The sequence below is a fragment of the Falco punctatus genome (genome assembly GCF_963210335.1).
Source record: "Falco punctatus genome assembly, chromosome: 2".
In the NCBI taxonomy this organism is placed as follows: Eukaryota; Metazoa; Chordata; class Aves; order Falconiformes; family Falconidae; genus Falco; species Falco punctatus.
Window position 1 is genome coordinate 53,024,909 of NC_137581.1, and position 72,089 is coordinate 53,096,997.

The window sequence follows — 72,089 nt, forward strand, 5'->3', positions numbered from 1 at the left end:
TTGTTGTGTACAACACTGAATCTTTCTTTTACTTCAATAATAAAATGTAATTAAATATAAAGAAAATAAAGTCTACAATTACAGAAAATGAAGCCTACATATTATTAATTATGAACTTCTACTAGAAGTAGAGCTGGAAAAGATGACAACTGCAGGTTATGGTAGATTAGTCCTCCCGTTGTTAGTATTTTAAGTCATTATGCTGAAAACAATCCAGAACTTACTAACAAAATGTCACAATGATGCAAATCTTTAAAATATTGCTAAAACAAAAAAGGACTGAAACACTATCCAGGATGAACTATATAACACTGTATGAACGGTGTTCTAAAGCAAATGGGAAAAAATATAATTGTAAATATAGTGCATAATCATGAATTTAGGGACTAAAAAACAGAATGAGCTTTTGGATGTGCTTGTAAGGAAAAAAGAAGCATACTAGCTATGGAAAGGTGCCCAAATAGACGTCAAGGACTACAAGAACCTTGCTAGAGCGTGTAGAGATGCAGTTGGGAAGGTTATGACTCAGCTGAAAAGGAAATTGGCCAAGAGAGAGGTCAAGAAGAAGAAAGGGTTCTTCAGTTACATGAACAATAAGCAGAAGCACAGGAAAGATGTAGGCCCGCTGCTAAGCAGGGCAGGGAAGCTAGTTATTAATTCTGATGAGGCAGAGGTTCTCAACACCTTTGCCTCTGTCTTTGCCATCATAAGATCAAGTAACTGTGACAACACGTGTCAACCCACTAGTAGTGGAGGAAGGGTTGGTCTGCAGCCTTTTGCAAGGGCTCAGCCCACATAAATCTATGGGCCTGGATGGAATCCACCCCAGGGTATTAAGAGAAATAGCTGACATTGTTGCAAGGCTACTGTCTATAATCTTTGGAAAGTGGTGGAGATCAGGGGATATCCCTTATGACTGGAAGAGGGTAAATGCCACGTCTAACAGAAAGTCCAAAAGAGGACCCAGGAAAGTACCAGCCCATTAGTCTTACTCCAGTTCCTAGGAAAGTAATCATATAAGTCCTCCTAGAAACTATTACAAAACAAATTAAGGAGGTATTTGGGAAAAGCCAGCACGGATTTATCCAAGGGCAAATCATGCAGCATAATCTGATCACCATCTATAACAACATGGCATTTTCTGTTGAGATGGGGAGAGGGGTGGATGTTGTTTACCTGGACTTCAGCAAAGCATTCAATACCATTTCCCACAGCCTTCTCCTGGGCAAACTGGTGAGATACAGATTGGATGAGTGGTCTGTGATACAGGTAGGAAATTGGCTAACAGGCAGCACTCAGAAGGTGGTGATCAATCTTTTTTACTCAGGCTGGCAGTATGGCACAAATCTGGTCCCCCAGAAACTGATAGTGACCCCATACTGTTCAACATCCTCATAAGTGATCTGGATGATGGAACTGAAAACATCCTCACCAGCTTTGCTGACAACACTAAACTGGGAGATGAGGTGTACTTTTGAAAGGAGAGCCATCTCAGAGAGACTTGGACAGGCTGGAAGAGTGGGCTAGCAAGAACTGTATGAAGTTTAACTAAGGCAGGTGCCTGCACCTGGGATGGAATAACCAAACAGCTCAATGCAAACTAGGATTTGTGTAACTGGGGAGCAGCCTTCCTGCAAAGAACTTGGGGGTCCTGGTGGACAGCAAGCTCAACATAAATCAACAATGTGCTGCTGCAGCAACAAAGGCAAATCAGATACTAGCTTGCATTTGCAGGGCCATTACTAAGAAAGATACAGATGTAATCAGCGTTGCACCTGGAGTACTGTGTTCGGTTCTGGTCCCCACAATTCAAGAGAGATGCAGACAGACCGGAGAGGGTCCAAAGGAGGGCCATGAAGATGGTCAAAGAGCTGGAGAACCTGCTCTATGAGGAAAGACAGAATGTCTTTTCTTGGAGAAGAGAAGGCTCGGGGGCACCTAATCACCATTTTCCAGTATGTAAAAGGCCAGATACAAAGAGACTGGAGGCTTTCTCTTCACAAGGAGCACATGGAGAAGACAAGGGGCAACAGGTACAAGCTGCAGGAGGAAAGGTTTCATCTAGATATAAGAAAGAAATTGTTTGCAGTGAGAACAATCAATCACTGAACCACCTACTCAGGGATGTGGTGAAGCTGCTATCACTGGAGGTTTTCAAGATGCAATTGGACAGGATGCTAGATAATTTCATCTAGGCTCTCCTTCCCATGAAAAGCTAGAGCAGATGATATTTTGAGGTGTCTTCCAACCTGAGCTCTTCTATGATTATTTTTCTTGTCTTCTGTAAGGTAGGTCCAGGTCCATAGTAAGACTGACAAGAACTACCTTCTGAGAGAGTTAGTATTACTTTGGATTTAGGAAATAATTAATCTAAATTATATCCCTGAAAGATTCCAGGAAAGACTGCATGAAAGCAACTACTTTTCAAATTAAAATAAATCAGTGAAATAAATCTGCGGCATTGGACACGTTGTTTTGTTGTATTAATTTGTTGTGTGAAATTAATATATCACAAATATATACAGTATGGATACCTGCATCTGATTCAATTGGTCTAGGATGCCTTTGTAGTCAATGGAAAACAGGAAAAAAAAACCCAACATTACAAGGACAGAATTCATCTACATATTTTATATTTCTATTTTAAGATAAGATTCCAGAAGTGCCTGTTTCTATTCCATGACAATGAAGATCAATTTAAGTGGCAAGCTTAGACAAGAAACCTACGCTGTATAAAATTAGTTTTGGTCAGGTGAATCATCATTGAATCTTTGATTAGTTGTGCCAAAACAGAGAGGACTAAATGCAGTGCTAGGAATGGTGGCCTTTCAGATTTCATCTTAACATAGAGTAATTTTTCTGATTCTTTTTCCTGACCTCTGTCCTTTTAAAAAAGATTTTACCATTGTGTTGTTTGATTTGGTATGCTGTATATAAATATTTGAATTGCCATTTGCCATGCCTTGGGTTCTGTCAAGTGTGGTTTCTAAGTAAGTGTTTAGTTTCATGGCACAGCCCTCCCAAAGGGGTGTTGTCCTTACACTTCCTACTAGGCCATCCCTGGCAACTGCCAACACAAGCTGCCAACAGAAGGCTGTAGATCATCTGAAAGCTAGTACAGTATTTCTGTGGAATCTGCATATCCTAATTTTAGATATAGTAGTGCAGGCAGTCAGGAGAGAAAAAACGTTTTCCAGTGGCTGGCAGGAATCAGGAAAGATCTGTTGGAAGTGACAGAAAAGCGGGTAATAGTTGACTTTTACATGCTCTGAGAGATTTTCTTTAAAAAAAAAAAGATCTCTGCAGTCTGGGCAACCTGTTACATGCATGTAAAAAAACTTAAAATGAACTAAAAAGACTGGTGAGAATCAATCACAATAAAATAAAAGTAATAAATATTTAGTTATATTAATTGCCAAGCTCTACTGAGTACTACAAGGTGCAAATGTATTGCAAGGTAGGCATAATCTTGTTTACAATAAAGTCAGCGAGCAAACTGCCACGCAGACAAGTGGAGAGTTACACCACTGATGATTACTTCCTCAGTTTGAAAGGAAATCAAATAAGAATCTTTAAGCTATAAATTTAGTATAGACTGAAGTGAATTAAAATTCATTGTAAATAAAATTTGGCTATATATTCAGTGTAGTCTGCTATCAGTGAAAATCATTATTACAAAACATTAACAATGATGAAGATCTGGCCAACTAGCTTAAAATTAGAAAGTAATTTGTAATACAATATCTCATTCTCTGCAGAAGAACAACCATAACATTTTGATGCTTTTCAACAGGAGTTGTGCATAAAAATATGAGATTATATATGAAGCTATCAATATTTGATATTGATATATATTTTTTCTGCTTATTGAAGGATTATTTAAAATGAAATATTCTTGAATAGTAATAAATATGGTTAATAATTTCTCTTAATATTCTCCTTTGTCAGTTTCTAGACTTTTCATATCTGACACAGAAATAAATTCCTCCATATTTCAAGGCCATACCTTGATTTAAATTGAAGCAGTGGAAGAAAACAACAAAACAAAAGTGTGAACTCCCATATTCTTTACCAATATATACTTGTGTGTTTGCATGTGTACACATACACATATTTATATATACATATTTACATCAACTACATGCATACAAAATACACACACACATACATATAAACATTTACTTACACTTAGCCAAACAACTTCATTAGTATGCTGCTGATTTTAAAAGACTTTCCTGTTTTGTTATTTCAAGAAGTTGTCTATCAGAATCCTACAAATCCATGTAGATCAATGGTTATAATTAAATAATAGTTAATGGAGATTATTTAATCCAAAGAATGCTTAATTCTAAAGTTTTATTTCTTAAAAAGGAGGCTAATGGGCCACCATTAACATAGTTGGATTTGTGCTTGGAGCTGCTGTCAAGCTCTGCTCTTCACAGCAGGGCATTTATTGAAACAGGTAATGTGACATATTTGTCTAAAATGTGTCTCACAAGGAAAAAGAACTATATAATGAACTCTTACAATATTGCTCACTGTTTTCTCACAATTATATTGAAATTAATTGAGATGAATCACTGTTTAAGGCAATATTTTGATTAAACATTTTGTATTCAACTAGGTACATTTTCAGGGGTATGTGCAGTCATGCTTGAATCTGTGCAAAAAAATGAGCAAAATTAGACTATGGTTAACACTGCACCATTAATTTAAATAAGGACTGGATATGAGCAGAATATATATAGAAGTAAATTTGTTTAGTGCTATGGTCAGCATTATTTTCATTCCTGTGTTTAGTAAATCCACTGAAATTATAGAAAAGTCAACAACTAGAAGGCCTGTCATAAAAAACGTGTAATCTGAATGGTTTCAGTCAATCACAACTGGTCTATTACTATGCTACAAATATGTCTGTGAGGTAGACAGCACTGTAAGTTAGCCTAATTCACCTAGTTTTTTGCAATATATTAATGAGGAGCTATGAAATAGAATATGACTTAAGAAACCATTCATCTTCAGCACCTAAAAGATATAAACCCAAGGACTATGAAAGGATGTAAATGACTATAAAATGAAAAACAAACAAAACAAAAAGAAACCCACCCAAACCCCCCAAAACTATAACTTAATTTTAATTGCTAAAACATTCAATATGAAAACAAACCAAGAATACACAGTTTGGTGTTCTGAATTCACGAATTCACACTCACCAGACTGACATAACATTTTTAATTTTGTATTGCTATCATATCATAGCATAGCATTTTGTAACATAATTATAATGTAATTCTATAACATTATTATATTAAAAATCTCATCATCTTATTGCTTAAGACTAAATTAAAAGAAAAGCACTTATGCATTTAGAAGCTAGGCAAGCTCCACTCCATATAGGAAAAGTTAGGTCACTTCAGAATGGAATCATACCAAGCACTAAACAACGATCTGCCTAAACCAAACCAGCAGGAAAATGTTGGGGTTAGAGGAAAATATTTTGCTCAGGCTTACATACATGTGCAAAAACCAATCTCAAGCGTTGTATGATGCAGCAAGTTGTGTGGGACAGTTCCACTTCATCAATGTATGTTCAGCCTAGCTGATATAGTTACTCAAGGGATTGGATGAGGTTTAAAATCCTCATCAGGCTTAATTATCAGTTGAGAATTGAATTTCTCAATGCTTCCAAATGAAATCTTACTATACATACGTAGACATAAAAATATAAGTAATTTCAAAGTCACACAATTAACAGTCTTGGAATTTAGGTGATGATAATTTCTTTATATAAGAAATACATATTTCTATCTCAGGGAAAAATTAGTAACAAAATTAACTGCTTCATTCCTTTCTACTTTGATCAGAGAGAATGAGGCAGTCAATTGATGCTATGCAGTGAAAATATCATTAGACACATTTAATACATAAAAAAGGCACAGCAACACATTTTATAAATTTAGGTTTATGTAAAAATATCTTTCCAAGAATCCCAAACTTTGTGTAATTCCACTGAGAATATTTGGTAGAGTAAAAAAAATTTTAAATTACATTCTTGGTGTTTTGATGTTTGCATCCAACAACATTCTTCAAGTTATAGGAAAGAAGGTGATTCTTTCTTTTAAAAATTAAATTGGCTTCATGCAACTCTTATCATATCAAAAAATGCATTGACTTTTAATGATCAAATCAATAAAGTCCTTGTATTGTTCTTAAATCTCTTTTAAAAGATTAAACTTGCATAAATACTTTCTAATTACAGATGTCTGGTGAGTTGCTGAGGTTAGAGTCAGTCTAGATTCAGATTATATGGAACAAAATAGTACTTAGCTAGAGAAGGAACGCTCATTGCTAAGGACAGAAAATGTTCACTGATTTTACTCCAAAAGAATGCATTTAACGTATCTAACTTGTCTGTATACTCGTATATTTATGAACACTGACTGACAATAACTATTAGAAACAAACACCCAGAAGTTATGTAATTATCATTTAGGTTTTTGCAATATTTTAAGAGCACTGAAGGTGCTAAATGAAGATAAAGTTTGGTCATTCTCACTTAGAATATTCTGTACCTAATTCTGAATTATCTTTTATTCTTCCAGAGGTTTTCATTCATTATAATTGCAGAATGCCTAAAGATTAAATTCCAGCTCTCTTCCACTGACGTGCATTTGATAGCATTATGTTTGGAATTTAATGGTCTTGAGAAACTTATATTGTATTCTATTAACTAAAGATTTTCTCAATGTAATTGAATAACTGAAAACACTCAAAGCTTACTTGAATTAACAGAGATTAAAACCAAACAATAAATTGAAAAATAAATATTAGATTTTACAGCAAAAGCATGTAATTTGAAATAAAGCTTAAGTAAAACCAGTGCTGACAGTTCATATTTCCTTGTCCAATAGTACATTTGTTCCATCTTCAGCTCAGTTTTTTCTTCAGAGACTTTTGTAGGGGATATCAGGCTTAACCCAGAGAACTTTCATTCTTTGTGCTTTGGCTTTGTTTCCATTCTCCATGAACCAGCACTTTTTAATATGGAACACACTTCTGAATCATCATATGAATTCATGTGCTAATAGATTCTTAAAACAATGATTTTTTTCAACTATTTGGTTAACTGCTTTGGTAAAAATATAAAATCAGATTCTCTCAGGAATTTAAAAATCTATTTCTAAGATTCGCACTCCCACCCCACCCACCCCAAATAGATAAATAAATGCATGAATGAATGAATAAATAAATAAATAGATAAATAAAGTGTCGTGCTTTATCCCCAGTGGGCAACTGGGCACCACACAGCTGCTTCCTCACTCCCCCCACAGTGGGATGGGGGAGAGACTCAGAAGAGTAAAAGTGAGAAAACTCATGGGTTGAGATAAAGACGGTTTAATAAGTAAACCAAAAGCTGTACATGCAGGCAAAGCAAAATGAGGAATTCACTCACTACTTCCCATCTCCAGAAAAGCAGGGCTCCATCACACTTAATGGTTACTTGGGAAGACAAACATCATAACTCCAAACATCCCTCCCCTTCTTCCTCCCTCACCTTTCTATTGTTTTACACAATGTCATATGGTATTGAATGTCTCCTTTGGTCACCTGGAGCCAGCTGTCCCAGCTGTGTCCCGTCCCAACCTCTTGTGCACTCCCAGCCTACTTGATGGTGGGGTGGTGTGAGGAGCAGAAAAGGCTTTGGCTCTGTGTAAGCACTGCTCAGCAACAGCTAAACCATGGTGAATTATTAACGTTGTTTTCAGCACAAAACCAAAACATAGTCCCACAGAAGCTCCTATGGAAAAAAATTAACTATACCTCAGCACAAAACCAAAATGTTAGTAAAGCTGAGGATCAGAATGACTTGTAAAAAATGGTATTGGAATTTATATTGCAAAAGTCACCAGAAATTAGAGTAATTTTATACTATCAGAAACCATAGCTAAAGAGAAAATAGCAATGGACAAATTTAAGAAAATACTGGGAGAATATATATCTCTATGTAAGAAATACATATTTATATGTGATTGAAAATGTAATAACAAAAAATTAAAAATAAAACAATGCTACATTTTTGTAACATTTGTGTAACATTCATATATATATGTAAAGGGTTTTAAATGAGGAATTATAAAAATGCACACACAGAGTAAGTGTTATTTGTCATAGAAATATTTGTAACAATATGAAGAGTCATAATGGTTTCCACCTGTGTTCCAGGAAAAATATTCTAACCCTGGATTTAAGAAACTCATGTGAGAAACTGGATGAGGTACTTTTTTGACCTGTTCTCCTCCATAGGCAGTGGAAAGAGAGAATATCAGAAGACATGCCAGAAGCTTCTCTATAAATGCACTCACAGTGGTGACTCTCTCTTTTTTCAGTAGGAGGAGTTGATTTGTTTCCAAAGAATTCCTGTCTTCCTGTTTTTCTAAGGACAGATATAGTGGTTGAAATTGCATCGAGACAGTATGACCACCAGGAGACACAAATCAGGAGACACAAATCCAACATTGAAGTTCTGCTTTTGCTCAGAGCTGTGGAATTGTGTGTCTTAACTGCGGGGGGGGGGGGGGGGGGGGGGGAATGTGCCAGTGAAATTGCCGTAATTGAATATATTAATAAAGTATTGTTGAAAAAACTTGAATGTATACACAAGTATGTATGTAACAGACCATTATTTTTTGAGTGAACTATTCATAAACCTTAGGACAATATTGTATTTGTGACTATTCAGTTGGTGTAAATCAGCTATATACAGCTAGATACATGACTTTCAGCTGTACTATCAAGAGGTCACATCTTAAATGCTACTGAAGAAAAAGCCAAACCCAACAACTAAAAAAAAACCCCAAAAGTCAAGCATACACCCAAACTGAAAAAAAATGGAACTTTCTCTTGGAAAATCTTACAAGGACAACATCCTTCTTGCACCTTAGCTCCTGGCAAATTGATGACTGGCTGATAGGTATATACTATTGACACTGAAAAAAGATAGATGCTTCTGACTACTGTTTCTAAGTCTATTTGTACTTTGGGTTATTTCTAAAACTTTTATTCTATCTAAGCCAGATCAAAATTAAGTTTTTTATATGTGTCAGTTGAAAAAAAGCCTTTCTTGTGGGTCAAAGTCAAGTTGCATGAATTAAGAAACTCTGCCCACAGTAACATGTGACCAGATAAGAATTTAGTGTTGAAGAAACTCCCATTTCTTAAAGTCAAATGAGAAGGATTTACTGTAATTAAACTGACTCAGAAACAGAGTGAGTTGTGAAGAGATTAACTGACTGGAGAGAAAGAATTTCCAGAGACAGAGAGAGAACCTGAGGTTTCTTGCTGACAGCAACATTCACCTACCTTTTTCCAGTTACAGATAAAAGCAGAAACACGTGAGGAACTGACCACAATGCCCATTCCCCATCCCACTGTGCCACTCTGGGGGATGAGGTAGAGAATATTGGGAGTGAAGCTGAGCCTGGGAAGAAGGGTGCAGTGTGGGGAAGGTGCTTTAGGATTTAGTTTTAATTTTTCATTGTCTTACTCTGATTTTGATTGGTAATAAATTAAACTGATTTGCCCAAATCGGGTCTGTTTTGCCTGTAACGATAACTGGGTGATCTCCCTGTCCTTGACCCAAGGCACTTTCATTGTATTTCCTCTTCCTCGCCCAGCTGAGGAGGGGAGTAATAGAGTAGCTTTGGTGGGCATTTGGCATCCAGTCATGGTCAAGCCACCACACTTCTCCATGTGGCTCCTTGTGAAGAAAGAGCCTCTGTCATTGTTGTACTTTCCATTTAAATATCATATATAATTAAAGTATTTCAAGTTCAAAACTCCCTATTGATTGTAATTGCTTAAAAATAGAAAAATGGAGATTTAAGTCCCTAAGAAAGAGCAGGGCGTATAATCCAGGCTCTCCATTCTCAGTCTAAATGTTCAATAGGCAATTATGGACAAGATGGCCCTATTAACTGACTTCAGAAAAATTGTCTGTAGTCTTTTAATCTCTCTCCTCATGAAAGTATTCAGTGCTTTGAATGCTATGTTGGTGGGGTCCTGATTCAGAGGACCAAAATCAATTAAGAGAGAGAGGTGTGAAACATTCCTACTTAGAATTTCTGTTGCCTGGCTGTAACTAACTGCTTTCTTAAAAAGTTGTACTGGCATTTACATTCCTCATAGAGGTGTATGGATTATTTAAGCAGTCATTTTCCTAAAACAACAACAAAAAAATGAATATGCCAGCATGAGGTTAATTAGAACTATGTATTACTGTGCATGATTCTTCTGAGACACCTGTTCATTCTGATAAATATAAAGGTAGCCCATGAAGCTATGCTAGCCATATTAAAACAATTTTGGGGGGCTAGGTAGTTAATAGCTAAGCTAAGCTGCTTGGGAGAAATTAGTTTTATCTCAATTTAGACTAATTCAATGTAGCATAATTAATCTGAGCAAATGTAAATTTTAGAATAAGTTATGTAGCATTGATTATTGAATATGTGCCTAGACAGCCTGAGCAACTTTGTCTTAAACCTTTTCTGTTGCAATTACCTTGTTCTTCCCTATTAAAGTTTTGAGTCATAGTTTATCTGCAGTTATATCACTAGGTTTCATTGTGTATATTTCCTTGCTTTCTATTTACTTTCACAAACTCCCTCCTTAAAATGTCTTAATAGGTAATGTAAAGTTGAGGGGGATTAAATTCAGTTTTAGAGAGCTGAGGGGTGGGTGGGTGTGTTTGGCAATTTCTCATAATCTATACGTCTGCTTCCTTAATTCTTCATCTCCCACTTTTCAGAGGTTTATGCACAGTTGGACATTAATTTCAAAAAGAACAAAAAGCATGACTGAGCAAACTAAGATTAGCTAATATCAGACCTACAAAGATGTAAATCATTTGAGAACCATTTTGATATAGTCCTACACTGAAAAAAACACACCTCCAAGCACCCCAAAACCACAGCTACACTTAGATCAATTTCCTTTAAGCTGCAGACAAGAAGTGTAGGAGAAAAAAGTTGAATTTTAAAATGTATAAATTATATGGTGCTGATGTACAAAAGCAGTATACAAATGTATCCATTACTCATTGACCAAGCATTTTGTCTAGTTTTTTCACAGTAATGGGATAAGGCATTCTGTAATCTGTATAACACTTCTGTGGAATACATAAATTGTCTTATCTGTGTGAACGAACTAGAAAAATTCATGATGGCAGTGTATCTGATTGTGTAATTATTAATATGCATGCATTTTTTGTACTTCAGTAGTGTTGTGCTTTAACAACAGCCAGTGACTGAGCACCACGCAGCCGCTTGCTCACTCCCCTCACAGTGGGATTGGAGAGAGGATCAGAAGAGTAAAAGTGAGAAAGGTCATGGGTTGACATAAGAACAATTTAATAGCTAAAGCAAAAGCTGCACGTGCAAGCAAAGCAAAACAAGGAAATAATTCACCACTTCCCATCAGCAGGCAGGTGTTTGGCCATCCTCAGGAAAGCCGGGCTCCATCACATGTAATGGTTACTTGGGAAGACAAATGTCATAATGCCGAATGTCCACCCTTCCTTCTTCTTCCCCCAGCTTATATATCCAGCATGACATCCCATGTTATGGAATATCTCTTTGGCTAGTTCAGGTCACCTGTCCTGGCTGTGTCCCCTCCCAATTCCCCGTGCCTCTCCAGCCCTCTTGCTGGCAGGACTCAAGGAACTGAAAAGTCCTTGACTTAGTATAAACATCACCCAGCACCAACAAAAACCATCAGTGTGATTATCAACATTGTTCTCACATCAGAGCCAAAACACAGCACTGTACTAGCTACTAAGAAGAAAAGTAACTCTATCCCAGCTGAAACCAGGACAAATAGCCATATCTTGAACTGACTCACATATATGTAAGAGGAATAATATTTGAACCACATGGAAAACTTTTGATCTTAGAAATCCTTACTCAATTAACATACAAAGTTGTCCCTGGGAGGCATTTCAAGTCTTATGCAGATACTATGAATACATTGTGAGTTACAGAGTTCCAAAATATCTGCAAAATGGACACTAAGGCTAACTGTAAGGCATATTGGAAATAGTTCCTGATGCAAATAAATCTACTCAGTATTCGAGAAACAATGTTTTGGGTTTAACACTAACAGATTTCTTTGACAATAATTCAAGAAACTTGGAAAAGTTAATAAGAATATGTTGTGGTTTAACCCTGACTGGCAACCAAGCACCACACAACCACTTGCTCACTCCCCCCCACGCAGAGGGATAGGAAGGAGGATTGGAATGGAATGTAAAACTGAAGGGTTGAGATAAGAACAATTTAATAGGTAAAGCAAAAGCTGCACGTGCAAGCAAAGCAAAAGCAAAGAATTCATTCACCACTTCCCATCAGCAGGCAGGTGTTCAGCCATCCCCAGGAAAGCCGGGCTCCATCATGCTTAACAGTTATTCAGGAAGACAAATGCCATAATGCCAAATGTTCCCCTCTTCCTTCTTCTTCCCCCAGCCTATATACTCAGCATGATGTCCCATGGTATGGAATACCTCTTTGGCTAGCTTGGGTCACCTGTCCTGGCTGTGTCCCCTTCCAATTTCCCATGCCCCTCCAGCCCTCTCGCTGGCAGGGCCCAAGGAACTGGAAGGTCCTTGATTTAGTATAAACATCACCCAGCAACAACTAAAACCATCAGTGAGCTATCAACATTGTTCTCACATCAGAGCCAAAACACAGCACTGCACCAGCTACTAAGAAGAAAATTAACTCTATCCCAGCTAAAACCAGGACAGTATAATAACGTAACTGTAAGACATCTAGGAATTTATATCCAGCGACACAGTTTGATGAATTAACTTTCAATTGTTCATCACATTGCTACAATTCTAATTTGTGCACAGACGCAGATACACACATATATATAAATGTGTTCTTTGTGTATTAATGTGCTGTACTTAGTAATAACACAAACACTGCAATACATTCTGAAATAAGAGGATAGGTCAAAAGGTATAATTGGAAATAACTAGCTGAACGGAAAAGAAAGAAAATTTATTATGTTACAGAAGTGTAACTCTGCTTTTCTCTTTCTGGTTTTATAAATTGCCTCTGCAAGCTGTTTCAGAAGTGGAGACTGCTCACGAGTTGTTAGTCATATTACCTAACCTAAAAATTAAAGCACTTTATAATACCAGAAAATCCCCAACAGGAGCCCCCTTATAAATATTTTGTAAAGCCTGAGCAATTTTTATTAACATAAATGCCACAGTGGAGTCAGTAAGAAACCCTGGTGATGAACACAGGATAAAAGAAAAACTATCTGTTTTTATAGCTTGTTTGCAGGAATTGGAATACAAGTATATTGCAAGTTCCCTAGGGTTAAGAATAAATTTCTTCAGTAATTTTAGTGAAGATTGTTGGTATGTATATTCTTGCAACATGTTATTTAATGAAAAACAAAGCTTTGGCAAAAATAATAGTAAAAAATAATGATTCTGATTATCATCATGGGACAGAGTGTACCCTCATCAAGTCTGCTGACGATACAGAACTGGGAGGACTGGAGGAGTGGCTGATACACCAGAAGCCTGCACTGCCATTCAGCAAGATCTGGACAGGCTGGAAAGTTGGGCAGACAGGAACATCATGAAGTTCAAAGGCAAGTGTAAGGCCCTGCATGTAGGGAGGAACATCCCCATGCACCAGCACAGGTTCGAGGTTGACCTGCTGGAAGGAAGCTCTGCAGAGTACCTGGAAGTCCTTGTGGACAGCAAGTTGCCCATGAGCCAGCAGTGTGCCCTGGTGGCCAAGAAGGCCACTGGGATCCTGGGGTGCATCAGGAGGAGTGTGGCCAGCAGGTGGAGGGAGGTGATCCTCCCCCTCTCCTCTGCCCTGGTGAGGCCACATCTGGAGTGCTGTGTCCTGTACACTAGAGCATGGGCTGCAGTGTGGATATCTGCTCTCTTGCGGGTCCTTCAAAGGCTGCAGGGAAATCAATGTCCTCAGTGCCTGGACCACTTCCTGCCCCTCCATCATCTCTCACCTTAGTGTTCGCAGGACAGTTTCTCACCTTATTTGTCCCCTCACTCCTCACACTGCCAGGCAGAACTTTTGCCCTTTCTTAAATATGCTTTCCCAGAGGTGCCACCACCTTAGCTGAGGGGCTCAGCTGTGCCCTGTAGCGGGTCCATTGGAGCCAACTGGAACTGGCTGTGTCCAGCACAACATGGCATCTCCTCACAGAGGCTCTCTGCAGCCCCCCGCTGCCAGCACCTCACCACCTACACCCAGTAAAACTTGTCCTCCCCTATTTAATCTTTTTGATTTGCCTCAAGGGTGTGACTTAAATCTTAGTAAAAATATAAGAATTCTTTATTAGCTTCTTTTTTGTTGTTTTCTTCTTATCCTCTTTGTGAATTTACCATTATTTCCCTTCATTTTTTCCTTTACATGTGCTGGTATCTTACAGTTACAATGGTCTCAGTAACTCAAGAGCTGTGAGATTACTGGCAAGAAACACACACTTTGTGGGAGGAGGACACACAGTCCTGTCTTCAAAAACTGCAAACATCTAGTTAAGTGTACAATTTATTTATACTTTTATTTAATTTTATTTAATTTATATAAATTATATGATTTATATAATTGAATTAGGTGTGATATGATAATAATATGTGTATATACATTATGCATTTCTATAATATTTATATATTACTTAAGGGGTTAACTTAATTATGTCAATCAGTAAAATAATTTGGCAAATGGGGAGCAGAAAGGGATGTCAGCAACAGGAAAGGTAATGAATCCATTAGCCTTCGCAGAGGGAGGGAAAGGTAGATGAGTATCAGCTGTGAAAACTGAGTAGCTTCCTGGGGCAAGATATGGAGAAAATAGTCTGTAATAAAATTAGTACCTTTGCTGAGCTTATAAATGTTAGTATCTTCTTTATATTGTAGGACTTTATTCTAAATTAGTAGACACTGCTAAAAAGAAAGCTTTTCTAGCTCCCAAATTAAACAAAGTTGTATTGATGCTGATATTTAAAGTGTATTAAATAAAGTGACTTATGATACTAGATTTCTTTTAAAAATTGATATTTTTACTCCCCCCCCTCAGATCCTCTTTGATCTTATCTATAATCATCCAGATTTCATTATTTCATTATTTCAAGACACTTTAATATAAAAAGCAGACTTGTCAGCAGTTAATGCAGTTTCTGTGTATGACAACTGAAAGTCTGTATAGTGAGCTATAACACACAATATTGTACAAAAATCAATAAACTAAATATGTAGTGCTCCAAGGTTTCTGTCTGGCTATTAATTAATTGCCAGCAGAGTGACAGATTGATGCTTGTTAAAATATATTCAGTTCATGCTTTAAGATCTCAAAGAGTGCTGAGTAGGAAAAACACTAAGTAGAAATACCCAAGTCAGCATAAAAGCTTATCATAAAGTTTTTAAAAAGATAGAAATACTAGTCAGCAGAAGAAAAACTACATTTCTTTGTGACTGTGAACTTTTTAAACTGAAATTATTCCAATGTAGTTTAATAGAACACTATGTAAAATATCATCCCACAGCTAACATGGCTATAAAGTGTCTGACTTAAACACTACAGAACTTATAAAGACAGGGACTAGCCAGGTGGTGACAGGTCTTACAAAAGGGGCAGACAACAGTGGGGCAGTGCTTGTGGTCCCTGCAGCCAGTTCAAACTGCAAGTGGCCACATATAACTGGTCCCTGGGGAGACCCAGTGACCAGTGTGTGCATTGGCAATTTCTACATGCGGGGTAGTACACTTTACCCATGGTTGGACCACTGCCTGCTCTGCTCATCTGCAGGCTTAGGCTTCAGTCCCTGTGATCACTCTAATTAGCTGGTGGCTGTGCAGGCCTACCTGGAAGCTTGAGGTCTCCAGGGAATTTACATTAGAAGGATGACATCTTTCAAAACAATTACCATTTTCTAAAACTACACGATGACTGTGACCTGATGAAAGAAAATCTTGTCCACCTGCCTCTCCCGGTTTCAGCTGGGATAGAGTTAATTTTCTTCTTAATAGCTGGTGCAGTGCTGTGTTTCGACTATGATGTGAGAACAATGTTGATAGCACACTGATGGTTTTAGTTGGCGCTGGGTGATGTTTATACTAAATCAAGGACCTTCCAGTTCCTTGGGCCCTGCCAGCGAGAGGGCTGGAGGGGCACGGGACATTGGGAGGGGACACATTCAGGACAGGTGACCCGAGCTAGCCAAAGAGGTATGACATCATGCTGAGTATATAGGCTGGGGGAAGAAGAAGGAAGGGGGGAACATTTGGCATTATGGTGTTTGTCTTCCCGAGTAACCGTTACGTGTGATGGAGCCCGGCTTTCCTGGGGATGGCTGAACACCTGCCTGCCCATGGAAAGTAGTAAATGAATTCCTGGTTTTGCTTTGCTTGTGTGCACAGCTTTTGCTTTACCCTTTTTTCCCCCCCACATTTCCATTTTGTTATTATTGTTACTATAATTATTATTGTTGTTCTTACCTCTTTATTCTGTTATAAATTATTAAATTGTTCTTATCTCAACCCTTGACTTTTACATTCCTTTCTGATTCTCCTCCTCATCCCTCTGAGTGAGGGGGAGTGAGCAACTGGCTGTGTGGTGATTGGTTGCCAGCCAGGGTTAAACCACGACACTGCACTATCGCAGCTGCAAGGCTTAGGCTGAAACCCAAACAAAAGCACTACAGCCTAGCTATGCTGACCTGACATCTCCACCCAAACAGGCCTCCCAAGGACTGAAATAACTATCATACCTCAGGTTGCATGGAGCTCCAGCAGCTGGAAGTCCCTCTAGCACCTGAAGGTGTCAGTGGATGTCACAGCTGAAAATGTGCCCAGGTAGAAGAACTCTTCAAACAAGTAGCTGTGTTATAAAAGGAACTGAACAGGCAGCACAGTATCTGGGAATGCAAGTGGGAGATCAGTAGACAGTATTGCACACTGTCCCAAAGTAAGCGACAGCCTGGCCTTATGGCAATGCGAGGGGAAAGTAAGCATGAATTCAACCTTGAGCTGAATGACACAACTAACAAGATAAGTTACTGCTCAGGGCAGAAGAAAGAACCTTCCTCTAAAGTGTCCCTACATAACATATGATGCTCTGGGGTTGAAGAATGAAGAGCGTGTGAGTAACAGAGGAGGATCCAGGAGAAACTGACTATGCAAAGCTGATCCAACCACACACACATTAGAGCTAGTGCCACCAGAAAAGTATGTAATCAGAGAGAGGCATCAAAGCACCCATTGCCATCCAGACAATATCTCTAGAGAATTTTACTGTCTACCAGGAGCTCACATTCGCAACTGAAAGGCTGCTGAGCCTGGTGAACCCTACAGATTAACATCTACTTCTACTATTCCACATAGGGTCCAATGATACTACTCTGGGGCAACTTAGTGTCAGAATTATTAATATTTTCACTTAAAGTAGGGGTCCTCAAACTACTGCCCACAGGCCGGATACAGCCCCCCCCAGGGTCCTCAATCTGGCCCTCGTTATGTACAGACCACCACCCCCCGCCCCACCTCCACCCCCCACCCCCCAGGGGTTGGGGGGGGGGGAACCAAGCAGCCGCAGATGACTGCCTGCCACTTAATCTGTGCACCAGCCCCCTGTTTAAAAAGTTAGAGGACCCCTGACTTAGAGCTTATAAAGTCAAATTCAGGCATACTTTACATGATTTAACATTTCAAAAACACCCATGCTGATAATAATGTATATCACCGGGACATTACAGGCTTTTCAGATATATATGAAGTATGAAGATATATTCTTTACCTAGGAGACCTTCCCTATATTAATAAATCAACAATCATATTTGCTTTGGATCATTGTATTTTTAATCTATATTAATAAATGTAGAAATAAGTTATTACAAGTCTTGATATCATATTACTTGTGGGGGAACACTTGAACACATTTGAATAAATCAGTGATAGTTTTACATTAGTTTTAAAGAGATGTGATAACGTGCTATTTGAAGTTTTATAGTCAATGGTTAATCTCCCACTTCCATGTTTATTGTATATGCCTAATCATTCCTTCAGTTATTTAACATTATTTTATTGAACTTAATTTAAAAAAAAATCTACTGTTGATATTGTCTTCTATGAAATTGAATGAATAAATAAACAATGACAACAAAAATTTCATTACACCTGTTTGGAATGCATTTTTCTTTTATGATGGACCAGACTAATGCATCACCAGAGTGACAGCTCTTATCACAGTTATTCTGATGATGTATTTGTGCGATATATCATCATAGCACTGTCACTGTAATGATGTATTAGTGTGCTACATCATCAGATTGATGGTGAAAACAAACTGTGCCCAAGACAGAAATCATTAATAAGTTTTGTTGTAGAATTTTCATGGGCTCTATCTGTATGTACATTTGTGTACATCTACAGAGAGAAAGCTGTTATAATAGTTTAGTGCTCCCACACCCTACCTGCTTTCTTTTTCTACTTTTCTATTTTATTCTCTTTTCTTTCCACTCAATTTATCCTTCCAGGTTACCTTTCCTTCCTTATCTTTCAGCTCCTATTGCTTCCACCTACTATCCCTTTCCCTCTGTATTCTGATATTTGATAACAGATCTAGGGTACAGTCTTCCTTGCTATTCACTTTCCACATGTCGTCTCCTGTTCTGCTTTTCCACCATTACTTACACTATTTCTATATTTCTTACTCTGACTCTTATTCTTCTACCATTCTAGGCATTCCCTGCAGCACTTACTCTATTTTTATGAAAATGGTAACCTCTGGCTTGAAAATTTATATTTCACTTGGATTCTGTAATTGCCATAATATCTGGATTTCAGTGTTCTTTCCTGCATCATCTGCTACATATTTTCAAATGAGGTGAGGTGAGGCAGAGTATGATGACAAAGGGTGGGAAGGCAAGGCAAGGCAAGGCAAACCACCTAGAGGTGCTTGTAGCTGGTCACGGTCTGAAATAGGATATGACCTGGGCAGATTTCAGTCTATAGAAGGACACCTTGTCCCCCTGTACTTTTCCTCTGGTTTATGTCAATGAACACCAATTTAACTGCCATTCCTATTAAGGACTCATTTTTCTCTTTGAACAGAAAGCTACAGGTCCAGAATACAAACTGAAATATTGACCCATGCTTTGGACACATTGTAATATCCACAGATCAAGAAAAAGAGATGGTTTGGGTTTTTTTTCCAAAAGGTTTCATCTGGATTTCTTAACCACTAAGAATATCTTCAACTTTTACCTTATTTTTCAAATATCTCCATGATAATTCTTAATGTTACAACTGTCAAAAGTAGTTTCTTTCTTAGATTCTTAGCCATGTTTTTTTCATCCTGTGTGGTAGATTGACCTTGGCTGGACACCAGGTGCTCACCAAAGCCATTCTATCATTCCCCCTCCTCAGATGGATAAGGGAGAGAAAGTATAATAAAAGCATCTTGGGTCAAGATAAGGACAGGGAGAGATCATTCACCAATTATCATCACAGGTAAAACAGACTCAACTTGGGGAAATCACTTTAATTTATTACAAAGCAAATCAGAGTAGGAAAACAAGAAATAAAACCAAATCTTAAAGCCAGCTTCCTCCCACTCGTTCCTTCTTCCTGAGCTCAATTTTACTCCCAGTTTTCTCTACCTCCTTCACCACAGCGACATAGTGAGAAAGGGAATAGGGGTTGCGGTCAGTCCATCATACGCTGTTTCCACTGCTCCTTCCTCCTCAGGGAGAAGTCTCCCCACTCTCTTCCCCTGCTCTGGTGTGAGGTCCCTCCCAGAAGAGACAGTCCTCCACAAACTTCTCCAATGTGAGTCCTTCTAATGGACTGCAGTTCTTCACAAAATGCTCTAGCATGGGTCCCTTCCACAGGGTGCAGTCCTTCTGGAACAAACTGCTCCAGTACGGGTCCCTTACAGGGTCACAAGTCCTGCCAGAAGCCTTCTCCAGTATGGGCTTCCCAGGCGTCACAGCCTCCTTTGGGCATCCACCTGCTCTGGCGTGGGGTCCTCCATGGGCTGCAGGTGGATATCTGCTCCACCATGGTCCTCCATGAGTTGCAGGGGCACAACCTGCCTCACCATGGTCTTCACCATGGGCTGCAGCGGAATCTCTGCTCTGGTGCCTGGACCACCTCCTCCCCCTCCTTCCTGACTGACTTGGGTGTCTGCAGAGTTGTTTCTTTCACATCTTCTCACTCTTCTTTTCAGCTGTAAAATGTGCATGTTTTTTTTCTTCTTAAATATGTTATCACAGAGATGCTACCACTGCTGCTGATTGGCTCGCCCTTGGCCAATGACGGGTCCAGCTTGGAGCCATCTGGCATTGGCTCTATCAGACATAGTGGAAGCTTCCAGCAGCTTCTTACAGATGACACTCCCCCACCCCCACACCCCCAAACCTTACCATGCAAACTCAGTACACCCTAGAAGAAAAAAAATTACTTCCATATATACTTCAGAAGGTGAGTAGTTCAACACTCCTGTGTTGAAAAACTGATGTATTCAAACAGACATCTTAAACTGAATATCCAGGGGCAGGCAATGTAGTGGACATAAACAGGAATTCTGACTTCCAAACCTTATTGATCTTTTTTCATAAACTCTTCATTGGAAGATTTCAAGTGATGCAGTGGTGGCTGTATTTCCTCAGGTATTTTTCCTCCATTTTTTAAGTATGTACTTTTCAGAGTTTTTCTACATATTTGATTTTCATTTAATGACAATCCTCATGGGAAAATGAATTCCTCTGTTTTGTTAATGTGCTGGTTTGGGCACATAGATAGTTTTCTTCATAGTAGCTTAGTATGGGGCTATGTTTTGGATATGTGCTGGAAACATTATTGAAAATACAGGGATTTTTTTTTGTTATTGTTGAGCAGTACTCACACACAGTCAAGGCCTTTCCTGCTTCTCACACACACTCCACCAGCGAGCAGGCACAATAAGTTGTGAGGGGACACAGTTGGGACAGTGGACCCCGACTGACTAAAGGGCTATTCCATACCATATGACATCATGCTTAATAATATAAAGCTGGGGGAAGAATAATTTTCAAGGTGATCCCTTTTTTCAAACCAATCTGCTAGCTCATTGCTGCAGATGACTGCCTGGAGATGGTCTTGATCACCCTGGGAACTAATGACAAAGGCACTGCATGTGCACAGAGGCACAGTCCTGGTATGCAGGTACACCACAATTATTATGAAATGACAAATGACAATTTTTCATGCAAAACTGAAGTCCCATAGCTCTTTCCAATCTCATCTGGACTGTAGGAAACCTGGAATCCCTTCTTCCAAATCAGACTGGAGTAAGTGGTTTGTGCCTTATTCTCCTAATTATGCTAAATTAGTAGTAAGTGTAGCAGGAAAATACAGAATACCCAGACTAAGTGATAGAATGCCAAAATGACTTTGAAACAAATTTTGTGATTAAAAGGTAAGTAATAACTGTATCAAAACAATCAGACAAATCTAGAAAATTTATTTCTGTTCTTAAAATGTGCATTTTAAGAAATACGTCATAGCAACATGAGTGTTTTTCATAATGTTCTCACAAAACTTAGAAACTGAATTTTAAAGGGTAATGATAAAATGTTTCTGTCACTAAAATGAACATCAAAATTACTCTATAAAGCTGACCTCACAGGTTTTGATAGCAAGATCCATTGTTACTGAAAAAATCATCACTAAGGATGGCTAGCCATCTGGTTCCAAGTCTAAAAGTGCTCAGCTGTGTAGTGAACACTGAAGAATAAAGTAATCTGACAATATGCAGGACAGTAGATTACATTTTCGTGCCAGAATACTGCAGTAAGTATAGAGATAAAATTAGCAGAATCATGCAAATGTAAATATAATCAAATAATGATAAATACGTATTTTCTCTGTATTGTATATAAAATTATTCTTAAAACAAAAACAAACAAACAAACAAGAATCAATTTATAATGTATATAACTAAGCGTAGTATTATGTTTTCTGTCTGGTGAAGAGCACCCAGTACTCTTGGACTAGATGATACAGTACACTGTAGCGATGTTATTTTTTCCTTCACTTATATGTGATCATAATTACCATACATCTGAATTTATATGGTAAATAAATTCTATACAATTAATCTATGATATGCATCACTGTGTTATTTTTTTCTTACTAACTCTTCATTACTAGGTTAAAGGTGACAAATGTATCTAAGAAAAAAATATCAGACTGCAGTCTGAATTCATTAGGTTAGACGATTGATACTCATGACATACAAAAGCACAAAGAGAAAGGCTGAACAGCCAGACATTAGATAGAGTATAAAAGGTTACCATCACTGTTTTAAGTTGTGTAGAAATGTAAAGCCTGGACCTAATCTCACGACAATGCTTTGTTCCAAAAAGCAATTCTTTCACTTTTAGAAACAATGCTATTTCACAGAGCACACACAAAAAAATATTTTTTATAGATTCAGTGTCCATTCATAGCATCTCAAAGTGATCAGACATAAAGAATATGTAAATATCCTTTCTGTAAGATGTCTGCTTACTCCCCACTAAAGGGAAAATTTTATGCTGCTTTGATTTCTGTCTTCTCTCTCTCTCTCAGTCATACAGCAAGTGATTTCCACTGCAAAGTCAACGTGGAGAATAACTTTACACGGATGTTGAAATACAGCTCAAATCACAAAGATGAGATCCAAAGTTCAACTTCAGTTCTCTTTGAATCTAGCTTTGAGTCTTTTCCGGTTAAGTAGTATGATGAAAAGTAAGAAGGTACAAGTTAGTAATCAGGCATTCCGCTTTGTTAGGCAGAAATGTCTTTTGCTTATGCTACTATTTCTTAACTGTTTAATTACAGCCTGTACTAAAATTTCATGCAGCCAAAGAAAATATTTAGTGGGTTTTCCATTAGACAATAGGATGGCAAAGAAATATTTTTCTGGGTTTTCTGACTAGTTTTGGTGTTTTCTTGTATTTTTCAGTCTTTTTGTTTTTCAAATATTCTCAAATCTGGTCTAGCTATATTTTCATTTATATTTCAAATGGGGGAGGGGGAGAAACAACAGCACACAAAATGAAACTACAAAACATTTCACTCATAAATACAAAAAATAAATAAGAAAAAAGCATATAAAGACCATATGCAATCTATTGTGTGCTGTTTGATACGGTATGAAGTATTCACTGATACTGAAGAATTTAATTAGGAAAGCTGTAGATAATACTATAGTACAACTTGATGGCTTGCTCTAATGTTTGAGTTGTTTTGCTAGAGCTCACTCTGTGCATTTTATATCCAAACTTACTGTTTAGGGAAGTTAGAATCCTACAACATACAATCAGGTGACAACGGTTCAAGGCACAACAAATGTTCCCTTTTGTTTCCTTTTAACAGGTTCCAATAAAATGGAGTATTAACCTTCAAAATATTTTAAACTTGTTGGTTCTGCACCAGACATTTTTAAGAACACAGAGTAGATGAGATTTCTTTTTGTCTTGAACACTGCTCCTAAAGATAGCATAACATGTTTCTGCATTGCCAGAAATTCAAAACTTGAATACACTCTATGTATCCTTTCATTCTCTAATGTGTCTTTGCTAAGATGAACGTCCTGAATATTTCTCAGCTCGTTTCCCCTCTGATTATCACCTGATATATATCACCCAATACTAGCTAGATAGCTTAGAATTGGCCAGAAGTGAAAACATGGTTTAACCTTCAAGACATGAAAGTGCATAACCATGGGTTTTGAATGGCAGTGTTTAGGCACACATCCCTTACATTTGTCCCTAAAGATGAAAATGTACAAAAGTATAGATATCACATTATGTACTATTACTATATTTTGTTTTGATGTTCTCATTCCTTTTCTCTTGATAATGTGGACAGATGTAGAAAGATTATAGAAGCCCAAATGAAGCAATTTTATTGCTTCTCACTACAAGAAAGAATTCCCTAATAATAGTCCATTATCTTTTACATTATTCCAATTATTCTCGTAGAAAATATTACACTAGTCCGGGAGATGGCTTTTTTAATTTGGATGATGAATTTAGATTTCTAAGCCTTTTTTATTTCAGTGTGCAGCAACACATTAGTCATAAACAGTCATAAGGAAGGCTTCCACAAAGCACACATTAGTAGATTAAAAATCAAACCTAGGCTCTCGGGGGGGGTGGGGGGTGGGGGGTGGGAGGGTGGGGGGGGGTGGTGCGTGGGGAATGAATAAACTTTAAAGTTCATAGTTCTATAAAAAAAAGGCAGAAACAAACACATTACAATACATTTCCATTTGAAACGGCATCAAGGAAAATGTATGTCACTATGCAGAATACACAAACAGAACCCAGTTCTGGTCTTGGTACATTTCCTGATTGTCTTATGCTCAAATAGGACTGATGTGAAATACCATGGGGCGCATTTTAACAGAAAACATAGTATATCTTGAGATTATATGCTCTTAATACATTTAGTTAATTGAAAATTAGGGTATCCAGTGTAATTAAGCTATTTCCACTATGGAGTTGTGAATGCAGGCAGAAAGACTTGCACTAACTGCATTCTACATCGTAGGATTTTGGCATCCCAAATGGCAATTCAGAGCAGTCAACATGCTGAACCCCTCAGTGTTCAGTCAGCAAATAGAGTATGGCTGCATGAAGACACTAATTAGAAAGTGCTGAGGAAAAGGACAAGTTGTAAATTATTCTGCTAGAGCACTTCATCCAGAACTGTAGAAAGGTGTTTCTTTCTGTTTTGGGTTAAATACCTAAAAGTAGACCTATACTTCTTCAAAATTGTATTTTGCAGATAACTTAACTGGGTATACACCGTGACAGAGAGAAGAAAGATTGTGCTTATCTCTCATATAATACCCAAGTAGTGAGAAATGCTACACACAAAAAGGATGGTAGATATGCGATTACTTACTTTATTGCAGAGAACTTAAACACTGGTTTAGAAATAAAGACAGGTGATCCAGAGATCAGGACCACAATCCAGATCTCTGTATTTTCAGTGAGAAGCATTCTTCTGTTACAGATTTGCTAATAAGTTGATTGATTGACTTTATTTGATTGATTATTTGATTTTATAAAACCATTTTATAAAAATGGAAATATAGAAGGATAAGAAATATATTTTAATGAAACTTATACAGTAAAAGCTGTTATGAGATCCTCTGTATAGTCTCGTACCAAGGCCAGAAGAATGGGCTAGAATCATTGTTAAAACTTAGGTAATAAATTTAGGGTTTGAAAGGTTTCTTTGTAGTTAACTAGTCTTCCGTATGTAGAAAGTGTATTGAAATATCAGAATATAGGATTAATGGGAACTGGGGAGAGTCGACTGGAATAGCTTGTAGTTACCTGCCAAGAAACCATGAACTTTAGTAAAAGGTAATTCCGGCAGGGGGAGATCACGACCACCAACTCATATACCACCTACCCAAATCGTACCCCAGACCCATTTCTGGACTTTTCTAAGCTCTACTGCTCAGAATCGGATATGGAAGGAGAATATGTTAATTATTTACGAGAAATATTATGATTATGCATGAATACTTAATGAATACATATGAATAAGTTTTATATATGGTGTCTGATTTTGAGACTTGGTATGCGTTGATCGTGAGAGGACTCACTCACGCACCCGGCCGTCAATAAAGAAGTGTCTGCTTATCTACATCACATTGGTGTCGATAAGTTCTTCATTCCAAGATTTCGGTAACACTTCTGGATAAGTTTTTTTTACCCCTGGAATAAGTGATGCTTTTTTCTGGCTGCTTTCTTGAATCTGTACTCCAAGTCACAGTGGCCAAACTTCAAAGGAATGGCTGTACAGCATCATCACCCATAACTCTCCAGAGGGAGTGGTAATATTAAACCTTGGCCTTGAGAAGAACCAGAGAACCCAGATTTTTTGCTCAGGGACTGTAGTCACACACCTGTGATATAAAGGTTTTCACCATTGTTGCTTCCTCTGAGAACCTGTCTGCAGAAAGATGTAAATCTTGCCAGGATGAGGCTTACGTGACCATGTGAGCTCTTAATTCAGATAAGCATCAAGATTCTGATTTTTTAAAAGAGTGTATCCCATCTGAGGGCAGATGTTTAGGGTGGGGGATTCCTCTCAACTAATTTACAAATCTAAGGTAAATATATATTTAAGTAGAAATAGGTGTCTGCAGAACATTACTAATTTCCTCCTTTTTTATACTTCTATCTATATTGGGTTTGCTGGGAAGGAGTTAACTTTCCCCATAGCAGCCCTCATAGTGCTGTGCTTTGTATTTGTAGCTAGAACAGTGTTGAAAACAGCCAATGTTTTGGCTACTGCTGAGCAGCACTCACAGCATTAGCACTGTCTCTCCAAATCTCTACCACCCCCAAAGGCCAGTACGCTGTGGGTAGGCAAGATCTTGGAACTGTGAGAGGGATCTGGTAGGGGTGTCAGTCTGGGATAGCTGACCCAGAGGAATATTCCATACCATATGACATCATGCTTAGCAAAAAAGCTAAGAGAAAGGAGGAGGAAAAGGTGGCATTTCTTATTAAGGCGTTTGTCTTCCAAAGCAAATAATAAATAAATGAATAAATAAATAAATAAACAAAAACAAAGAGAACCAATTTAACCTTGGCAATGCAATTATTAGGATAACCATTTTGAAATTTAAGATCCTACATCAAACAATACCAATTCTTCCTATTTTTATTATTTAAGGCAGATCAACTTGTGTATCTTATGAGGATTGACGTAATTTTTCAGTAACTGAAGATGTTGCTATTTTTATGTACAAAACAACAAAATCTCCTTAGGAAAAACTTAAGAAATAAATGTTTCCAATATATTTTTCCATCCATCATTATGCAGGGTTTTTCCTGAAAAAGTTATATTCTACAGAATAATCATTAATATTGTCCATGTAACTAAACAATTTCTGTATGACAGGACTTGACTCAATTTCACATTTACACAGCTAATTTTTTCCAGTGCAAGATGTTTTCAAACCAGAGCAGTGCCTATCACATTTGACCTCATGAAATTTTCTTCCCTGAAAAGAGGTACAATGATAAAATTGAGAGGGAAAGGAAGAAAATGTATTTATTTCTTCCTAATAATATTACATGTTACATAATGGGGGAAAGAATTTTGATTTATATTTATGTACATCCTTGTAAAGTGACTTTTTTTTTGGATCCTTGCATTCTATTTTCTTTTGAACTGTAGGGGGAATTAAAAAACCCAGCATGTACTAGTTTTGGCTGGGACAGAGTTACTTTTCTTCTTAGTAGCTCATATGGTGCTATAGTTTGGATTTGTGATGAAAACAGTGTTGGCAGCACACTGATGATGTAGCTGTTGCCTAACAGTGCTTACACAGGGTCAAGGCCTTCTCTGTTTCCCACTCAGCCCTGCCAGCCAACAGGCTGGGGGTGCACAAAAAGCTGTGAGGGGGCACAGCTGGGACAGCTGACCCCAACTGACCAAAGGGATATTCCATAACATACGGTGTCATGCTCAGCAATAAAAGCTGGGGAAAGAAGAAGGAGGAAGTGGGAGACATTCAGAGTTATGGCGTTTGTCTTCCTGTACTGGATTCAGCTGGGATGGAGTTAATTTCATTCTTAGTAGCTGGTGCAGTGCTGTGTTTTGCATTTGGTGTGAGAACAATGTTGATAGGACACTGATGGTTTTGGTTGTTGGTGGGGAATGTTTATGATGTTTATGATGTTATGATGTTTATGATGGTGGGGAACGCTGACTGAAAAGTCAAGGACTTTTCAGTTTCTTGGGCCCTGCCAGCAAGAGGGCTGGAGGGGCACGGGACATTGGGAGGGGACACAACCAGGACAGGTAACCCAAGCTAGCCAAAGGAATATTCCATATCACGGGATATCATGCTGAGTACATAAGCTGGGGGAAGAAGAAGGAAGGGGGTGACATACAGCATTATGGCATTTGTCTTCCCAAGTAACCATTAGGTGTGATGGAGCCCGGCTTCCCTGGGGATGGCTGAACACCTGCCTGCCCGTGGGCAGTGGTGAGTGAATTCCTTGTTTTGCTTTGCTTGCATGTGCGGCTTTTTCTTTACCTGTGAAACTGCCTTTATCCCAGCCCATGACCTTTCTCACTTTTACTCTTCTGATCCTCTTCCCCACCCCACTGCAGGGGGAGTGAGAGAGCGTCTGTGTGGGGTTTAGTAGTTGTTGGCTGGGGTTAAAGCACAATGCTTCCCAAGTAACCATTACACATAATGGAGCCCTCCTAGTTTCCCGGGGATGGCTGGACACCTGCCTGCCAATGGGAAGTGGTGAATTCCTTATTTTGTCTTTTTTGCCCTCACAGCTTTTGTTTTACCTATTAAATTGTCCTTATCTCATCCCATGAGTTGTCTTATATTTGCCCTTACCATTCCTTCCTCCATCTAATAGTGTACACCTGAGTCACTGTCATGCTGTCATGTTAATGTTATTTTATTGTCACTTAGACTGTTTTAGATTTGCTTTTACTTTGTATGGTGTACTTATTGGTGAATAAAGTGTCTAAACTCCTAAAGAGTCAATGCAGTTATAAAACTATCTCTTCATTTCATGTTAATCTGAATTTATTTGCCTTAACTTGCATGGTCTTGTGCCATCTGAGATGTTTTAGCATATAGGAGACCTCTGTCTGGGCTGGCAAAGCACCTATAAAATAATCATGCCTTCCTGTAGCAGTAGGTAGAGGTCAGGCATGAAATGCCTGAGTATTTCAAATGGTACTAAGACATCAAGATTTAAGTACCTAGATTTCACTCCTAGATTACATTTAGACATTTAAATTGGAAAAATTTGGAGTTGAACTCTACACATAGTATTCAGTTTCTTTTCATAAAAAATAATAATTAGGTAGTTCTTCACACTTGTATCCCTTAGTAACAATTTGAATTCATAATAATTATATATGCATGAAAGTATTCTCTCTTAGGACCTTTGGAATTCAGTAATAAATAAATATTCATGGTGTTGCTTTCTCTTTCCTAAAGGATGACACCTGAAAGTAAAACACATTTATTTATTATGGAATACACGCTCTAAATGATTCCAGTTCAAGAAATGGAACCTTCATAAGTACAGTTGCTACCCTTTAAGCTCAAGGTTATGACATGGTAGTAATTATTTACTGATTATCTTTTCCCAGTATTCTAGGTATTGCCATTGTAAAACTGCTTGTTTTCCTTGTTTTCAGGAATATAATACTTATGCAGACAGACATTTATGTGAATCATTTTAACAGAAAATAAATTACACATAGAAAATATTCACTTAGGAATAGGAAACCACATAGCTGTGTTAATGCTTAGTTGTTTAATGTATGTAATAAATGAATGATAGTGCTTCCATACAAAAATAAATGGAAATTATTTTAATGTAAATCCATTCTTATTTCTCATGATAATGTGATGTAGTCTTTGATACGTGTCCTCATTGTTGAAAGGTTTTAAGACCACCTGTGTTTTAGAAACATTATTCAGCAGCAGTTGACCTTCTTAAGATAATTTCAAAATGAGATATTTAATATAATGTTTACCTGTTTGGAAAAAACCAATGTTTTCCAGTATGAGGGTTTTAAAAGTTTAACTTTGTTGTCTTACATTTCTACTTACGTTTGAAAGTACTGAAAAGTTACTAATTACATACACAAAATTCAAAGACATAATTAAACAAATTTTGATATTTTAAAAATTTTGAAATCCTTTAATATTTTATAATTTAAAATTCAGCTATTAAAATTCAGAGAGATAATGGACAAGCTCTTGGTTTTTAACAACGTTTTTGTGTATCTTGAACTCTTCACATCAGATTTATGAACATAGAGATTGTTCACTTTTGCTCTTCTCATAGAATTCTCTATAGTGTTTCTCTCCCCATATAAGAAAATGCAACATAACAATTTATTTGAGTCTTAAAGGATAGTTCTACAAAGTGCTTATGTGACATGGAAGTGGAAAATTATTACATGTGAATTGGTTGCTAAATTATGATTCTCAAGTGCTTTTCAAGGTACATTAAGACTCCATATTTTATTGAAAGATGTTACATTAATTTTACAATAAAATTATATAAAAATAACATTGACACTTCCATGCACTTTGAGAAGAGCTGTGAAAGCAAAACCAAAATGAATTAAGAACTACTTTACCAAGCAAAAGCAACCTGCAGTTATTCCTTTTCAAAAATTTACATTATTATTCTGTTACAGCTCTAATAAAAATACTTACCAGAACTGTAGTGAAATGTTTTACAAGTTCTCCAAGCAAGTGGAAATATATTTTGCAAATATAATATAATGTCATTTAACATTGGTAAGATTGCAAAACATGTCTGTGACTAACACTGTTGGAAGAGAGGCCTTTTTGATATTTCAGCTTTTTTTTTTCTTCAGCACTTTGTTTTTGCTTTTTTTCTTATGTGCTTTGAATAGTATAAAATCATGTTCTGATAAACTGTGGAGGTACAGAATTTAGATTCTGCAAAAAAATTGTATGTTTTCTGCTTTTAGACTGGCTGTGGTTTCACTTATTTTAGAACAGTTTTCCTTTAAATAATGTTTATATACTTTTACATTATTGCTTTAGCATAGCATTTTCCTTAAAAAATTTAGCCCCTCTTGTCTTCTCCTAGCAAAAAAAATGAAAAGGATCCAGTTCATGTTCCTCCATGTCATGTCACATAACAGAATGTTGACCCTTTGTGACTGATGAGACTTTTCATATAAATTCAGGATTAAACCTGAATAACTGAATTGAGATTAATGTTCTAAATATTTCTGTTTACACTGAAATGTGCTTAAAAATACTAGAAACCAGTGGTAACATAAGCCTTATGGATTGAAATAGTGACAAGGAAGAAAATAAAAAGAAGGGGACAAATGCCATTAATACTGTTTTATGAAAAAAGTTCAGTGATTTTTTTCTTTTGTTTTCTACCTTTTAATTTTTAAAATTTATTTTGGAATTACTTTTATTTTACTCTAATTACAGATTATTTCACAAAATATTGCTATTACATTTTGCAGTTTTGCTGTTTGTTACTGACAAAATAACAAAAAATAGTGATAAAAGTGTTTGCACATTGCATTTCTTTTAGTTTATCTATTAAAATATTTTGAATAGCCAGCAGTCAGTGATTCTGTCAGTGGAAGATTAAATGTTTAAATTATAGCTATTCTTAATGTCTACAATAAGATAATAAAATAAAATGTCAGTAGTATGACAGATGAAATTTTTTTTACAGATGATGAAATACAGAAAAATAAAATACTGCATAAAAATGACAAAAAGTTACAATAGTACTTTGGAATCCAATTTGTAATGTTTAATATTGTTAGAGGAAAATATATATCCTTCATGATCTGATAACCCAAGAGAGATCAGGCTACTGCAATTCCATACCCCCAGATGCAACCCACAGAGAGGTTAAGGGTTCTCAGCATGTACAAGCACACAGAATGCACTCAGCCTCTCCCCATGTGTATATACATACATACATACATACATGGGCAACAGCCCCAGATCACAGTCATTCAGAGCACTCACATGAATGTAAACAGCGCCGATGGTCTCATCTGCTCCCTTCTGGCTGAGCAAGATGATGGTCCAATAATAAGAACATACATTTATATGTAGATATGTGTATCTGTATAAATGTACAATGAGGACCTCTCCACCAGCCTGGCTCAGGCATTCAGTCTGCCTAGTAGCTTCCCCTGTATCCCAGTCTGCCTGGCCGCTGCCACTTGCGCATATGAGCACCCACAACCACAATCCTACTCCAGCTGAGTACAGACTCCCTCATTCACACACACCCCTTCCCCCTCCCAGCACCTCAAGCTGTCCAGAAGTCCCCCTGTCCCACAGCCAGCCCCCCTGTGCTCTCACCCTTCAAGGTGCACAGATGCTGTCGCAGTCAGAGCTGGCCCTTAGGGACACACACACTCCCAGGTCACTTCACTTGTTCTCTGGCTGGTTTGACCTGATCTTCACTTGGGATCACATATTTGCTCACACACCTGCGCTCACTCTGGTTGCTGGTAGCACAGACTCCCATACACACACATGCACATGGATGAAAGCCCCTTACCAGAAAACAGCTGAAGGTGGAGTTCAAAAAGGCTAAATCGCCTGTACAGTCCGACTCACACTCCCATACACACAGAAAAGAGCTCCCTCACCCGGGGAAGAATTAGAGAGGAATTTAACATGATCACAGGACTGATGGTGCTGATCAGGTGCTGATCATAGCCAGGCAAGCACACTGACCAGCTCCTGCGTACACATGTATGACCCCTTTTATTCCCTTATCCCTCTGTTCCCCGCAACTGCTACTTCCCATATCATCTATACCTCTCCCTTTTCCTGCATTTGATACCTCCTCTAAACATCCCATAATGAGTCTTGTGCAATCCCAAAATGCTCTTCCTCTGCATCTTATAATGGGTCCCACACCTCTAGGTAGCAACCACCACTAGTTCCAAAGGTGTTCTGGAGAACCTTTCCCCTTGTCTCTTCCTGATGGGTGTCATGTTGGGACATTGGAGCTCAGGCTCTCCTGGGACAGCCCTAGGAGGGGCCCAGACAGGGTGTCCCTTCCTCTCAGTCCTCCATTTGGGTTCATGTTTGCCATTGTACCTCCCTGTGCTTCTCTGGGCTTGTGAAGATGGGCCTTTGATGGGCTGAAGGCCCCTGTGATGGGTCTGGGAATAGCCAGGCAGAGTATTTTGGGGGCTTCTCATCTGCCATGGTTTTTCTGTGTTCCTTTGTCAGTGTGGAGACAAAACATTTTTATCACATAATCTACCAAATATGTTTCTAGAAAAATAATTTTTCAATTTCACTTTAAATAAAAAAAGGAAAGTTTCTTCCATAAAATCTCTGTCTTTTTGACCAGATCTGGATACAAATTATTTTTGGGGGATATTATACAGAAGATTAATTTATTCTGAAGGTTCCTTTGGGCACTGAAGTGAGTAGCAGCACAGACAGTAATTAGTAGACAGTATGCCACCACTTTTTACAGTCTGAGGCATGACTCAAACATTGTTAGAAGCCTCAAGGACTGGGAGAAATAAATCATATCAAATAGAAGAAAAGCTGTGGAAAAATATATATTTAAAAGGCTTATTTTAATTAGGGTCACACAGATGAAAGTGAGCAAATTTGGGTGTCTTGCAGTTCCAAAATATATGAGCTTAAACAACCTTAGCTTCCTGTGAAGCACTAAAAGATAACTCAAAAGTAAATACACAAGAGAAACATCTGTAGTAGAACCTCCACGGATTCAGTTTCAAGACTTCAGCCTGTATTTATAAAATTATACAATGAATATAACCTTAAACAAATAAACAGAGATTAAAAACTTAATAGGAAATATGTGGATTAACACAGGCTGATCTCATGGGTGAAGGACACCTGTAGTTCTGGCTTGGTGCATTCATTAAGATAATTGCATCAGGGCTGGATATGAAACAGCAGCTTTTATGTGACGTATTTTGCAGACCTACATCAAGAACAGTGTTTTATTTTATCAAGTCACATTTGAGAAAGTAATGATGTCAATAGAAAAATTGAGTTAGAAAAAAACTGGGATCAAAATGTTAGAAGTACTCAAGCATATTTTATGATCATGAAGAAAGTACTGGTTTTTTAGCATTTGATTAGACACTTATACTTTAGAAGTCATGTTGATGAACAAATGTGAACTCACATTCTGTTCTTACTCTGTTTATAAAATAAGTACACATGAAACAAATCCCATCCAGCGCTATTCCTCTAGGAACCAATTTTTTTTTTCTCCCTATGGCATGATAACTTACCCTTATCTACTCATTGAATGAAACCTTTCAAACCTGAAAGCTTCTTTTTTTCTTAGAAAATAAGCAATATTAAAGAAAGAAGGAAGAAATATTTCCAAAAGCAGCAAAAATGCAAAACATATTTAGTAGGTCTGCAGATACGTGTAAATTTACATGAAGCGTGCTGAGGAAACATGGCAGTAGCAAACTGTTGTGAGACAATATTAAATATATATTATTTAGGGTGTTCTTCTTGTAAAGGAATTAAACATTATGTAGATAATGTCATTTACACAAGAAGAAATAGAGCCTACTTGTAGTCATGTCATCTTAGTCCAATATTGATGCCACACACGAGGTCTAACTCCCTGAGTATGGACAGAACACTGTTCAGCATGGTAAAACTCAAGGGAAGGAGTTCAGGAGGTCCCATGTGCAAACAGGCTGTGTGACTGACTGTACGATTGTTGGTTTGTCACTATAAGGGTGTACTTTAGAACTCTTCTCTAGAACATGCTGGCTACGAATCTTCTCTAGAACATGCTGGCTAGGAATCAGCTTAGAAAGTTGCTCACCTGTGCTTCCAGCTGTTAGTCATAGCTTTTAGCTGAGACTCGTGATTGACCATGTCAATACTTCAATCCATTTCAAATAAAATCAGATTCATTTAAACTAGCACAGAAATTAGTTGCAGCAAACCTGTATGTGCATATGCCTTGCATGCCAAGCATCAGATAGGATAAGATATTCATGGAAAAGATTTTTCTTTAATGTTCCACTTTTCCTCATTTACTTGTCTAGTGCTTAAGGCACTCACTACAGGGGAAGGAAAACTTGAGTGAGTATGCGCATTTCATTCAATATCTGTCAAGGATAAAAGATAAACAAACAAAAATAAAATATGGTAGACCAAACTATTGTTTGTTTAAGAGTAGTCCAGGAAGACAGACTTCTTTGTCCACATGAGCCTTACGTGTCAACCTTATGAACATAGGGTTGAAAAGCCTCACTCTCGCTTTCTATCCAAGGACTTTTTATCAATCCTTGCTGTAGGTGTAAAGTACAATTACTTCAGTGGGAGAGACTTTGGCTTTTTGTCCTTCCTTGTTTTAGCTAGGGTAGTATGTGGACTAATATTTAAAGTACAGTGCTAAGAAGGGGGAACTTTAATATGGGAAAAGATTTAGCAGATCTCTTTATAATCAGTTCTCTTTGTTTAATTTTCTTGTGGAGAAAAATGGTAAGTGTTTCTTATGCAAGAACAGACATTAAGAATTTAGCTCAAAATGGGGATTATGTACAAGATGGGTACACTTATAAGTAGAGCTTTAAATAAGATTTAGCAGAGGGAAAGGATGGTGTTTTGAGTAACAGAGAAGAGCGAGGGGCTGCTGATCAACAGGGAAAAACAATTGTGAACTGCCCCAAAAGAATTAGAGCATGTTCCTTAAAAACGGTGACAGAGCCACTGAAATACCTCTATACCAATGCACGCATGGCTAACGAACAGGAGTTGAAACCCACCGTGCAGCCAGAAAGCTGTGATCTAGTTGCTATCACTGAAATGTAGTGGGATGAACAGCATGACTGAAGCACTGCTATAAACTGCTCAGAGGGACAGGGAAGGAAGGAAGGGTGGTGGGGTTGCCCTCTTTGCAAAAATATGGACTGGCTGCACAGAGTGGTCATTGAAAACCAGTGAACAGGTTGAGAGCTTGTGGGTGAAAATTAGGAGCCAAGGCAACAAAGGAAACCTCATGGTTAGTGTTTGCTTTAGGCCGCCTGATGAAGGAGAGCCCATAGATGAAGCATTCTTACTTCTGCTAGAAGAAGCATCACACTTTCAGGCTCCAATCCTGCTAGAGGACTTCAGTCACATTGACACTTGCTGGAAAAGCAGCCCAGCAAGCTGTAAGCAGCCCAGCAGACTCTTGGAGTGCATGGCGTATAATTTCTTAATCCAGGTGATAGAAAGCCCCGCCAGAGGAGAAGGATTTCTGAGCCTGTTGCTCACCAACACAGATGGACTAATTAGAGAGGTCAAGATTGGTGACAGCCTGGGCTGAAGTGATCATGCTCTGGTGGAATTCACAATTTTGAGTGATGTGAGCCAGGTGAAGAATAAAATCAAGACTCTGAATTTTAGAAGAGTGAACTTTCAGTTGTTTAAGGAATTAGTGTATAGGACCCTCTGGGAAACTTCCCTCAGGGATAAAGGAGTTGAATAGAGCTGGCAGTTCTTTAAGAACATTTTTCTTAAAGTGCAAGAGCCTTAATAAAATAATAAATAATAATATAAATAAATATAAATTATAAAAATATTTAAAATAAAAATAAACATAATATTAATATAAAAATAATAGCATGTGTACACATGATAAAATAGCAGGTCAGTTAATTGGCAATATTTTTTTAAGTATTATTATAGTTGAATAATATTTTCTTCTTATCCAAAAGGAAAACTTAAAAATTTATTATTTTCAAAACAGTATGATACCAGAATTGTAACCATAAGACTCTGGAAACTGAACTTTTTGTTTCACTCTTTGACTACTAAACTTTTGAGTAACCTATTAAGGCTCAGCTTTAGAGAAATTTCCATTAGCGCATGCATGTATTGAATAAAATGTGTGAATAGAATAAATCTTGAAAACTCTGAAGTACTGAATCTTCTTACTTTAACCCTCTACACACCTGCTAGGCAAAGTAAAATACAGTTCTCAGTATTCTCAACAAGATATTTTTTCTACAAGATGGTGAGGAACATTCAAGAAGTACAGGATGTCTTTCTTCTTCATTCCTATATACTGACGAGATTGGCAGCCATCTGGGGTTATATGCCCAGGACTAGAACATGAGAATTTCAAAACAGGGAATACCAGGAATGCAACAACTCCCACAAAGTGGCTGACAAAAAACAGTGACATTTAAATTCGAAGAGGCATCATCCTTTACTTGTACAGATGATATAAAGGAATTCAAATTATCACGATTTCCATTTAATGTTCTATCACAGTAAATTCATGCAAATATTAGTGTACTAGAACAAAACAATTACATTACCTACCTTGTGGTAATTTTTTTGTGTGCTACCAAAAAGCAAACTGCCAATAACTGTCAATATAACATCAAGCATATAGTCTTGAAGAACGAAAGCTGTATGTCTTAGTGCTACATCCCTAGCTTTTAAGACACCAGCAAGTGTTCCTAGATCTGTCATTCATTCTAAGTATACCAAGAGGTTTGGTAGAAGTAATGCAGCAAATGTATACGATTGAAAAACCATGGTTTAGATATCAGTAAAGTATACACAGGCCACTACAATTCTCTGTGCTTCATACTAAAGCAAAATTTTAAGGGAAAAGCATAAGAACTCTTAAACATAACTACTCATAATATTTATTTTCAAAATTTACAAGAATTTAATTGGTAATGTAATGGCAACATCAGAACACCCTATCTGACAGAAGATAGCAGATTTTATATGTAGAAGCTAGTTCTGTTACTTACAATAGCATTTTTTTTTTAATTACTGACTTTATTCTACTTCTCTGTGGCAAGGGTCTTAAAGTCCTTCACAATGCAGAACTGGTCACACTAAGACACCTGGGAAGAGATCCAGACTTCCTGCTTTGTGGGATCTGAACTGCAGGTGTCAAGTGAGACAATCTTCCTAAATTCCAAAATGCCTTTCACAGTCAGTGAACAGAGCTTGATGCTTCTGAATTACTCCTAACAGAACAAACATGTTCTGCTGGAGACCTTGAAAATACCATTTGACTCTACTGAGTATAAAAACATTTAACAATACAACAGCCCTTAAAAACCAGTATGCACTATGGTGCCTTCTGGAGCTGTCAACAATCACTCAAATCAGTTCATGTTGAAACCACACCATAGCTATCATGCAAATGGAAAAAAATCCTAAACATTTATTTGGATGATGACCCAAATCTGTAACGGACATACAAATCAGATTGACTGATACCATCCTTCATAACTATTAACTAGATAATTTTTAGCAGTGTGAGACTAGAATATGGCATTATGGGCTTTTGCAGTATTAGGAAGCAATGATATATGATAGCAAAATGATATGATAGCAAAAAGGTACTGCTTTTGCTAATGTCATGTCTACTGATTCATTCTTTAATGCTAAGGGAAATAAATCATCATAGGGCGTGGTATTTCTGATTCCATACTAGGCAGCAGAAGGATCTCAGGAGGGCATGGTAAAAATGGGGGTTAGAAAGTAGAGAGCTAGTTTATGGTGACCTATATGCAAATACAGCTTTTGAGATAAAGTCCTTATTTCTTCACATTTACTCCTTCCCTTGATATAGTACTGCCAGTAAATATGATATTTTAAAGTTCTATGATATTTTACGGTTGTGGGTTGTGGGGGTTTTTCCTTTTATTTTTTTCTTTTCTTTTTTTTTTTTTTTGCCTGAGGATCAGCTGAACTTCATGTTCTGAGGCTCAGTGCAGTGTTATGCAGCAGTACAAAAAATATTTCACCAACAGAGGCTAGAATCATGTAAAATGCCTAACATAATTTATTGGACTTTCAGTACAATTCATCTGGAGCACCAGAATTCTTATAGCACTTTTTACATTCCTTAGCTTAAAAAAAAAAAAAAAAAAGAAAAAACAAGTTTTTGGCATTTAAGAATCTTAAGGATGGATCACAGAAAGGAAAGAATTTTAATTTACACCAGTAGATAGTAGGGTTTTTTGGTAAATGTAGTCACGCTGGAAAACATTTTAAAACAACACATGGAACACTGTAAGTGGCATATAGAAAGAGGACTTCACAAGCAGGAAAATATCTTGATACAGCTTGAATTACCACATTAGTCTATTCAGGGATAATTGAATACATGTTTATCACAAGTGCCTTTTAGTTTTCTTTGGAAAAAAGAAAATATGTCTAAACTCACACTGTGTAACCGCTAGCAATTTCAAGAAGGTACATTCATTCAGCTGTAATATGCATGTCAACATCTGCAGAACTATCACCTCTGTTCATTTCCACAGAATAAGCACCTACAGTGTAGGCATAAATACTATCATCAAATGCTGGATGTTGATTTTATGCCTCTAGGCAACCTGTACATCTATAAATGAACAGGAATATTTTCGCTGACAAAAAGTCCTTATTTATCTGTATGATTCAACTAATTCAGAATGAACATAATTAATTTTCCATTTGATGCTTTAAGTGTTCTGCACTTACTTCCATATTACGTGTTTTGATGTGGGTCTGTGCATCCAAGCTATCTTAATAGTCCATATGTTTGGTATCCTAAATATCTGTTCTGTGGGGAATATGCAGTATTTCTTCAAGAACTTCAAGTGAGAATCATTCTTTGTAGTCAGCTGAGTGTCTACTGAATGATGAAGTGGACATTAGACTTGCTTGACATGTTGGATTCCTCCAGGCTATAACCTGCATTTTTCACTTGTAATAGATATCCCTACTTCTACAGTAGCTAAACCCAACAGGAATTACCCATTCTTTTAACTACAGAGGTATATGTTTTTTTCCCTTCTGTAATAAAAATGGGTAATTATCTTTTTATTTCATCCTATTCCCACACTCCTTAGATGTGATTTATTTGGCATATTTTCACTTAATAGTTATTTAGATTACAGTAGCCAAAACATCTCCATAGGTATTGTCATTACAGGTGTTTTGAGTAACTTTGGATGCGTTTGGATGCATCTACAGTTACACTGTATATGAAGGTCAGATTGTCTTGTTTTGCCCAAAGCCAGCCACCCTCTAACACCCACACCCCAATCCCTGTTTGAGTGCATTCCCACAGCTCCAAGTAAAAGTTGTTAGTTATATTTAGTAACTATGCACTTCAATGCTAACAAGATGCTTGAGGGCATCTTTATGAACATTGAACCCTGTCTGATTCTGGCTCAGAAAATGATAGACACTTTCAAAGTGCATCCCACAGAGATACTATTTTCAAAAAATACTTAGGTTTTTTCCTCTCAGGCCCTATTTGAATCCCATTTTCATCCCAGTTCCACAGTTTCTCTACATTCAGACCTAAGTACCACGTCTCGACACAAGAAAGCAAACTGTCATCAGTACTTTCCTACCACACAGAATTGTCCCCCTCCCAGTCCTCGGGACAGATTTCTGAACCTGTTCCTGATTCTCATAAATATGGGGATCTAAGGAAAGGCTTAAAGTTAAGCCTGATGCCTCCTGCATTCCGTAGCAAGAATTGAGAAAAAGTAGCTAATATTAAAATATTTTTTTATAATATTGTCTACTCAGTTTTAAAAAGTGGACTTACTAAGCACTTAACCAGAGCTGAAGAAAATAGAGAAAGCAAGGCTTCAGGTTCAGAGATTTTTTTATAATGTTGTTTCAATCCAAATCAAAAAGCAAATAGTTCAGACCTCTAATCTGTTTTCTTACTTCTAAAATGACAAAGTCAATAAACCTTGGAATGGTGATACTTAAGAAGAAAGCACATGTCCTGAGGGATCATCCGATTGCACCATGAACGACAGTGCCATGAGATTCTTGTAAAAGTGCAAGTATTTCACTCATAAAATTCAATTCTTTTTTATAGCAATAGAAAATGTGTGGATTTTCAAAATATGTATGTATACAGGAGTAAATAATCTCAGTTCTGAAACTTCCAAATGTTGCAAGAACAAGTCAAAATGTAAATGTTTCATTAACATAATTATACAGTACTAATATTCCCCTCCCCCCCCCCCCCCCCATTCATGCCTATATAGCTCTGGTTCCAATTTAATCATAGCAGAAAAATCTGACTGTGTTTGACATGTATCTGTGAACACAAATCACCAAGTAATTTTTGAAACAGCCAGTGCCATAAAATATCTGGATCTACTATAGATGTCAGTTTCAATGTATAGTTCTAATGTTCAAATTGAAGTCAAGTAAGAAGATTGCTGAGATATACGTGGGTTTTGTATCTTGGAATCAAATTGTTGTTCATGATTGATATTCTAGATATCATTCAGAAAAAGCATATTGAACATTGTTTCATGTAATATATCTCCTTAAGGTACGATTCTCTATAGATTCTACTAAACCTGGTATGTTTCCAAGCATTCTGTCCAAAAGCACATGCCTGCCACCTTCTCATTCCATGCCTGCCTTGTCATTTTCTTCTTCATTTTTAAGAAGCCTGAGAGCATAGTCAGATGAGCCAGCATGCACTAGCATAGAAGTGCGGAGGTGTTATTGAACTTATCTCTTAAAGAAAAGTCCTTTTATATCTGGAAGTTACTGGTTCAGATTGCATAGCTGAATAAAGAACACAGCTGTATTAATAGTATTGTTTACCATTTGCTTTTAGCTACTAATTGTCTCAGTTCTTTACATATGTGTCATATACTTCTTTTCTTGAAGCTGCTGTATGACAGCAGTGATGCGATTATCTAAATGTTCTCAGTTTTAGGGAATTTTACAAGTTTGCTTTATAGCTCAATTATTAGTAGATATGTAAATGAAGCACAGATATCTAATATTAAAATCAAATGCTATTATATATTTCTTTATCTGGAAACTTAATTATAGTTTATACATAATGAGTTAGACCTCAAAAATGTTCATTTTTATGTGCATTACTTAAGCTCACACAGTTGCTTTTATCTGCATTTACTAAAGATCTTTCTCATTGCATAGAATCTCTGTAGCATTAATAATTAATATTTAGCTACTGAAATATATAAGGGACATAACATTAAAGTTATTGTTTCTTCAGATAATTTATGTTCCAAGACATAGATCATAAACCAAACAACTCAACAACAAAAACAAACAAAAATGTCCCCAGAAAATAAAATTAAGCCATAGAACCCTCTAAATAGTAGTTAGTTATTATTTCAAAATATAATCTATTTTTTCTACTTTTATTGAATAGATGTTACCTACATATATTATCAAGGATATCATTCTCAACTGAAGTATCATTCCCTTCACAACTTGAAAGATGGTCTTAATCTCAATGTCATTTTGGGGGGAAAAAATAACAAAAATCAAAATCTACCAGAAAAATAGTGCAAGTGTTTAAATATGCACAGTTGAATTCCACGAGTGTGCATAAATGAGCTGCAAAGCCAACAAACTGCTGAAATTCTACCGGAAGGAATTCTACTGAAATTTCATTCCATTACAGATTAACAATGGCAGGTGTTTAAGTACCAACCTGTCTTAGACTGACAAGAATGTGTTCGAAAAAAATTCTAAACAATGCTCTTTTTGTATTGAGTATCATAAACAATGATACTCAAAAGTATCAAACTTCTTTTTGTTAACAGTTCTCATTTTTTATATATTTTTATATCTTTTCATTATATTTCATGTAGAATGGCAGATAATACACATTAAAACTTCCACATGTATTTCATGTTTTGTTGCTTACCATAATCCTACATACTAACTTAGAATCAGACATTAAGCAAGTTGAATACAAATGTGAATCATGCTTTATGATAATTTTTTTCATATTATTTCTTCACACTCTGAAAGTTATTAGTCTAGGTTTTCCTCAAGAAACTAGCAACAACAAATTTCAGACAATGATTTTTTAAGTTCCCACTGTGTGCATGTAGAGAGCCAAAGTCATGATTCCTGTTACTCCCATCTTCTTGAATACTATTTATATAAGTACTGTCTCTTCAGAAGTTATTTTTGTAGCCTAATTATTGCAGTTTCTCACAGGAAAAGTTCATCTGCCAATGCACTTGCTCAAACTGAATTTCAAATCAGAGGTTGTCATACATGCAAAATTTCCTTTCCACACTTAATTTGGAGTTCATAAGTCGATACTTCTATTGTTTGCAGAAAAAAATGGTTTATGCTGTCTTCCATTTTCCAAGGAAAAGTCTGCCTATATATTTCAAGATTTTTTCATGCTATAAATAACAGTTCTCCCTCTGTTTCACAATACCATCTGTCAAAAATTAATGGGTTTGTACTCACTTGCAGGCCCTGCATATTTTGGATCTCAGAGAGCTTCCATATGATCCTTACAAGACAGAACTAAGATATACATGTGAAAGCAATTTTTTCTTTTTGTAATTTTCATTCTACTCATATGTAGCTATATTACTAGTTCAACACTAAGCAACACATTAGCTTTACTAATTTCCTCTAAGATTGTACCCAGGAAGATGTTATAATGAACAGGACTAATTTCTTAGTCAATAAACAAATAAAAGGTAACTTAGTTTTATTTTGTTTAGCTGTTTTACCTTTTCCAAACAAGAAATTTATTGAAAATTTGAATGTATTTATTCATTTTTTAATTAAATTTAATAACATGGTAATATCAATTCTACAATTTCTCTGTAAGACTAGTAGGGAGAGAAAAATTCTGACAGAAATCCGAATGTTTTGAAACATTAGCAGAATTTTTTAAGGCATTGTTCCTTAATGTTTGAAAACCTTCCTCAGCGTTATCATATTTACGTGTGAACTTTTCAGATATTAAAATGTTTTCAAAGTTTTTTAGCTTCTATATGCTGCCTGGAAATCCATATATCTTCCAGCTTTCCTTTCTGAATGAGACTCCTAGAAATTGCTTAGATTTGAAAATACTTATCTTAGCTCTGGCGCCTCACCTGAGCATTCTTACATGCTGAAGATGACTCACAGAATGAAATGTTTTAGTAGTCAGAATAAATCTTAGATATTGATTTGGAGCCTGAAGAAATTGTTTATTGTTCCTTCAGATTTTATAAATAAATTTAGCTAAAAACACGTTACACCCAAAGCAACCAACTATGTATTTTAACGGATTTGAAAATACAAAGAAAGTTTTTGTGCTAGTATGTGTAATGTACTACATAACTAGTTCTGATGAGTTGTTTAAAGATTCAAATTTTTACACCTATTGGGTTTAAGATCCTACATTATACAATCTGGCTGAAAAATTGCAGTTAACTTAGTGAACAGGGCCCACTCTAACTTACGGAAGTAAATTACATAGTCACTAATAATTAGCAAACATATTAAACCGGTTGTCTGCTATTTGAAGTCTTTTTTTCTTCTCTGTTTTCATTATAAGGGAAATTCCATAACCTTAGTGCACCAAACCTGTCAAAGGAATAATCTCTGAGAAACAGAATGTATATTTAAACACTAGAACCTAAGTAGTGTAATGCATATTTATATCATGATACAGGGCAAGATTGTGACAAAACAAAGAAATATATAGCCACAATAAAGAAATGTCAATATGTCTGTCAAGATTCCTGAGTAATGTAAGTATCGTCATTTTAGGGCAGGTGAAAGTGGAACTTAAAAAAAAACAAACAAACAACCACAGATTTACTAATCCCAAAAGAATGGTGGGGGATGGGGATGTCTAGGGGAGTTTTTTGGTTGGGGTTGGGGTTGGGTTTGGTTGGGGTTTTTTTCAAAAATCTTTCATGTATCCAGAGTCTGGAAAGGAATTAGTCTAAATATCTGTAACGTAAACATCTACTTTTGAGCTCAATATCTATTCTTTATTTAGAGTCAGAGAACAAATAGGTATTTCTAGGGCACATTTATTCTTCAGTTTTAGAGTAGACTCTAAAATAAGTCAGACGACTCATGGTCTAATGTGCCTATTTTTTCCTGTTGACTAGAAGGGAAGCCTAGGTGTAGATACCTTCAATATAGAATTGAGAAAATTAAATGTGATTAATTTACTCAAAATGCCTTTGAGAAAGGAGTGAATAAACCCTTTCTACTGCGTGAAGAATTACAGGATCATAACTGTAGGACCACAGTGTTATTGTAAGGCAAATATTGCTTTTTTTATCTGGAAAAAGGCATCCTTCTAAACTAGATATTGCAACAGAACATTCCATGTCCCTGCAGTGTGGCTATTTATACTGTAAAACTGTTCAGATCATGTGCAATAACAGTTTTGGACTGTGCCCAAAAAGCATTCTCCTGAGCAATTCTTGCATATAGTATGGCAGGGTACTGGCCAAAGACAGTTCACAACTAGCAGTGGGATGGGATCACCCAGTTTTGAAGTTTAATACAGATTAATGAAATGCACACAGTTGGTCACAGTGCCAGAAAACTGTCCAGCAAATCACATCCAGCAAACACATAGGCAGGCACAGTCCCTAACCTGCCAAACATAGGAGTGCTCATGTACAATCTTTTCTGTTATGAACATTCATATTTTGGTGTACCATGTAAAGAACTGCACACCAGTAAGTCTTTATAAGGTGCAATACTAACATTATCAGTAGTAGTAGTAGTAGTATTTCAGATGCGGTCACCCTTTTTCAGAACATACATATGACACCTTCACTACTTACTATTGTTCAAGGAGGACATGCTTTTTTCTTTTCGTGTGTGGTCTGAGATTTTTTTATAATCAAAATATTTAATGCAACTTAATTTTATATAATCCCTAAACATTTATCTTGGTAATTTTCTTCAGACTGATTGTATGATGAACTCCTCCTAATTATAAATGCACTAGTATATTATTAAGTGTATTTAAATATAGGACACAAACTAATAAAAAGGATGCATTAAAACTAAACATTCTGAAACACATAGTAACAGCTGTTTTTCCTTGCATCAGCTGTTAAAATGCTCCAATCTTAGAAACCCAATTTTGAGGAGAAATGGGGTGGGGTGGGGGTGGGGGTGGGGGGGGCAGGGGAAGGTTCAACTTTGTCGGCTTTGTGCAAGCTGTCAGGAAAACCAACAGCTGGCTTGCACATGCTACAGTAGTTCTGCTTTTTATATGACATGAAATCATACCATATGTCCCATTAGAGAAGTGTGTAAAAGGGACATTAAAATATTGTGAGATCTCTCTTCATACAGACATAAATACGTAACTGAGTTTTCCCCCATTTAGCAAACTCGAAGCTTAAATTTCTTAGATCACAAGTATTTATATCTTCAGTACTAGTTTTAATGTTTTGGGTGGGGCATCTGTATTAGTACCTTAACCTTTTTCCACTGACATTGCAGACAAAAAACCCAAACAAGCATGTGCTGTAATCATATAACTTACCACAATGGAAAAGAGGTAGCAGGAAAAATTTAAACTGAAGTCACTGATAGCAAAGAAGTCTGAGATGTTAATATAACATTTGTCTCTCATGCTTTATTTAATAAATGTAATAAATGTAATAAAACAAATAAATAAAATATTTTATATAATATTCAAGGTTCTGAAAGTAATGAACTGCATGTAACCAGAAAGGTTAGTAAAAAATACTGGGAAATTTTCGAAGATCTTGCCTCATGGGTTATCTTTCCTTTTTTTTTTTAATTTTTTTTTAATGAAAATAAAATAATTTGTCCACACACTTTATCACACCATAATAGAATATTATAATAAAATAGAGTCCTACTAATTCCAAGTTGGAGTTATGAGTCAAAAAGTGAGATCACTCTCAGGTGTTACTTTAAATGTGGTCCAAAGTATATAAATAGTATTTGTGCTTTTAAACACTTAGGGTTCTGACATACAGATAGATAAACCAATACGGAAGCAAAAAAACCCTCTTGCTTTTCTCACATAATTAGAATACACATAAAAATAAAGGAACCTGAGAGCTCTTAGTATTGATTACTATTCCAATGTTTTTTGGTCCTGGATGAGAAGCTAGTGATCTATTTTTCAGAAGTGTTTAAAGACAAAATAAATTATATACATTATATTTTAAATTACATGCTTTCACAGTCATGAATCTTTTCCTACATATTTACCTTGAAAATGAACACTTAATGCCAAAATGTAAGGATTTAGAACCAAATGCAAATCCCCACCAAAAATTATTCATAAGAATATCCTAAATAAAGGTCTATGAACTACTAAATTGTTGATCTATATCTAAATTGGATGATGTAATACACCTGTGCGAGTGTTTTGATAGTCCCAACAAAAAAGGCACTCAAACACCATAAGGTATTCATTAAAGTACCATTCATTAAAACTAACATGAAAAATGAAAGTGTATAGATAACCTTACCTCCCTTCTATAGCCTTACATGTTGTGCTGCACTGGAAGCTCTAATTTGGGCAAAGCACGTGGCACAGATCCTGTCCATGAAGAGGTTCCCTGACTTTTTGGTCTTTAGAATTTTGAATAGCACATTCTCAGAAGAAAACAACTTTATTCATCATTTCTGTTGAATAATCCTTCATCCAGCACAAGGATGTTCACATGAGAACATGCCACTTTAGGATAGAGAAGGACATGCAGGTAGTGTAACGTTATTGCTAAGTGGGAACTGCCTACGTGTCCATCTGTTACAATTATCTGGCGTAGTTTATCCAGCAGCCAAGGAATATGTTAAGCACAACACAGGCCTTAGGGCAAAGTGCTGTTCACAGCACAGCACCAGCCTGCACATACCCATGTTAACTGCTGGGTGGGTCACTAACTCCTTGGTGTGCATTAGTCTTCCAGTTAGAATCACTACTGACCATTTGTGTTTCTGCAAGTGTACATAAACCTTTCCAAGAAAATTAAGGAAGAGAAACAATGCTTTCAGAACTAAACACCTGGGAAAAAAATGGTTCATTCTCTGAATATTAATTTCTTTGAAAGTAAGTAGGATTTTTTTGTCTTTTGTTTCTTTCTTTCTCTGATGGGTGTCTTTGCAAATCTTCTGTGGAAAGTCTATTGGAAGGGTTACAAAAGGGGAAAGAAATTCTTTTAACAGAAACTATCAAAGTTATACCATTTTCATTTTTACTTCTGTATGGTACTTCCTGAATCTGTGTAATAGATAGATCCCTGCACTCAGGAGAAATAAAACACAGGCAGTTACGTTACAAATTCCTCTGCAGAATGAAGGCAAAAAAGCTTCCAAATGCTCACTGTGTATCTGTTTTTGGTTAGCCTGAAAAATCAAAATCGACATAGATTAACTATATTCATGTTTCCATTTAACCTCCCTGGTATGATTGTTCTGGTAAAAATCAGTGTCTGACTAGCTTAGGTGGACAGCGAGGTTCAAGTTAAGTTAAGCAGTTATTCATTCAACTTTGTTAATATCGTCTAAAAAATTGATCACTGCAATATATTTTAAAACATAGTCTTGTGAAACCAGTGTGGCACCTTGGGCACGAGTCATTGCTCCATTATTCAGTCTACAAAATACAATAAAGAAGGTGCTGATTTTGCTTCCTTCTAGTAACAAATTTGTTTTGTTTAACTAAACTGTGAAGTTTTCTTTATGCAGCCACTGAAGGGGCTGTCTTCTTTTCAAGGCGGTACAAACACTTTCCCCTATAGAATTCCTGAATGACAACATAGTTTCCATCTGGAAATACCTAACTTGTGGCAGTACACATCATAACACAGATGTTACAGCTCAAAGCCGATACTACTATTTATCTATCTACATTTGCTTTACAAATATTTTATTTCAGTTTCTGTGAAACATGAAAGCTGTTAAACCTCACTTGCTTTTATAGCAATAGGAAAAAAAACCCAAACTATAAAACATTCCACTATTTCAAATATAAAATTGGAGTCTTCTAGCAGTAATTTGTATGAGAGAAAAGAGATTATCCAACAAATAAATATCCACTGGAATTACTTTTACATATGTTATATATAGATTTTATTTTTTTTTGGGGGGGGGGGGGGGGTAGCAGGGCAGAAGAGGGAGGCTATGAACATTACCATGAGAATTTATCTCCACTAATAGAACATGAATAATATATCATGTTGTGAGGACAAAATAAAAACTAAAAAAAAACACAATAGGGATAAAATAATACACTGCTATTACCTGGATTTGTATTTCCAACATTGACCCATTAAGTTTTCCAAAATTAGGCTTTTATAGCAGCATATCAACATTGCTACTGATGAAAAACATTTAACAACATTGCCACTGATGAAAAACATTTAATATCCTTTTTTTTCTCTTTGTTGTTCTTGTTTGTTTGTTTGTTTGTTTTTAAATCAAGGAATAATATAGTATCACAGGCATTGGAATGCAAACAACTAAACTTACCAAAACACAATAGATCTCCAGATTCCAGATTCCATCAGTCACATTGAATAGGGGTTAAACGTAGCTGCTTATGTCTACTGGCCAAGTATCTGAAGCTCTCTATAAGGCTGAAGAGTCTGATACAGATCTTAAGGAAGACTAGTGCCTTTTTGGATCATCAGCTTACGGTCAGGTGGTTTACCTCAATGAGCATGAGTGGCATGAAATCTCTATGACAAGACCAAAGAACCACAGGTTTGGTTTTCTTTGAGTATTCTAGCAGCTAAAACTCAGGAACAGATACATCCAGACACTTTAATTTAGGGGTATACAATCTGGAGTTGAATTTTACCTTTGATTTCTGCAATCTTACTCTATTTTTTCCAAATCTTATCCACCCTTGTGTGTTCAGAAGTATTTTATATTATTCATTTACTTGTACCCAAAGTAACCCCAGAGGATGTTTTAATTAACTTATCTAGTGTCATTGGATTTTTACAATTAGATATATGATCAATTCTAAAGATTAATGTAGAGTTTTAGGTGAGCACTTCCGAAAATTAAATCGGCTGGTAGCCTCTTTGTCTTAGCCTGACCCTCTGTGCCAGCCTGACCTTCCCACATTCATGTGGCATTTAGAAGTAATAATCACATCCAGAAAGTAATTCTAGCTCTTCTAATTCCCTAACACAAGCAGAATTATCAACTGAAGTAAACAATAGGTTACTTTCATGCAAACAAGCTTTTCAAAACAAATTTCATCTAAATGCTTTGATAAAATACCTTTCGCTGGGACACCCAGACCCTCATCTATCATGATAAAGCATTTCCTGGAGATTTTTGGTGAAGTCTAATAAGCTTTCATCACTTTGATAGTAAAGAAATTTCATGGACATGAGGGAAAATAACATAGTTTAAAATGTGTCAAAACTGAATAATCAGCCCTTGTTTATTTCACTGAGATGGCAAGTATTATATTTAAATGTGCTGTGCCTTCCTGGCACTTTAACACACTACTCTTATCTGGAACTGCACCGGTGATTTAAAGTTAACCATAAACAATATTCTTCCTTTCTTCTCTAAGTGCCAACTTATTATTTAAAAGCCTGCTGCCATATGGTGAAGCAGTATTGGCTGAAAAAATCAATTAAAGTAAGCTTCTAAAGAAAGATCTTTCAGAAGAAAAGTTTATATAATTTTCAGTAACAAATACTGGTATTCGAGTATAGTATTTAATTTTTAAAAAAAAAATAACTTTATTGTGTATGGGGAAAAATTAAAACACAAAAAAAAACCCTAAGGAATAAACATGCCCTTTTCATCATGTCCTAGTGTCTCAAGTTGCAGTATACTGACAAAGCCTTTCCCAGTTAAACTGAACCCCAGAAACTTTGTATAAGAATGAGGTAAAACATCTGATAGGACTAGTCTGCTCAGCTTCATCAAGCCATTATGTTAACTTTGAAATTAATGTCTACTCACGTGTCATGGTTTAAATTGAAGATGCTTGCAGCTCTTTTTGGAAAGAATTAACCATTGGAACTTATTTTAGTTGACTGCAGTCTCAAATATATCAATTCATCAGCTCACTCCCATTTTCTTCTTTTCATTTAACTTGTGTGGGCCTTAATTCAAAGGATACTAAAGTCATTAAAACATTTATAAAACACTATATTGAGCTAATTTCTTATGTATATTTGTAGCAGCATGACTTCTTTGTGTATTTTTAATGGACACAGAATTTTAAAATATTTAGTGATTCATGAACCTAAACTGTGAATTGTTATTCCATTGCTTCGTTATGCCGCTATGTGATACCAAGATTTTAAACTTTTTCACAGAAGACTAGAAGAATTAGTCAGAGTGTGGCAGCTCTTAACAACATTTCTGGAATGTACATTTGGAGTCTTTCAAGTTACCTGAGAGTAAGCTTGAGAGTCAATAAAATACATAACTTTTTTTTTTTTTTTTTTTTTAAGTTGGAAAGCATTAAGACATTTTAAGTGTTCCTGGAAGTGAGTACAATATTACACTGTTAAAAGTAATGAAAACAGTAGGAATGAAAAAAGAAAAGATCAATTGTAACTGTGCTTATTGTAGTGAGCCTGTTGAAAGCAATACTTATTCTTCTGAGTAAATATTCTGAGACAGCTTTCTAAAAGGTGTAAATTTATACAATTATTTACATATAAAGCATTACATAAAGAAAAATATTTTGGTTGTGATTCAATCCAACATGGAAAATATTATGTAATCCCTTTAATGAATTTAGCTATTCTATGTTTTCACGAAATCATGAAATGAGTAGTCATCTCAATATATAGATAGCATGCTACTGATAAGATAAGGAACAGTGTTTAGTAATTAGTAATTTGAATTTTAACAGGGTTTAGCCTGATATGTAAAATTACGTATCTTTACAGATTCATCATTGATTTCAGAAGAAGTATAGAAAACAATTTTGCATATTCTATTGCAGGCTGGTTTTAGACTAATATAAAAATTCTTTATCAGACAAATTTTCTAGACAACTTAGAAATTCTGATATTCATTAATCCATATCCTTCAGGTAGTTATGTTCTACTTTCTGAAAGTCTGCAGAAGAAATACTATATAAATATATTTCTTATTTACCTGTTCTGAAATTAAGATGGCAGAACTGTAACTCTTATTTTAAGAATCATATAAGTTCAAAAAATGTATTCTATTTTGAGGTTCACAGAATCACAGAATAGTTGAGTTTGGGAGGCACCTCTGGATGTCAACTGGTCTAACCTACCTGTTCAAGCAGGCCCACCTAGAGTCATTTGCCCGGGACCATGTCCAGATGGCTTTTGAATGTCTCCAAGGATGGTAACACCACAATCTCTCTGGGCAACCTGTGCCAGTGCTTGGTCACCCTCAAGGTAAAAAGTGTTTCCTGATGTTCAGAGAGAACCTCCCATTGCCTCTTGTCTTCTCACTGGGTACCACTGAAAAGAAACTGGTTCCATCTTCTTTGCACTCTTCCTTCAGGTATTTATATGCATTGATGAGATACCCTTGAGTCTTTTCTTCTCTAGGCTGAGCCGTCCCAGCTCTTTCAGCCACCTCTGAGTCTTTTCTTCTCTAGGCTGAGCAGTCCCAGCTTTCAGCCTTTCCTTGTATGAGAGATGCTCTAATCTCTTCATTACTTTAGCGGTACTTTGCTGGACTCTGTCCATTATGTCCATGTTTCTGTTGTACTGGGGAGCTCAGAATCAGACACAGTACTCTAGAAGTGCCCTCTCCAGTGCTGAATAAAGAGGAGGAAGGATCACCTCCCTCGACTGCTAGCAGGACTTTGTTTAATGTAGCCCAGGATACCATTAACCCTCTTTGCTACCAGGGCACATTGCTGGCTCATGTTCAACTTGGTGTCCACCAGGACCTACCAAGTTGGGAAATGTTCTCTTAGCTTATACTAAAATCAGAAATACCTATCCATTTTTGGTTTATTTTTAGCATTTGTGAGAAGAATATCAATTTGGAGTACAGATCCAAGTTTGAAGAAAACTAATTATCTTGTTTGTATGTAGATCTGAATTTATGACTAACTTTAAAATAATCTAGCCAGGAATTAAGCAATAAAGGAAACTCCTGGAACAAGTCAAAGTGCTAACATTAATGAGAAAACTCAGATTTTCCTGACAAGTTAAGTTTTCATTGAACAACTGATAACATGCTCTCACTTCAAGGATTAGAACACATAAATTCTACCAAACAGGTAGCCATTGGAATATGTAGTATAAAATCTGCATTTTCTAAAAGGGACTGGATTTTAATAGACTTCCTTTATTTGAGAACTCTTTGTAGAAACCTAGCTGTGGATCTTTTGCTTACTGATAAAACCTGGTTTAAAATGCTACTATTGTGATTGCTCCTTAACAAAAAACTCTTTCCTAGAAACCTGCTCTTTCAACTGACCAAGATTTTCTTGTCATTCATATGCCTGGAAATGTTTTCCAGGATTAGCTGTTCCATCAGCTTCCCAGGTATTGAGGTCAGGCTGACCAGCCTGTAGTTCTGTGGGTTCTTCTTTCCTTTCTTGAAGATGGGAGTGATATTTGATTTCTTCCAGTCCTCAGGCACTTCTCCCAGTCACCATGATCAAAGATTATTAGTGGCCTTGCAATGACACCAGCCAGCTTCCTCAGTACTTGTGAGTGCTTCTCATAAGGGCCTATGGATTTATGTATGTCCAGCTTGCTTAGGTTAATTAAATATTCCATTTCAAATGTGAATCCACTCTAATTTTTCTAACTTTCTAATTCCCAGTGCTGGGAAGAAATCTGAAAAGATTGTCACACAAGTAACAATGGAATTTTATTAAGCCTTAAAAGTTGTCTCTCTCTCAGGGACAAGAGTTTAGAAAACATCTTTTTTAACAAAGGATTAGCTTGCCAGACAACCTGTAAATTAACCCATGGACTCTTGCAGTGATACCTAATTATCTTTCCTTGCCTAATGAGAATTATCTAAATTGTAATATTAGAAAGGGGCAAATGGATAAGTACAAAATTGGTCTTAGGATCAAGTAGTTACTTCTACATTCCTGTGGCTTATAGTCTATAAGAAAATCAGAAAGTTCAAAAGAGAAGGATGAAAGAAATATCTCCGATTCTTTTTGATCTGAATGAAATTAAGGCAGTACAGGGCTGAGGGAGGAAACTGTTTATCAGTTGTGGACATGACAGCTGTTCTCTTCTGGATCTTTATACAGTCAGTGGAAAGAAATATTTTAAGGGCACAAGTGATCTAACCTACTTTTATATATATACACCTCAAGATGGGATAAATCATGACCTTGAAGACCCTTTTCTCTCAATTAGTTATAAAAAGATCCAAGGATGACTAGCTTAGATCTGGAGAGCTTTTTCTTATACTTTTAAAGTTAGATAACTAATCCCATCTGTGTTTTTCTTTCCCAGTAAAAATGAACTGGAAGGTATTTTTTTTATTTCTGTTGCAATGTATTGTATATGCTTCAAATATCATGTATTAAAAAAAAACAAAAAACAAACAACAAAACCAGAATATGTGTAAGCTGATGCAGCCTGTATTCTTCAGCAATCAGTACCATGAAAACAAGTTGTTCAGCAAGCCTTTTCTTACATTTCTTTTGGGAAATGGAGAAACTCTAGGCATCACTACACCGATTTTAGCTTGAGCCCACTGATCAAAGATATTGGATGGGGGGACAGGTTTGAATACTATCACCTCTCTTTGAGTAGTTCTGTAAGTCACAGCTGCAGATAAGCACTGCTACTAACCTGAAATTCATTATTCAAGGTTTTATTTCAGATACAGTGAAACTAGACTGTTAGTGCCCCATTGTAATTTTATTTTGATTTCGTTCTTGCCTCCAAAATGTTTAAGCAGTATGGTTTTTTAAAGACCTCTTCCTTTAAGTTCCTTTGTTCAGGCAATGAATCAAATACTAGATGTCCTTTGTAAAAAAATGCAAATTTAGATTTAACTCAAACAGAGATAGTTACTTTCAGAAATCTAATTTTAGGGTTCTGTAGTTTAGAAATCTGAATCTTCCTCCAAATAGAAACAGGAAAACTCCTTTAGATTAACAATAACTCTTGTTTTGAGATAAAATTTAATGTTTTATCTTTTTGTGAACTGAAGAGGAACAAAAAATTTATTTTAGACTAAAAACGTGACCTCCAGGTAATTCAACTTATGTAAAATGAACATAACTGCAAGTGCCTAAGAATTTTCACAACAAAACTTAGATTTGTCTCTTAAACTCATGCACTGGACCCCTGATTGTCTATCCTATTTATCTGTCAGTTCACTTCCTGTTTGTGTTCTTTACCATGTGAGTTACCTTTCCTAAAGCTATTGTGTCATTTGGCACCAGATTACAAACTGTTGCCTTTTCAGCATTTATATAGAGATCTAAATGATCCATGTCCCCAAATACTTTAAGACAGGACTTTTTAATATTGATGTCTTAACTTTATATGCTTGTTTCACCTAAGTTGCACTTAATGCACTGAAATATTGCTTTATGTTAAGCCCAGATTGCCTAAAATCAGACCTTTTTGTTTTTGAGTCTAGCCCTAGTGGTATTATCACAGGAAAATAGATAGGCTGGGGCTATCAGAAAGGTTACGATCAGGTGCGATAAGCCCCTGGCTAGCATCCAAAACATTAGTTCTTTCTTTTCTTGCTGTATGTCTTCTTTTCTTACCTTATTGATCTTATTTTGACCAATTTGTTCTCCATAATGATGCAAAAAAAATTTAATTTTCTCCTTGCATGGAGTTAGTTCACTTAACGAAAATATGTAAAATGTGTGTACAACCTATCCATTTGGATTTGTAAGGCATTTTTCATGTGTATGTGTTATGCTTATACATTTATTTTAGCTATGTATTAAGTCTATCCTTTAGGAAAGAGCCTGAAGATTAATTATTTTCACCTCAAATAACAGTCAGTTTGATAAGTGCAGGAAGAAAGGAAAATTTTCTTGTAAACAAGAAGGCAAGAACAGAGACTTTCTATAATTTAGATATGCTGCTGATCAAATAAATAACAAACTGCCCTTAGGTAAGTTTTTGGCTTGTTTTTGTATTTGTTTTCTTTACCTGAATTATCCTCTGCTTCCTTAAAGGAAGAACAATGGACCAGTTTTATCCCTGGGCTAGTAAATTTTCAAGACTTTTCATCTTCCTGTCTTACACAATATTATAGTCTGCCAAGGAAAAATGCAGAAATCTAAATCCCACACATTGCAGTAAGCTATCCATCAGATAGCTCAACCTGATAACAACCTCACTCTTTCATAAAGAACAGCTAGTTACAAAAGGAGAAATTTCCCTGCTGTTCTCCTGTTGTATGAAATACAGTGGGTTATCAGAGATTGTGCAAACAAGCCAGATTTCCAAATAACAACAGGCAATCTTCAAGCTATTCCTTCAGCATTCATATTTTTTCTTCTGAACACCTTTTAGCTTTCTTCCTCACAATCACCCTTACAGATGTTTATTGGCTGAAGTGATATTTGAGTATCAGTAACGCTTGATATACTAGCAGTTATTTTTTTTTCTCTCAGCTGGAGCTATGTGTTCTAAGTAACCTGTCAGATAAATTCTGTAAAATTCAGAAAAGCCAACCAATAAAAATTGCAATAAGCAACAATAAAAGAAGATTATATTAAGCACTCAATTAATTATAAGATTGTTTTGCAGTTTCAGGACTGAATATTTGTCCCTCCAGGATATTTAGATGATAAAAATTAATTCTTATATTTACCAAATATGTTATACTTACCAGAACATGAATAATATATTAACCTTTCTAATTATTTATTTCTGGGAATTAAAATTAAACTTTGATGACAGGATGATTCAGTAATTTAATTAGCTATTTATGCCAAAACAATTTTATTATAAGAAGTTTTCCATACATACATTTAACTAGAAAACAAAATTATTATCTTATTATCATGGAAATCTGTTGTATTTTCATAAATTTGGCTAATAAAACTGGGCTGATAACCGTGGGTCATGAAAAGTTACAAAAAGAGTTTAAAATATCAAAACTATTTTACTTAACTTTGTGATATACATTTATATATATATATATATATATAAGACTGACACTGTAGCATTCCAAAAATTTCACTTAACTAAGAGTACAAAACAATGTAGATAAGATCATTAGATCATATGGAAAGAACAACAGAAAAATTATATGAAGATACAGGTCAATAATTTTTAAAAGTGCCCTGTGAAATTGGTTTGTAGACCTGCAGGAAAAAAACTTGTTTTCTCATTCCAAAATCATGTGTACATATTGGCTTTCACTACTAAATGAAAGCTACTGTTTACATTGTAGTTTTGTACAGTCAGGGTCTTGTAAAAATATTTTCTTAAGGAGTTTAAATCCTGACAGCTGGCTTTCTCAGGGTTGACAGTTTTTCTTACAGGTGCAGGGATTTCTAAAAGCTCTATTTAGGGAATAAAAGTTGAAAAAAAATTGTGAAAGTTTTCCAATCATGAATTTGTTACTTATAAATATTTATAAAATACTCATATGTGCTGAAATAGTAAGAAAACATTATAATTTTGGCAGTGTTGTATTTTCTCTCTTAGAGTTGCTGCTTTCTCTTCCTCTCAAAATTAAACCTTTAGAGCAAAGTTTATAATTGAGCTTTAAAATATGTTTATTTACCTCACATTTGCAATTGAATAGAGGAATACACTAAGTTGATATTGTAACTTGGTTCACTTGCAGCAATTTGTGATTCCGAATCCTTAGACAACTTCTAGCAATCCTTTTTTTCTTAAATAGCAGAACAGAGAATTGTGTTTAAAGTGATAGAGTGGGAAACAGGTTTGACTGCAATATAACAGTTAAAGATAAGTTAGTGCTCCCTACAAAATGAAAACATTGTAGACAAATGAAGAGTTCATATCTGTTGCTAATTCTATTATATTTCAAACAGTAACGGATGTGGTATACCGTATGTTAATGAGGACAAGCAGGGAGCATGTGCAAAACTGTAAGAAAATCTATCAATATATAGGTGACAATTTATTTCATAGTCTGGAGATCGGTTGAACCCATCTTACTTCAAAAAGAATTCCCACAAAAAGAAAGGAAGTGTCTGTATTATTTATTAAGCTTATTTCTGATATCTGTCTTTGGACAGAAAGAATCATTTTATGAAAACAAAACTTTCCATTGACTACAGAGGGCCCCTAGATGACTAATTTTACATTGAGATGAATGTGAGTCCTGAAATTCTGGAAAATTATTGTTTGTTCTCTTTGCAGTTCACTACTTTGCTGAACTGAGTGGAAGTATGAAAATTGACAGTGCCTTGAAAAAAAACTATTGGCAATTTTGCCTTTACTGTAAAAAAAATGGAAAACCACCTTTGCATTTGACTTGTTCAAAACTTGAAGCAAATAATAAGTAAAGGTGAGGACCTAGCATATTTTTTTGATGTTAATGAAACAAATTCTTTTTGTTAGATTTCTGAAATCAGTCTTGCTATAACTAAACACAGGGAAAACAGCTTTTCTTTCCATTTTTTTATGAATGATCTTGAGCAAGTCACTTGAGGTATTACTGTTAAAATTACAAGTCCTAAGTTATTACTGGAAAGTTACCTACCATTGTGCCATCTATCACTATGTATCAAACACTTTTTACTGTAAGTTAATGAACAAAGCATTTTAGCTTTGATACCATGGCAATATATTGCAAAACTGTTCAGTGGTATGTTCAGGCATATTAGTAAAGTGTATTTTCCTTAGTGTCTCCTAATATTTGGTTTTTGTTTGATAGGAATAAAATTAGTTTTGAAATGCCATAAACAATTTCCAGGATAGCTCATCTCCAGACATTAACACAAGAGTTATATATTCAATTTTCATCCACAAAAATCCAAATAGCTTTTAAAATAATTTCATTTTCACTAAATTTCAGTAGTATATGACAAAACAGAATTTTAATTGAATGCTTCAATTAAAAAAAAACATTTCCAAAGACACAATATTTGGTGTTCATTTTACTGAACACACTTTCCTTTCACGACAACAGTAAATCTGGTATGAAACCGCTTTTTTATGTACTACTGCAGTGTCATATAGATAGCTAATGTCTTAGTAAGGATTTGGGTGAGTACTTCTTAAACTGTGCTCCATGGACAACTGATGGTGCAGAAACTGGTGATAAAAGGTCTAAATATTTCTTAAAACCCTTCAGTTTAAAATTTGATCATTAATGGGTATAGTTCTATGAAAGAAATGTTGGAATTTAACAATGACCTAGATAGCCAATATGTTTAAAAGCAATTAGTTCAGTAAAAAAGTATCCTTTTCTAATATATTAGATCAGACTTAAGAGTAAAGACTGTCTTCAAAACATTCTTACTATATTAATAGAATCAGACTTATCTTTAGCATATTTCCATACAAAAAAAAAGTTGCAGGTCAATAAAACCTTTTCATATCTTTTCCAAGGCATCTGTAGCCAATCTTTAGTCCTTTTTCTTTTTATTCAGTGCAAATATTTATCTCTGGCTCTTTCTTCTTATCCCATTTCTAGTTACTGCACTTCTGCTATATACTTAACCCATTAAATTATGACCATAGGCTCCTGTAACCTTATCTCACATTAGCTGGGGCAGGAGATAATGTCTCCACTTGCTTCAGGGGAGGAAGGAGCTGGCGCTTCAAAGAAATCATTGTCAAACACCTAGCAGTACTTCTGAAGGATAGTCAGAATCTCTGTAGAACTCAAACGTACTTTGAGCACTTAAATAGTTTTGGTTGTGCTTATAAAATAGTGTTATTTTTGTTTCTGCTGATATTTATCCAATTATTGAACAGCTGCATGTAGCTGTGAACATTGAACTTAATGATCTTTGGTTGCCTACAGTGTAGGGTCTAATTCACTGGAAAGGTGCCTGTTCCTACCGGATTCCAAGAAGAAAGGCGCAAACACTTATAAGATGGACAACTATTTATTAATAGCGAAGAAAACAGCATAGAAAATTACAAAATCTTACATACCTTATGATGATTAAAACCATGAGATGATACAGGATTAGGCAAATCTCTGGTGTATAGATCCCGTCCATGGAGAGGTTATCCAGCTCTAAGTTCACTACTTGCTCCCAGTTCAGAATCATCTATAACAGCAATCCAGCCCAGAATGACTCAGCTTTGACAAGTAAATCACTCCAATATTATCTTATTAACAATGCTACTGTTCCTGAACAGATGCATGTAAGATTTCAAGTAGATAAGCCAATATTCTCTGTATAGAGTTATGATCAAAATTTGATTCCATGTACAAGTAATTATGCAACAACTATGCATACATTACTTAATTATAATATTGATTAGATACACCTAGATTAAGTAGTAGTCACATGGTATCTGTCATAAAGAGCCATTGACCTGGATTACCCATTATGTGCACCACTAACCCATTGTACAATAGTCTTTTGGGCCGACCACTATATTCTGAAGGGTGATTGGTTTTGGTGTCTCAGAAAGTATAAGAAAGGCATTTTCCCCCCTATTTAAGCATTTGTAAGATCTGTTTCCTGTATGGATCATCTAGTTTCTTCTAAGAGGTGAGTTTACACTAATTAATTTCCTAAGCTAAGTGTCAATCAACAACCCAGCTAACGCCAGTTTCCATAAATGCTTTTTAGCAACACAGCACTAATATTTTTTGTAACTGTGATGATTTAAGGACATAGGTAGTCACATTTGTAGTTTCTAATTAAGGGTATACGTTATCAATATTATTATAAGGAAAACAGCAAGGAGGGAGGAAAGATAGGGAAAGAAATAAGATAAGCCCCCTTTAATTCAGCATCCCCTTGTTGCCAAGCTCTCAAGCCTGACGACCTTAATGTCTGTGACTAAAAAACATCAAGAACCATAGCCAACAGTGTTAACTAAACCATCATCAGTTCTGTGGTGTTGTATAGTCATAGCTATAGTAAAAGTTGGTATATTTTTCATAAGGACTAGTTGTCTGCACATGTAATAGCAAAGTCTAACAGTGATTAAGAACTAACCACTGGGAAGGTGTATTGTTAATGAATCCAGTAAACCGTTTTTTTGAAAATGGACTGATTTTATGTTGTTAACATAGTCCCACCATAGTGATCTCCAATTTCTTAATTGTAAATACATCTATATATTCAATAGCAACATAGATCAAGTTATGAGAGTATTCTGCAAGGTAGCTAATACAACTCAACAGACCAATTAATCTTAAAATATGTTATAAAGTCAACAAAAAAGGAACTAGACAAAAGTTTCATTTTTTTTTTTTGTGTGTGTCAAGAGGATTTAAAACTGTATTAGTTTTGTCAGAAGATGCTATGACATGGTTGGTTCATAACAGCAGATGCCTTACCTGCTGCATTTCACACTATCAGCAGTTTAATAATTCTAAATGACAGAAGTATAACAATGGTGAATCATAAATTTGCAAGTGGGAGATATTAGTCAAGAGGTAATGGCAAGAAAAACAAAACAGAATGAAAATCAAAATTCTCCCCACAAAAGTAAAAATTTGAAAATAAGTCAGTTTCACATTAATTTTTTTAGACATTATCAGAAACTGCTTGTTTGGAACGACAGGAAATTACTAAGAGACATGCATACAGACACAACCTGTATATGCCATCTTCTTCATTGCCAGGCCCTAGAATGTATAATACAAAGAACTTATCTTATGGTGTTTCAAATAACCATTCAGTGTGGCATGTAGCCATGGTTCAGTAGGAGAGGTAATGCCCTATGTCCATCAGATTTTAAAGCCAAACATCTAGTGTGTTTCAATTATTTTGATGTGCGTGGTTTTTTGCAAAGAAGAGAAAACCAACATGTCATTTGGAAAAGTCACACTTTTATCTTCAAATCATTCTTCATGATAGTTTTCTGCTTGCACATTTCTAAAGCAGATGGCAGGTTACGACACCCAGTGTTGCCCTCACATGGTAATTTCCTTCTGTAGGTCTTCAAACATGAGAATTATTTGTTCACAATTATAACCACTGCAGAACTCCTTGCTACTCTATGTTAAATAATTTTTTGAGATTGTTATGACCATTAAATTATGACATATTATTTAAGAAAGAAGAATGGAACATGTTTCTAGTGTAAATACTGAAACATAAATTAAAATCTGCTTAAAATGCAGTGTGGTTGAGAAAGGGAAATTTCTAAGGAGTTACATGTTCTCTAACATAGTATGGTAAATTCTATGCAAGCTTAACTCAAAGATTTTGTTTTCTAAGTTCTTTGGTATGTCTGTTAATACTGAATAATGAATGCTGTACCACTTCTCTAAAGGATGACGAACCTATGTTTAGTTAAAGTCAGGAGATGTCCAAGGACCTTTATTGCAACATGACAGATGCACAGACTGCTAAGTCCTTGGGTTGGTTATCTTTAAAAGGGACATATTGTCTTAGATTCCTGTTGTACATGCAACGTGGGGAAGATGGAGACTTTAAACGTGATCACTAAGGAACAGAGTCTGCATAGAGACAACTCCTCAAGGACATTGTCCAGGCACAATATATGTTAATGTTGTTAACTTGAAGATATACTAGGTCCTTGAATGGAATATGCTAATTGTCCAGGTGTGAGATATGTTAATGAGTTCCCGGAAAGTTAATGAATATACACAAGTGACTTCTATAAAGAGGGGGCTGAAAGGTTCCCTCGGTGTGCATGATTTTGGTGGAGCGATCCCCCATGCACCTGATATGGAGAAATAGTGTGAAATGGGGACGCTTAACACCGACTGTGATTGTATATGTCTACTCAGAAATGTGGGTATGGTGACTAGTCATGGGTGCGGTGTCTGGTCACATAGGCACACAGCTCTGAGGAGACAACTACAGTTTTTGAGGAGACGCCTGCCCTTCTTCCTCTAACAAAGGGGAGACGGGGAGACGCCTGCCCTTCTTTCTCTAACAAAGGGGCTATTTAAAAGAGAATGAGAAAAGATGGGAGACATTCAAATGCTATCTAGAGGGAGGGAGTGCTAAGTCTCCTTGCTGGAGAAGATTGGATGGTCACAAGGACATGAATCACCTTTCCTTGCTGAAGAAGATTAGATGGTCACAAGAACATGAATCACCTACAAACCTGCAAGACCACCACATTCCAGGAAACGGACTGATAAGCTAATTAAGCTAATTAACATACGAAGCAGGGTTTAGGTAACAAATATGTATAGGCGCTAATTGAATATTCATTTGTTTCATTGTATAAATGTGGGATGGTTCGTCACTTCGGGTATGCACGCTTGTGGAGGAGCGATCCCCCGTGCATCTGCGCGCAATAAACATACCTACTTTATAACTTTCGAGTTATAGAGTCTAATTCCGCACGTCACACCCAGTACTGCTGAATAAAGATAACCTCTGCTCACTCAAATATTGGTGACTGATTCTTCAAATCAATACTGTATGCTTATTCTGGGGTGACTCCAAAAATTAAAAACTTATTTTTTGAAGTATTATTTCTGAGAGAGATGATACAACCTTGTCAGTACCTTTCCTTGATTTATTTCATTGGCTGATGTATTTTTGAATAGCTAAGATACTGTTTTAATGTATCAATATGTTGCTTTAATGCTTTAGATAATAAATAAAACCAGTTTTTTTTATTAGTTGCACTGTTGCACTCAAAACTAGACATAAAGAAAATGGAACACATCTTATAAGATCTAGGGAAGTATTGTTTGCCTAATTAAAATCTCAGTTACCAAATGGAAATGTAGCAAAGTGTGCCCATTAGTCTAGTTACAATAACACTACTAGTTTAAATCAATACAGAAAAAACCTCTTAAATGTTAATGCACAAACAACTGTTAAACAAAATTCATTAATGTACCTACCCCTCTGCCCCAGGTTATGCACAGTCTCCAGGGTGATCCCGTGGGTCTTCAGGTCAATGGCGATGATTTCCAGTGATCAAGGGGTGCTGGAGCCCTACCATCAATCTCTACCAACCCACCCTTTTTGCTGGGAAGTGGTCAACAATGCAGCTAGCACACAACAACCATTCCCCTAGTCTTGCAGTCTCTTTGGGGGTATTTTTCAGTGTTTTCTTATCAGTCTGCTTCTTCCTTCCTGATTCTCTCAAGGTTTTGAATTCACTGGCTGGTTGTGCTTACCCTGACTCACCATAGGAGGATTTACCTGTCCTCAAATCCTCACTGCCAGGTCCCTGGACCTGGCCCAGCTCCCTCGCAGACACATCTCTGCCCCTAACGTGCGGAATTAGACTCTATAACTCGAAAGTTATAAAGTAGGTATGTTTATTGCGTGCAGATGCACAGGGGATCGCTCCTCCACAGGCGTGCATGCCCAAAGTGACGAACCATCCCACATTTATACAATGAAACAAATGAATATTCAATTAGCGCCTATACATATTTGTTACCTAAACCCCGCTTCGTATGTTAATTAGCTTATCAGTCCTTTGCCTGGAATGTGGTGGTCTTGCAGGTTTGTAGGTGATTCATGTTCTTGTGACCATCTGTGACCATCCGATCTTCTCCAGCAAGGAGACTTAGCACTCCCTCCCTCTAGATAGCATTGGAATGTCTCTCATCCTTTTCTCATTCTTTTTTAAATAGCCCCTTTGTTAGAGGAAGAAGGACAAGTGTCTCCCTGTCTCCCCTTTGTTAGAGGAAGAAGGGCAGGCATCTCCTCAAAACTGGTCTCCTCAAAGCTGTGTGCCTATGTGACCAGACACCGCACCCATGACTAGTCACCATACCCACATTCCTTGAGCAGACGTATACAATCACGATTGATGTCCATTGTCCCCATTTCACACTATTTCTCCATATCAATCCCCCCCTTTTCTATCAAACTAAGTAAATTCTTTTACTTAAGCAGTCTTCCCGAATGATATAAAGCATCATACATAAGTGTTACCCTTTTAAACATTCTCCAAACCCACAAATATAACATAATGGTTAGTATTAAGGAAATTCCTAAACTGATCAATAAGATCGCAATGGGGTGTACCATAGCGTTAAGAATTCCTGTTGCAGAAGGTGACCAGCCAAAGAGAGTATCCCACCAATTATGGTTTCCATCAGGAAGTCATTTACATATTCATTACAATTCCGTGAATTCATTTATATATTTCGCTCCTGTGCAATGTCCTTGAGGAGTGGTCGTATGGGGGTCTTCAGGATGAAGATCAGGAGTCTTCCTCCCGTGAACTTTTTTTACCTTCTTGTTTCTGCGCAGACTCTGTTCCTCGATAGACTAATGAGCATGATTCAAATTCCTTGTTTAGGTAGCGTTATATACACAACAGAAACTTAGGACCAGATGGCCCTTATAAAGATAACGAATCCAAGGACCTTGTGTCTAGTACATCCGTGGTGCTGACACTAGGGGTCTTGGTGTATTCATCATGTTGACAATAAGGGTCCTTGAACACCTCCCAACTTTGGATAATTATATATAAGCACATCATTTTCTAAAAAAGTAGTATACCATTCGTCACTCATTGTACGTAGCTCATTATTTAATCCCCCCTGTTCTAAAAACTATCATTATGCTCTCTGATCATTCTTTGACAGCACCAAACAGAACACTGAAGTAATAAGGAGTATGTAATTGCCAATCTATGCCCAATACTGTACTCACTTGTTGTACTATTTTGGCACAAAAGTGTGAGTCTCTATTGGAAGAGATTGTTGCTGGAACCCCAAAGTGGGGGATAATTTCATTTAACAATCCTTTTGTTACCTCTCTTGCTTTATTTGTTCGACAAGGAAAGGTTTTTGGCCAACCTGAAAACATATCAGACATAACTAATAAATATTGGTACCCCCCTTTTCTTGGGAGTTCAGAAAATCAGCTTGAGACTGTTGTCCTGGATAATTTCCTCCACTAAAGTTCCCTAGTTTTATTTTCTTTGCTGTATTGGGATTATTGCGTAAACACATTTCACATTGCTGAGTCACCTGTTTTATACAGTGTACAAGTTTTGCCCTATCAATTTCTGATTTAGACTTTTATATAAAGTATCGGGTCCCCAATGCGTCTTATTAATAATAGGGCTGTGGTCCATATTAAATTGGATAGTACCACTATACGACTATCCCTTAAATAAGTCCACTTATTTATTTTTATTTTATCATTCATGTCCTGAATTACCTTTAAGTTTTCTTTAGAATAGTTTGGCTCCTGATCTGTACTTACAGTTTGGATTTTATCATCTGGTATTAAGGATAATTCCTCATTTCCTACCTCTGTTACTTGTCTGGCCTCATGGTCAGCCAGGCAGTTTCCAATTTCCAAATCAGTGCCTCAGAGTGGGCCATTCCTCACATCAAGGTCTGGCATGGCATATGTTCCCACCGCTCAACGCCTACTGGGTTGCAGCCAACAGCGAAGCTCAAGATTCTTCTTGGTGGCAAACACAGAGGCCAACCCAGTCTTGCCCTTGACTATGGTAGGAGGCACCTGACCAACCTTATTCCTTGTACTTCGTTTTCAATGCAGTTTCATCTGCACATCCCATAACAAGTCACTGTCATGGCAAAACACACAGATTTACATTAGTAGATCTACTACAGAGTGTATTTTATTTCACTTTTTCTTCCAATATCCCTGCAGCCTTGCTGACCAAGGGATATTGTTTTATCTGAACTGGGCAAGCCTCCCTCTTATCATTTTTACTGTAACAGGTAAAGCATTTTTCGCCTTACCTGGAATTTATTTCCAGATATACCTGGTTAAAGATTTCTTTTACTTCAGGGAGGTCCCCTCTTCCACTTTTCTGTTGAATTAAAGATAAGCTCAACATTTTAATTAATTGATCATTTTTAACTTTTGATTTCGTTTCCCCTTCTTTAAACGTCTAGATATTCTAATAAATCTCATCCCAACAAAAGTTTTGGTGAATTTGGCATTCTTATTTGTTTTCTTAGTTTGTACTTTAAAGGTTTCAGGATGTTTTCCTGGTGGCCAGCAGCTCCCACAATTGTAACAAATTATTTTCACTGAAGTTTAACACCAAATAAGTTGTTTTTGTATTCACTAAAAATTCCACCTCATTTTTCCTAGTCCCCAGTTCACCAGAACCCCTTGTTGGTTCTTTGGTTTAGGGCAATCTCGCTTCCAGTGTCCACTTCCCCTACAATATGCTCATTCACTTCTGCCTGATATTTTTCCTCTGTCTCTGCTTTGTCTCCTCTACCAGTTACAGCTCTTCTTCTCTTACCTTCTGTACACGTCCCCTATTCCTTCTATCAACTTTTCTACATCACGATTACCTAGTAAAAATCAACTCGAACCTTTATCCAGTCCTATTCACAACCAACTTTCAAACATCTAAATTTCCCCATCAGACTCACTTTTATTCTCCTCAGACCCATTCCCTGCCCTAAAGGGGACATCACCGGTCCTGTTGTACTGCAAATGCTGCAGCAATTGGGGTGACATTGTCAGGTTCTTCTGTTCAACTGTCAGCAACAGCAACCCCCTCCTCCTCACCATCAGAAGGATTGGAGCAGGAGATGCTCCTGCAGGAGATGCTCCTGGAGCAGGAGCCCTGAGACTTCATTCTCAAGCTAATACAAACCCTTTGGCCTTTTACTAATAATAGCAAAATCATATTTACTGGGCTACAACATTAATACTGTATTATTGAAGAATCTTGATAGTTTTTCTTAAGGTCTAATCTCATTGCACCATATAAAACTAAGACATTTCTACTGTCTGATGTGAAGACTATAAAAAATGAAGACTATAAAAAAGTGAAATTGTAGACAAACATCTATAATGTGACCATGGGATACATACAGATTCTGGAGTCAGTCAATGAGCAATCATAAATCCTTTTAAATGCTGATACTTTCACTGGGTCACCTTCAGCTCACTTCAGTATGTCCTTCTATGGCAGTTTACAGACATCCAGCACTGAATGAAAAAAACTGGTAACCTGCATCACTATCTTCTCTTCAGCCTTACAATTATTATTCATAATTGGATATTGGATCTACTCTTAACTCTAAAATGTATTTTATATAAAGTTTTTTGTATAAATGAAAGACTAAACTACCTTTAGTCTAATTCTCATGCCTAATTACTTCCATGTTATTTGGATTTGATGATAACTCTCAGAATTGCTACATCTGTCTAAATTTAAAGAACCAACAATAAGTTTAAAAACATTCCTGTCTCTTAAATCACCTGAAATAGCTAAATAGCTAACAAAAAAGGTACTACATGACATCTCATAATTTCAATATCACAGTATTTAAAGGAAAGCATACAAAACTTGTAGTCTTTCACAAAAGCATGTCAAAATGTAGATGACTCATAAATTCAAGAGTTTTTTTAAAGTTCAGAAAGATTTGCCAAAATGTTCCGAATTATTTCTGGGGTTTTGTTGGGTTTTTTTGGTTTGGTTTGGTTTTTGCTAGAAGTGTTACCGAAAATCATAACCAGGAAAACTCTCCAAAGCAAAGGACAGTTCAGAAACCCAGCATTGGTTTATTGCAGCGCTGGGTGCATGCGGGATCTTTCCTCCTAACAGGCACAAGGTTGCACATTATATAGAGTACTTTTGTATTCATAGCACATTACATATGCATTTTCATTCACGCACAGAACTGGCTACAAGTTTCTCGCTTCTAGTGCAAATTAGCGATTGCAACACCTTATCAGTTTGCCTTCTCTTTCACCCAGATGTTTTTTTCGCTTGGAGACTTCTTTCTCGGTAATTTACATACCTGTGCTCTTATCATGATCTGTTCTTTGTTTCCCAAGGCTGACTCCCTGGATTAGAAGTCCTTGCAGTCGTTAGTTTTGGCGACTTGACAAGGTGGGTACTTGAGCATTAAGGACTTGAGAGGGTGGGTTATCGACCTAAACTTTGCGTGCATACTTGTTTAACTACATCAGAGTTTGGTAACTGGGGAGTTTAGGCAACAGAAGCAAGAGTTATTTTTTCCTTTAATCTTATATAAAATACAGAGGGTTTGCATGACTGAGAAAAATACGCCTCTTTTAACAAAAATATAAATGCCTTCTCATTTTTTTCCTTCCTGCACATCTTATAATCACAGATAACCATGTTCCAGCTTCAGAAGATAAATATACAAAGACATCTATAACACTTCCTGTATTAAAATGTTCTGTATTCTGTAAACAGTGTTCTATAGTCCACATTAGAATTTATATAAAACAATTAGATTAATTACATTTCATGTCATGATACCAAACATTATGAGAAACCATTACATTTCCTTCAGCTCTAGGTCTTCCAGGGAGGCTGAAGGGAAGTTGACCAGCCTTATTTCCCAGATCAGTCTTCCTGTCCCTTTGAAGACTGGTGCAACACTTGACTTTTCCGTGACATCACAGACCTTCCCCAATCTCCATGACTGAATTCATTTGAATCGTAACAGTATGGCCTTCACAATGACAGCAAACAGCTCTCAGTACCCTTGGATGCAGCCTGTCTGGAGCCAATTACTTCTGTGGTTCAAGATCCCTCGAGTGATCCCAGGTTCCTCTGATAATAGCTCCTACTAAATTCCTTGAACCCTGTCACTATGCACAAAGCCCCTGATATTGTTGGTGAAGGCCAACACAAAGAAGGCATCAAGTACCCCAAACTTTTCTATGTCCACTGTCACTAAAACATTGATACCTTTCAGCAGAATTCAGTATTCTTTGTAGATCTGTAAACTTGTAAATTTGTGGGAACCGAGTTTAAGCCAAGCATGGACCATTGTGTTGATTTTTATGATTTTATAAACATTTTTATATACTCTTTCATATACGCAACAAGAAAGTCTTCTCTGATAACTTTACAATACAGCAGTAGGCCCACATTTTCTTTGATATTTTTTTTCTGCTGATGTAGCAGTAGAAACTTTTTTTGTGTCACTTACATTCCTTGTCAGTTTCAGTTCTAGGTGACCTTTGGCTTTTCTAATATCACTTTTTCATACCTGGACAAAGTTTCTATACTCCTTCTTTGTGTCCTGTCTCCACGTATTGGTTGCCTGTTTTTTGTATTGGAGATTAGTCATGAAAATCTTGCTTAGCCAAACCAGTCTTTTTATATGCTTATGCGTTTTCCATTTCCACCTACAAGCTACCTAGAGCTCCTCTGCCCCTCAGAGCAGTCCCTCAGAGGATACCATCTCGCAGTTCCCTGAAGAAGCCAGAGTCCACTCTCCTGATGTCCAGGGCCTGTATGCTGCCTTACTTGCCTTCCTCACTGCATCACTTGGGATCTAGAACTTCAGGTTTCATGGTTGCTACAGCCAAGGCTACCACTGATTATCACATCTCCAGCCAGTTCTTCCTTGCCCATGAGTTGTAAATGCAGGAAGAGGTCTTGCCTGATAGACCTGTCCAGCATATGTGTTCAGAAGTTGTCCCAGGCACCTCCCAAAACTTCCTGGATTGCTTATGTCTGATTGTGTTAAACCTCCAGACATGAGAGGTAAGAGACAGGACCTGTTGTCTGGAGACTCTCTTGAGTTTCTTAAGACTTTGTCTATTTCTAAACTCTGACTGGACACTAACAAATGCCTCGCACAACATTACCCTCACACCTCTGATTGTGACTTACAGGCTCTTAAATCTGCCTGTTGAACTTTCCACAGTGAAACTCCCTGAATTTGAACTGCTTCTTCATATAAAGGGTAAAATTCTTCCATGCCCATTTTATTTAAAGAGCCAGTACCCATTCATCATAGCACACCAGTCATACAAGACATTCCACCCTCTCCCATTTATTTTCCCAGTGTCAGAGTCCTGGCTCCACACATAGATCTCTAGGTCCCTGAGGGCACTACCAGACCTGCCTGTCCCTGTATAATCCCCCAGGGCTTTCTCCATCCTACCCATGGCCCAGGACCCTGTGTCAGCCCCCTGGGACCACCAGCTCCTGCTCAGGTGATGCCTGCAGCAGGGGCAGTCTCCAGTTCCCCATAGGCCTGCTCTGCCTGGCCATGGGCCACCCAGGCTGGGCCCACCCATGGGCTCATGACCTGGCCAGACCTTAGCCTGGCACGATCCCAGGAGGTGCCCTGTGAACAGGTCTGGGACTACCTTTGTGTTCCCCAGCTGACCTGCTCCTGGCTGCGGTGTGGGACAAGTGCTGGCTGCCAGGTCCTGCACTGCTGCCCCATGGGGAGTGCCCACCTGCCTTCTGTAAGACAGCAGCCCCCTCTTGCTCTTGAAAACCTTTCCAAATACTATTACAAAGACAGGATAGAGTCTCAATATGTATTAATGCATCAATTCAGGCATGATCCAGGCCAGCTACAGTAACTGAAATAAGTTAATTTATAGATTGAGTTATCACAGGTGAGGATATAGCCTGTATTCTCGAAATTTAAAGTAGGAAGCCCATAAAAATATATATACACATAATTCCCATCTTTACCATCTTTTGAAACAATGTCCAGTGGAAAATTAAAGTAGCATGAATTTGAAAGGCTACACATTCAAATCTGGTCTGATCCCACTTACATTAAAAATCAGAGCCAGCAACAGAACCAGTATAAATTAAAAGAATTATCTTGATTTAAATAGACTCCTTTTAGATTTATTTTCTTGAAATATCTTATTATCCTATTTCTGAGATTTTCATGCTGTTTAGGTATTGTATTTTTGTTATGTGCAGGTATACCTGTGCATAAATGAAAACTGCATACACTGTGTGATGATAGATGCAGTTCAATCACTACCATAGAGTTTTTTCCAATTGACACCATGACTATGTTCCCGAAAAATCTAAGGCCACAGCATATAATTAAATGCTGTTACAAGCTAAAGACTACATCAGATTTCGGTACAAACCAAACCAAAAAAATCTAGTTTCTTACCTTGATACTGTCTCTAAAAGCAGGAAACCCTTGTAAGAGGTAGTGATGTTAAGTGTTGTGCTGTAAAGAGGGTACTCTTCAAAACACTTATTTTACCAGAGAGTTTTAATTCCATTTACTTTCAGTAAAAACTGCATTCTTAACTCAGCTATGATAATCTGGAAAAAAGCCTTATTTTTTAAAGTAGTGGAAAGAATAGGAAGGAAATCTTTATAACTAATAAGCTAGACTTTTACCCACCATAAATCTGCATGGCCTTAATGGCAGTATATGTTTTCATTATTATTTTAGGGTTCACATATTTAACTGTTATGAAACAGCACCGGATTTTAAAACATACATTGTGGATTTGGGACAATTTTTAGGAGGAAATAAAAAGCCTACCATTTTTTTTCATCCGGATAATCTTGCACATATTTCTGCACAAGTCGTGAATTCTCATTATTGCTTTACTTCCCCGTAGTGAGCTACTGTATTACCTAAGTTGCCTCAGCAGGATCATACAAAACAATTTAAGAGCTAAAGGTTCAAGTCTATTTAATTCATTTAGATTATCCTAAAAGACTGCATTTTTTCCTCCTTAGATCCAACTTTTATAGCATCAGTAAAGCACCACATATTTTTTCTGAGACTTTACTTAGTGACTAAAGTGAAAAACCCGACCTCATAACTATTTTAGATACACATTTTTTGGAAACAATCCCATAAAGTTAATTAATAATAATAATAAATCTTGGTAGATATGTAAACTCTGCTTCTTTGTTCTTTTTATTTAGATAGAGATCAGTACAATTTTATTAAAATTTATGAGTT

At 36.6% G+C, this 72,089-nt stretch overlaps 1 long non-coding RNA gene across 1 annotated transcript; it reads left to right on the top strand.

Moving 5' to 3' along the window:
- Nucleotides 1–8,571: 8,571 nt before the first annotated feature.
- On the top strand, nt 8,572–56,471 carry LOC308059678. Its single transcript, XR_013926365.1, has 2 exons — nt 8,572–51,928; nt 51,979–56,471. It is a non-coding gene; the product is annotated as an uncharacterized lncRNA (long non-coding RNA).
- Nucleotides 56,472–72,089: the final 15,618 nt, after the last annotated feature.